Genomic DNA, 72089 nt, shown 5'->3' with positions numbered 1-72089 from the left:
TCTAGAAAAAAAAGACCCTTTTTTCTAATTCTGAACAGTCGCTTTGAATCGGTGAATACAGGTGATAAAAATGATTACCTTCTATTGACTTTTATCATTATTTAATTGCTCCGCTTGATTTTGTGTGCCGCTTGTGTGTTTTTTTTTTTTTTGTTTTTTTTAAAATATATATTATAATCTCCATGCATTGTGTCTGGTATTGCAGTTCAACCCCCTTTCACTTGAAGAGGGATGAGCTACAATACCGGAAGCAGCACGGGCGTGAAACTTTCTGGGGAAAAAAAAAAAGCAGTCTTTTTTTTTTTTTCCCCCCTCTAATCCTTGACAACCCCTTTAGTTTTCTGTGTATATTTTGTGCTATAAAATGACAGGGTTAAAGAGGCTCTGTCACCAGATTTTGCAACCCCTATCTGCTATTGCAGCAGATCGGCGCTGCAATGTAGATTACAGTAACGTTTTTATTTTTAAAAAACGAGCATTTTTGGCCAAGTTATGACCATTTTTGTATTTATGCAAATGAGGCTTGCAAAAGTACAACTGGGCGTGTATTATGTGTGTTACATCTGGGCGTTTTTGCTTCTTTTACTAGCTGGGCGTTGTGAATGGGAGTGTATGATGCTGACGAATCAGCATCATCCACTTCTCTTCGTTAACACCCAGCTTCTGGCAGTGCAGACACACAGCGTGTTCTCGAGAGATCACGCTGTGTCGTCACTTCCTGCCCCAGGTCCTGCATCGTGTCGGACGAGCGAGGAAACATCAGCACCAGAGGCTACAGTTGATTCTGCATCAGCGTTTGCAGGTAAGTAGCTACATCGACTTACCTGCTAACGCCGATGCTGCTGCAGCCTCTGGTGCCGATGTGTCCTCGCTCGTCTGACACGATGCAGGACCTGGGGAAGTAACGTCACAGCGTGATCTCTCGAGAACACGCTGTGTCTGTGCACTGCCAGAAGCTGGGTGGTGACGAAGAGAAGTGGATGATGCTGATTCGTCAGCATCATACACTCCCATTCACAACGCCCAGCTAGTAAAAGAAGTAAAAACACCCCGATGTGTACACATAATACACGCCCAGTTGTACGTTAGAAAGCCTAATTTGCATAAATATAAAAATGGTCAGAACTTGGCCAAAAATGCTAGTTTAAAAAAAAAAAAAAAAAAAAGTTACTCTTATCTACATTGCAGCGCTGATCTGCTGCAATAGGAGATAGGGCTTGCAAAATCTGGTGACAGAGCCTCTTTAAATACAATTGGAACCCACACTATGTTTATAGATCAAAACAAAGAGATTTTATGTATTATGTGTAAACCCTGTATACATATTAAAGGGGTTTTCCAGCCACTAAAAATTGATGGCCTATACTCAGGATAGCGGCGATTCACATGTATTGTAGCCTTCTCCCTTTCACGTCAATGGGAGAAAAGGCTGCAATACCTGTGAATCGCCGCTAAATGTGTGTCGACGATTCAGTGACAAGAAGAAATGAATGGGAAGTAGCGCTCGTACGGGCGCTGCGGCCCCTTCAAATCAGCTGATTGGTGGGTAACCCGGGAGTTGGACCCCAATCCCTCAGCTATTGATGGCTTATCTTGAAAATAGGCCATCAATTTTTAGTGACTGGAAAACCCCTTTCACAATTGAAGGGGCTTTTGTCATCTCAGGCATATCTGCAGGATATGCCATAAATGTCCGATAGATGTGGGTCCCATATCTATCGATCTGGAGAACAGGTACCCCCCTGACCCCCGTCTTACCTTCTGTCGCTCTCCTCCAGCCACTGAGTTACATGGTGGCCGGAAGTACAAAAATAGCCAAGCTCGCTGGGCGACGTTGATTGCGTAACTTCTATTCACTTCTATGGGAGTTACGGAAACAGTGTAGCAGAATGCGCTCAGCTGGTTTCAGAAAGCCCGGGCCACCTACTGAGCCAGCGGCAGAAGTTAGGGCCACAAGGAATAGTAACATCCAGTTGCCAATGTATTCATATATTTCCAGGAGGAATGACAGAGGAACGGCACCATGCAGAGTTCTAAGAAAAGATGGTCCACTATTGTTATTTCAAGTGTTTATTAAAACGGACATGTCCGGAGAGGTGATGGGTCTCTCTTTAAAGTGTAGCTAAACGTTCGACAAACTTCTGACATGTCCTAGTGACATGTTAGAGGTTTGTATTGGTGGGGGTCCGAGCACGGAGACCCCACCAATCGCTAGAACGAAGCAGCTGAAGCTCTCGTGTGAGCGCTCAGCCGCTTCATGTCTGTTCGGCTTTTTCCGGAAAGCCGATGTATCGGTGTACGGACTCAATAGAAAGTCTATGAGCCCGTACTCTGATACATTTATTTCCGGAAGAGGCTGAGCGCTCACACGAGAGCTTCAGCTGCTTCGTTCTAGAGATTAGAGGGGGTCTCGGTGCTCGGACCCTCACCAATCCAAACTTATGACATGTCACTATGACATGTTAGAAGTTTGTCGAACGTTCAGCTACACTTTATCACATCTATATTAAAGGGATGGTTTACTTAAATAGCAGATGATTCATAAAGTCCCATTCACTACATTGACACAACCGGTCATACCAACAAAACCATCATAAATCCGTTTGCCACTTAAGTTTTCTTATAACCGTGAACGTAGTAAAACTCTAAAGATATTCATTGAAAATGATTTTTCTTTAATTTTTCTTTGCAGGTTCCTATTACATTAGGGGTGTTTCTGAATTCATACTACGATGTGAAGTTTAATGTCTTGGGAATGGTGTTTGCTGCCCTTGGTGTTCTTGTCACGTCCCTTTACCAAGTGGTTTGTAGTCCTGCTCCATTTATTTATTTTTCCCTCCCTGTATTGTGTAATAAAGTCTTACAGTACATCATGAGACCCATAATTTTTAATTTCCATACTGTTCATGAAAGATCTTGCACAGATGTTAGACCTGTGGCATGTCGCATGAGTAGTCCATCAGAATGCAGTCCATTGAAGAAGGGCCTCCAACATTCCCTAACCATTTGCTGCCACACTTAAAGAGGCTCTGTCACCGGATTTTGCAACCCCTATCTGCTATTGCAGCAGATCGGCGCTGCAATGTAGATAAGAGTAACGTTTTTATTTTTAAAAAACGAGCATTTTTGGCCAAGTTATGACCATTTTTGTATTTATGCAAATAAGGCTTGCAAAAGTCCAAGTGGGCGTGTTTAAAGTAAAAGTCCAACTGGGCATGTATTATGTGCGTACATTGGGGCGTTTTTACTACTTTTACTAGCTGGGCGTTCTGACGAGAAGTATCATCCACTTCTCTTCAGAACGCCCAGCTTCTGGCAGTGCAGACACACAGCGTGTTCTCGAGAGATCACGCTGTGACGTCACTCACAGGTCCTGCATCGTGTCGTACGAGCGAAGACACATCGGCACCAGAGGCTACAGTTGATTCTGCAGCAGCATCGGCGTTTGCAGGTAAGTCGATGTAGCTACTTACCTGCAAACGCTGATGCTGCTGCAGAATCAACTGTAGCCTCTGGTGCCGATGTGGCCGACACGATGCAGGACCTGGGGCAGGAAGTGAGTGACATCACAGCGTGATCTCTCGAGAACACGGCTGTGTCTGCACTGCCAGAAGCTGGGCGTTCTGAAGAGAAGTGGATGATACTTCTCGTCAGAGCGCCCAGCTAGTAAAAGTAGTAAAAACGCCCCGATGTAAGCACATAATACACGCCCACTTGGACTTTTACTTTTAAACACACCCACTTGGACTTTTGCAAGCCTCATTTGCATAAATACAAAAATGGTCATAACTTGGCCAAAAATGCTCGTTTTTAAAAAATAAAAACGTTACTGTAATCTACATTGCAGCGCCGATCTGCTGCAATAGCAGATAGGGGTTGCAAAATCTGGTGACAGAACCTCTTTAAACATAAAGCTGTTCATTTTATCAAAGTGAATACTGATAACATACGGATGTAAGGGAGAAGTTTTTTTTGCGACTAAATGGACCACAAACACCGACAACAGATCTGTTGTTTTGCGGACCGCAAAATCACCATGGTTGTGTGTATTATGCCTAAGGCCTTATTCACAGGAACGGATAATCAGCCGTGTGACGGACTGTCTTTTAATGGCCGTCACACGGCTGCATTAAACTTAATGTTCTTCTATGGGGCTATTCACACGGCCGTTTTTTTAACAGACCGTGTGAACGGCCTGTAAAAAAATAGGACATGTCCTAAGTATGCCTGTTTTCATGGATCCCTCGAAAGACTCATCCGTGAAAACGGGTCCTGCACGGACGCAAACCAATTTGACACCCGTTCGTGTGAATAAAGCTTAATTTAGGGCGAAACAGAAAAGATGTTGCTTTTTCATCTAAAAGTTTGGAGGAAAGTACAGTCAGTTTACATAATTTGTCCCCTACTGTTGCATTTCGATTATTTGGTTTTGCTTACCGTTTGGATTTTTCACTTATTTGTAGTGGGTTGGAGCCAAACAGCACGAGTTACAGGTGAACTCTATGCAGCTCCTGTACTACCAAGCACCTTTATCTTCCGGAATGCTGCTCTCTGTCATACCTTTCTTTGAGCCTGTAATTGGTGAAGGAGGGATATTTGGACCGTGGTCGTTTACAGCTATGGTAAGTTTATTTTTTATTTTTTTTATTTCTGTTTGGATACATAAACCTTTATGAAGTAGCAGTTGCATAAGGCTGGGTTCACACGAAGTTCTTTGCAGGAGGAAAATCTGCCTCAAAATTCCATTTGGAATTTTGAGGCAGATTTTCCTCTGCCTGCACGCCGATTTTCGCTGCGTTTTTCGCAGATTTTCTGTGTGAATTGTTCTCTTTTTACAGGTGATGGTGCTTCTGTCTGGAGTTATTGCGTTCACTGTAAACCTGTCTATCTACTGGATCATTGGCAATACTTCACCTGTCACGTATCCTTTTTAAGCCTCTTTTCTTTGCAATAGCAAAGCATGTGGAGTTCTCATATATCTAGTGATTTTAACCCCTTAATGACCGGTCCATTTTGCACGTTAATGACCAAGGATTATTTTTTGTTTTTTCACGGCCGCATTCCAAGAGTCGTAACTTTTTTTTTTTTATTCCGTCGACATAGCCGTATAAGGGCTTGTTTTTTGCGGGACGAGTTGTATTTTGTAATTGTACCATTTTTAGATGCTTATAACATATTGATTAACTTTTATTAACTTTATTTTAGGAGAGAATTGAAAATAAGCAGCTATTCCAGCATTAATTTTCACGTTATAAATTTACACCGTTTACTATGCAGCGTAAATAACATGTTAACTTTATTCTATGGGTCGGCACGATTACGGGGATACCAAATATGTAAAGGTTTTATGTTTTCCTACGTTTGCACAATAAAGACCCTTTTAGAAAAAAATTCCTTGTTTTTGCATCGCCGCTTTCCAAGAGCCGTAACGTTTTTATATTTCCGTCGATGTGGGCTTGATTTTTGCGGGACATTGTGTAGTTTTCATTAGTACTATTTTGGGGTACATAGGACTTATAGATTAACTTTTATTTTATTTTTTATGGGGGGAATGGGAGAAAAGAGAGAATTTTGCCGTTGTTTTTTGCGTTTTCTTTGGACGCCGTTCATCCGGCGGTTTAATTAATGTGTTAATTTTATTGGTCAAGGTGTTACGATCGCGGGGATACCATGTATGTGTGATTTTTGTTTTGACAGTTTTACTAAATAAAACCACTTTTTGGGCCAAAAAAGTAGTTTTATTTGACTATGGCCTCATGCACACGACTGTAGCCGTGTGCACGGCCGTGATTTTCGGGTCGGCCGGCTGCGGACTGTCAGCCGCAGGCCGCCCGCAAATCGCGAGACATGCACATTGTTTTCAATGAGCCCGGACCGCAGAACCGGGCCGTAATAAGACATGCCCGTTCTTTCTGCGGTCCGGGCTCCCGGGCCGTGCACGGACTGCAAAAACTACGGTCGTGTGCACGGCCCCATAGAAAAGAATGGATTTTCGGGGGAATTGCGGCCGCAAAAGCACGGTCGTGTGCATGAGGCCTTTGACTGTAATTTATTTATTTATTTTTTAAACTTTATTTAACTGTCATTTTTTTTTTTTAAGTCCCATCAGGACACTTCACTATGCGATCTGTTGATCGCATATATAATGCTTTGGTATACTTAGTATACCGAAGCATTATTGCCTGTCAGTGTAAAACTGACAGGCAACCTATTAGGTCATGCCTCTGGCATCGGCTAACAGGCAGATGCTGAAGACAGACCTGGGAGTCTTTGTTAGACCCCCGGCTGTCATGGAAACCCGACGGCGACCCGCGATTTGTTTGCGGGGGCGCCGATCAGGTGACAGAGGGAGCTCCCTCCCTCTGTCAAACACATTAAATGCCGCTGTCACTATTGACAGCGGCATTTAATGGGTTAAACTGCCGGAATCGGAGCGCGCTTCGATTCCGGCAGTTGCAGCAGGAGCCAGGCTGTGTATAACAGCCGTGCTCCTGCCGCTAATCGCGTGGGTACAGTGACAGTACCCGCGCGATCACAGGACGGATATATCCGTCGTCCTGCGCGATCTAGCAGCTGCTGAGGACGGATATATCCGTCCTTCGGCGTTAAGGAGTTAAGTAGCTCAGACAGCATAGTTTTATATAACCGTTGTAAAGTACTATAAACATTAGCACATATTTTGGGTGGGTATTGGGTTCTATTCACAATAGTGTTCTTGATGTTCCGGTATTGTTGACAGCAAGAATAGTGTGGGGTTTTTTTTGTTTTGTTTTTTTTATAAGACTAGAGCGGCATCCTGGTGTTCAAAGGGTTTGTCCCATGATGTATATTTGGAAAAGCCCCCTAAAAAAGCTGTGGCAAAGGCTCCCGGTTACACGTGACTGGTCTGATCGTGTGTTATGGCTATTTATGGCTCCTGCTTGGAACGTTATTACGGCCATCTGATTGCAGTCTAAATGAAACTTCTGTGCCCGTGCCATCAGCGGCGTGTGCTGGTTGTACTATATAGCCGACATCCCGCTGCAACAGCTGAAGTCAGAGAGAACGCTGATCCTGGCAGTTTAACCCCTTAAATGCTGCGGTCGAAAGCGACCGCTACTTATAAGGAGTTTAACAGAGTAAAGTGGGCTCCCTCTGTTTCCCCATTAGAAACCCCGTTTCCCCATTAGCAGCTGGGGGTCTAACAATGGCCCCTAGACTTGCCATGTCTTTAACATATTGCCTGTCAATATACCAAGGCATTATTACCGGTCTGTTTAAAACTAAGCATAGCAAAGCATTATAGAAGTGATCAAAAGATCGCATTGTTAAATCCCCTAGTGGGACAAAAAATTTTTTATATATATATATATATATATATATATATATATATATATATATATATATAATTATTTTTTTTCCATTCGTTAACTTTTTAAGAAATATTTTCCATAAAAAGCGGTTTCATTTGAAAAAGTGTTCATTAAAAAAAAAAACACATACATGGTCTCTTCGCGATCGTAACAATCCATAAAGTTAGCATGTTATTTTATCTGCACGTTGAACCCTCTAAACAAATTATTATTGTTTTGTATTTTTTACCCCACCCAGAAAACATTGCCATTAATTTTATCTTTTCCCCAAAATGGTTCTATTAAAAAAAAAAAAAAAAATGACACTTCCTTCAAAAAATAAATAAAAAAAGCCCACATACAGAAACGATGGAAAAATGAAAGTTAATCTTTTTTTTTTTCTCTTTCATAACAGGTTATATTGTAAAAGTAGTAAAACAAAAATACTATACATATTTGGTATCGTCATAATTTTACTTACCAAAATAATAAAGGTAACGTTATTTATGCTGCACGGTAAATGGTGTAAATTTAAAAGGAAAAAAAAAATGGCAGAATTTGTTTTTTTTTATCCATTTCCTGTCCAAAAAAAGCTAATTAAAGTTAATCAATCTATATATGCCCCAAAATGGTTCTATTAAAAAAATAACTTGTTCCAAAAAAAACCCCTCATGTAGTTTTATGGTTCTTGGAATGCAGCAATGACCAAAACGAAAAAAGATCCTTTGACCTGAAAACCCAAAATAGGCCAGTCCTAAAGGGGTTAAATTGCGTCACATTCTCAGCAACAGACTGCAAACTGCCACCTCGTTTTCAAATAACAAAGTGGCAATTAGTAGTCCATTGTTAAGGACTAGATGCACACTATTATAGGCCATGTGTCAGATGTCACCAAAAGCAAGATTTTAAATAAGATAAAATGACTCTCATTGAAGCAAGTGTCAAACCTTTCTGGATTGTAATGGATTCCAGCAGGAGAAGAGCTGTCTGCCTTTATCCTACAAATGAACCATAATAGACCGTTTGAACGAGGCGTGTATGTATTGGTTGTCATTGTTTCCTACATGTTCATCTTATGGAAGACATCCCATATCAGCGTTTCTTAATTCCATTCCTCAATGAACAGGTCATGTTTTCAGGTTCTCGCATACAGGGAACAAACACCTTTGGCAATTACTTATGCAGTTACACGTATTAATCCGTGCGGGATTAAGAAAAACTTCCAAACATGACTTCTTGGGGAACTTGAGCACTAGAAATGAGAAATGGTGCACTTGAAATTATGTTCACACCCAGTAGATTTTTTTTATGCTAAATTGTGGCTTGAAATTCGCTGCAAAAATCACTTGTGTGGATTATGCCATTGATTTCATACCATTGCATATTATATTTTTGTTGCCGATTTTATGTGTGGATTCTGCACTAAAAATGTGCTACGTATAAACACAGCCTATAAGATGCCTGTAATACAGGGGTAGGCAAACTTTTTTTGTATGGCGTGTCGATTTAAAAAAAAATGATAAAGTGCTCAGTATGCCATGCAAACATGAGTCATGTAAGACTATCTTTTACCACATATGTTTTTTTTATCGGTGGAGGTCCAAACACTGAGACATCGCCGTGCGCTTCTCACTCGGCTTTCCGAGGAAAGCCGATCAGAAACAAAGCGGCACAGCGATCACCCGAGCGCTTCTGCCACTCTTTTTTAGCGATCAGTGCGGGTCTCAGTGCTTGGACCCCTTACGATGAAAGCTTCTGACATGTCACAAGTTTTTTTGTTTTTTTTTTAAGAGTTTAGTTACCCTTTCAATGTGACCCTTGTCCCTGACTTGCTTTGCCAACACTATCCGTTTGTTGGGCAATTGAGGCTACTGAACACCAGCTGGGTTGGCAGGGGGGAGTGCACATAGGAGAGACTACGGCGTCTAAATACCAGCTTTGGTGTGCTGCACACAGGAGACAGAACGACTACTGAACACCATTTAGGGGGGTGCACCGAGGAGAGACCATGGCTACTAAATACCAGATATAGGGGGTGCACATAGAATAGACTTTGGCTACTGAACACCAGATTGGGGGGGGGGGGCATAGGAAAGAGAGTTGCTAACTTCTTTTACAGACTGGTTACGGAATGCCGTCCTTGCAGTACTGTTGACCAGAAGAGAGCAGCTCTTTATTACGTACTCGGCGATGCTGAACACTAAGAGAGAGCAGTGCTGCATTGTGTGCCTGCCAAGTGTCCAGCAGATCCCCAAAAAAAAATGAAGCACTGCTCTCTCACCTAGTGGTCAGTGCCGCCAAGCGCCTAATGAAGCTCTGCTCTCTCTTCCTACGTACAGTGCCGCCAACCACACAACGGCGCTGGACAACAGGAGAGGGAAGTGTGCCAGCAAACTATGCCTTGCGTGCTGGCTGTGGCACCGGCGCCACAGTTTGCTGATCCCTGCTGTAGTAGTTTCTTATGTTCTCGTTTTAACCTTTTATTGCTATTATAATTTTTATTCCTTAACTTAAGCATAGCTACAACATGTTTGGACACTTCAAATTCTGCATCACTCTTCTGGGAGGATACATCCTTTTTCAGGACGCCCTTTCTCTAAATCAAGGCATTGGAATAGTTTGCACAATTTTTGGTATCTTAGCTTATACGCACTTTAAACTTAATGAGCAAGAAGTTATTAAAAGTAAATTGGTTCAGCGGCCCTAATCCTTTTTTTATTCAGACAGCATTGTCATACAATACATTTTCGAAAGTGTAAAAAAAATTATAAACTCTTTGTAAGAAGCAAATGTTATATGAACCCACAGACTGAAGGAGCATATATACCGATTCATCATAAAGTGGATACTGAGTGTGCGAGAAGATACAATGACCCATAGACTGTCTCTGAGTTACATCTAATGTTCATCATGAATCAGAATGCCAACGTTTTTATCACGTTTGCGCATGTCAATGTGAAGGATTTTTTTTTTTTTTTTTTTTTTAAATCAAAGAAGGAAATGTTCTGTGTGTTAGGATGAATGATCCATATGAAAATGTTCCTTGCTGGTTACAATGGCTTCACAACTGGTTAGGAAGCTCATTGGACTCCCAGGAATGAAACTTTGAAACCTCTATGAGGGCAAATTCAAAGTTTGTATAAATGGATTCGCCAAATATTCAGTGTTCATATTGAATAAATGTGAAGAGTTTTTTTTTATAACTTTAGTTTCGTTAATTTTTGTTGTCAGAAGTATTTGACGGCCAGATTTTACTGAAAGAAAATAGCTAAACAAATGCTGCATAATTTGAAGTTTTAGATTGAAATAAATATTACTTTTGTCATTTCTTTATAATACTGTTACATTATTGTGAATGTGAATCTTTTTAAAAGCAAAAATGACTGAAGAAAGAGCAGAGGTAACAGTTAAGACCATTCCGCAGCATGATCTCAAATCCGGACTTCTTTTTTTTTTTTTTTTTTGTGGTCTGTGCATGAATTTTGTTCTACCCCATACGTATGCATTATACATTACATGAGTTGTAGATTTTCAATGTGGATTGCGAAACGTCTCCGTTGCTTTTTTCGCAAGGCCGTAGAATGTTGGCATCCCATTTAATTTGCATAACCTCAAGTATACATGCAATAGCCATAGACAAACATTCTAAAAAATTTAATCTAGGATCACCATGTGTGATGCGCTTTGCTCTGCAACTCAACCAGAGCCACCCAGAAGCTAGGCTAGAAGTCATGACAATCTTAGAGATGTACGTTTCTTTACAGCTATTGGGATGTCACGATGGCCTCTATTGTAATGTCGCACTAACCTCTCTTGTGATGTCGCAATGCCCCTTGTGTGGTGGCGGACAAGGCATGTGACCGGATGTGTGGTTGGAAGCGCCTCCCCCTTGCTACTACCTCCGTCTGACCCTACACGCCGGCATTAGCCCTGATCCTGGCCTCCTCTGTCTGATCCTGTCTACACACCGGTGCTGGGCTGTATAGAGGTGCTTGGTGTCTCGTCCTCCATTCTCTCACTCTCCTTCCCCTGAAAGTACTGCTTTTGCCTAAGTTTTTGGCTGGATCATGAAAAAGAAATTAACAGATGAATACAGGCTTCAATTCCAGGATTCAATACCAGGAGTGGCTGAGAGCGTTCTGTGTGAATAACCAGTGAATGGTTCTCATGTCATGCGTATCAGCACTGTCTAACAGGATATGACTTCTGCTGTAACTGTTTGAGAGCTGTCTGAGTGCTATATGGAGTCTTTGACTTAATGTTACCTGATAATTTCTCAGCTTGTGGATGCGGTTATGAACCGTTTGAGCCAAGTTGTTTAAAATTGTTATATACCTGGTATCGATATTCCTCGAAAGAAACAGGACAATGCTCCCGCAAGTAAAAGATATAGTGGAGGTTCTGGAGGTAAAGCTGTATCCCCTAAGATGGATACGTTTCTATCCTCCCCGCCCTGAAGTGAAACGGGACAACTGATTATATTTTAGCAGTAGAGAAGTCTAAATACGTATAGGGGGGTCGATGGTGTGATTAACTGTCCAAATACGGGGGGGGGGGTGGCGGGGAGAGGAACAGGCAGACCAGCAATTTATTTTTTCCTGGACAAGTTGGCCAAAAATCACGAACAGACAGAAATTGTTACAGACAGTTTAGAAAATTGAGAATAACATTTTCTCGAACTTAAAACATTAATATAACCAAAACTTGAAGACGAGACGCAGCTCTAGGAAGATCGGAGCAATTTATAAAGAAAGTGAGACATGGATCACAAGAGATAAAGCTGCTACCCCACACACGCACGCACGCACGCACGCACGCACGCACGCACGCACGCACGCACGCACACACTATATATACAGTATACTGCGCGTATACATACTGCACACACTATATATACAGTATACTGCGCGTATACATACTGCACACACTATATATACAGTATACTGCGCGTATACATACTGCACACACTATATATACAGTATACTGCGCGTATACATACTGCACACACTCTATATACAGTATACTGCGCGTATACATACTGCACACACTATATACAGTATACTGCGCGTATACATACTGCACACACTCTATATACAGTATACTGCGCGTATACATACTGCACACACTCTATATACAGTATACTGCGCGTATACATACTGCACACACTATATATACAGTATACTGCGCGTATGCATACTGCACACACTATATATACAGTATACTGCGCGTATGCATACTGCACACACTATATATACAGTATACTGCGCGTATACATACTGCACACACTCTATATATACTGTATACTGCGCGTATACATACTGCGCACACTATATATACTGTATACTGCGCGTATACATACTGCACACACTATATATACTGTATACTGCGCGTATACATACTGCACACACTATATATACAGTATACTGCGCGTATACATACTGCACACACTCTATATATACAGTATACTGCGCGTATACATACTGCACACACTATACAGTATACTGCGCGTATACATACTGCACACATTCTATATACAGTATACTGCGCGTATACATACTGCACACACTCTATATATACAGTATACTGCGCGTATACATACTGCACACTATATATACTGTATACTGCGCGTATACATACTGCACACACTATATATACAGTATACTGCGCGTATACATACTGCACACACTATATACAGTATACTGCGCGTATACATACTGCACACACTATATATACAGTATACTGCGCGTATACATACTGCACACACTATATATACTGCGCGTATACATACTGCACACACTCTATATATACTGCGCGTATACATACTGCACACACTCTATATATACAGCGCGTATACATACTGCACACACTATATATACAGCGCGTATACATACTGCACACACTCTATATATACAGTGCGTATACATACTGCACACACTCCATATTGTCATGATTATGGGGTATGTGGACCCACAAGGCTGTTTCGCTGTAGCGGAGTAGCAGCTGGCCAAACGACAGTCAATGATAGTCTTTAGGACAAGAGTACCTGGATATAAGATTTGGCAGGCACTTGGCACAGATGACACTTAACACAGATGATTAACTCGACTCTGACTAGACTTTGCACTGGAACAAACACAATTACTGGATACAGGATACAACTAAGGGATCATTTGCAATAACTAACATGGGTAGACACCACAATGATCAGGCAAGGAGGAAGAGGGCAGAGTAAATTTTTTAGTCCAGGATGCGTTGGGATTGGATAGGGGGCATTTTATAGGTGCCACAGCTCCACTGTCTGTACTAGGGTGCATTTTACAGGTATGCCACCACGACCATTACAGTGCCCCCCTTTATGCCCCCTCTTCTTAGGTCCAGAGCGTTACAGGAATCTCCTGATGAGAGCTGGAGCATCCAAATTCTCTTCAGGCTCCCATGACCTCTCCTCAGGACCAAACTATTTCCAGTCCACCAGGTAGAAGGTCCTCCCTCCTGTCCTCTTGTAATCCAGGATCTCTTACTTCAAAGATGTCCGAAGAACCGCAGGGAGCAACTGTAGAACCAGGGGATTTTCTGAATCGGTTCAGGACCACAGGCTTTGGGAGGGACACATGGAATGAGTTGGGGATTTTGAGGGTAGGAGGTAGCCGAAGCTTACAGGATACAGGGTTTATTTGTTGCAAAATTTAGAGGAATCTGGGAGCGAATTTGTGAGAACGGATCTTCAGATGAATGTTTTTGAAAGACAACCAGACCTTGACTCCAGGAGAAAACGGAGGAGGAATTTGTCTTCTCTTATCTGCATATCTCTTCATGCGATCAACTGCCTGAAGGATTGCAGACTTGGTTTCCTGCCAGATGTATAAGAAACCTTCGACGGAAGAATTGGCTGCAGGCCCTTGAGACGTAGCTGGCACATGAAGAGGAACATGAGGATGTTGACTGTGCACAATGAAGAACGGAGGAGAAGCAGTAAACTCACTAGTATGATTGTATGAGAATTTAGTCCATGGCAGAAGCTGTACCCAATTGTCTTGTTGAACTGAAACAAAATGACAAAGATAATTCTCAAGTACCTGGTTGATCCTTTCAACTTCGACATTAGACTGCGGGTGATAAGCGGAAGAAAAGTCCAATTTCACAACCAAAAGTCTACATAGGTGTAAAGGTTCTGCCAGACACAGCTTCTGTGTCGATGCCCGTGTTTAGTCAGTCTGCACCTGCTCCTAGGTCTGATAGAGTAACTCGATCTGCTACCACTCAGGCTGGTAGGCTCAGGAGTGGGAGAACATATCACAGCCTGGCCAGATGTTCTAGCTCCCGCCCTCGGTCTATTTATACCTTCATTTCCTGCTTGTCCTCTGCCTGTGATTCTTTCCTGGCTCTGCTGCTCCTGCTATTATTGTTGACCTTGCTTTATTTTGACCCTGGATTTTCTGACTACGCTCCTGCTCTGCGTTTGGTACCTCGTACACTCCTGGTTTGACTCTGCTCGTTCACTACTCCTGTTGCTCACGGTGTTGCCGTGGGCAACTGCCTTATTTCCCTTAGCTTCTGTGTACCCTTGTCTGTTTGTCTGTCGTGCACTTATTGAGCGTAGGGACCGTCGCCCAGTTGTACGCCGTCGCCTAGGACTGGCCGTGCAAGTAGGCAGGGACTGAGTGGCGGGTAGATTAGGGCTCACCTGTCTGTCTCCCTACTCCGTCATTACAATAGGGCTCTCCAAAATATAGATGCAAATGAATTGTACACCCCGATCTGACACAATATGATAAACAGACTTGCCAGACGGGTAGCAGAGGGAAGGCCCGGTTAACGGAACGAAATGTGTCATCTTGGAGAAGCGTTCTACCACCATCCAGAGCGTAGTACATCCAGAAGAAGGGGGAAAGTCCGTAATAAAATCCATGGCGATGTGTTGCCAGGGAGCATCAGGAACTGGCAGAGGTAGGAGTAAACCAGCAGGTTTAGAATGAGTAGCCTTGTTTTAGGCACAGTTCGTACAGGAAGAAACTTAGTCCAAGACATCTTTAGGTAGCGTGGGCCACCAGTAGTGATGAGCAATAAAGTCCCGATTTTTAGAAACAGCAGACTGACCAGCCAGTTTGGAATTATGTCCCAAGCAGAGAGTTCTTCTTCTGTCCGCAAGACAGACAAGAATCTTTCCATGTTGAGGACTTTCTTCAGAGTTGTTCATCTCAAATGACCGGGACAGGTCACCGGCCTTAATGTTTTTGTCCGCAGGAATTGAAATCTGACGAAGAACAGTGACCATCTGGCTTGACGAGGGTTCAATAGTTGTGCATACTAGATATATAAGATTTTTGTGATCTGTGAAGATGATGATGGGATGAGCATCCCCCTCCATCAGGTGTCTCCACTCTTCCAAGGCCAACTTTACGGCGAGTAATTCTCGATCCCCAACGGAATAGTTGCGCTCTGCAGGAGAGAAGAGTTTGGAGAAAAATCTGCATGATACTGCCCTACCCCTGGAATTTTTTTGAAACAGGAGTGCTCCAGCACCAATGGAAGAGGCGTCAACCTCCAATGAAAACTGGCGGGTCACATCAGAATGATGAAGGACGGAAGCAGGAGTGAAGGCGCTCTTGAGGTTGGAGAATGCCGACTCTGCCTCAGGGGTCCAATCCTTAGCATTCACCCCCTTCTTATCCATATTCAGTCATTTTTTGATGGACATGCGCACTAGCGATATGGAGACGCCAAGACGGAGGTATAGGAAGTCCACATGCTACAATGTATGTCACAATACATGTTTATTTTAACTCCCTTGCACCTGGGTAAACTAGGCACTTAAGCTATATTTGGATGTTATCTGATAGCATTACATCTAGTACTTGCACATATATGTTTACCCCGTAAATCTTTTTTTGTTTATTATTTGGTATATTTTATTATATATATTGTAATGCTGTTCATGTCTTTTTTTTTTTTTTTTTAATTTATTGTATTATTGGCAATTATGACTCATTCAGTCCTTATATACTGGGGTTTTTCTCTATGTTCACATGCTTGAGAAAGGTCCCGTTGGACTGAAATGTCGCACCTGTAGGTGACTAAATTTCCATTTATTTTGGATGTGCTGCCTTGTTGCTTTCTGTTTGTGGATTCCATTCATGGGGCTTTGGTTCAGGTTCCTTTGAGGCTTGCACCCACTATATTTATTATATTTTGCTCTGTTTCTCCAGTCCTGTGATAACCCCTCCTTGTTCGTATCTGCAGTGAAAACACAGAATATGCAAAACATAAAACCATAATTACTGAGAAATTCATTGAAAGAAGCTACAGTAAAAATGAATTAGAAAAAATTGGAACGGAGATTAATAGATATAAAGTAGAAGATCTACAAAAAGGCAATGCCATATTTATTTAAAAAAAAAAAAAAAGGAGTGAAAAAAACATTGCTTTATTTCAACATGATAGTCATTCTAAATTTATTGGAAATACCATTAACAAATATTGGGAAATTTTAAAACCACAGAAAAGGCCATACTTACTAAGTGGGTGGGCGTTACAAATAGGCTGTGATACGGCAAGATATGCTATGCCTGACGACTGGCACATTATTCCTCCAGGTATTACACACAGTACTGACACCCCATGTACTATTCAAAGCACTGACCTGTATTCATGTCATTTTTATAAAAAAAAATTATTACATTGTCACACACAGTTCTTTTATACCATACATTCACACCCTTGCACTACACATACTGACACCCATTTATCGCACACTTGTGAGCACTTAGTTCGCCACTCCCCTCAAGACTAGTGGGAGTGGTTATCACTATTGAATACACTTTCCTTCTGAAGCATTTTTGACCTGTCTGAGTCCTGCTGGGAACGGGTTTTCACCTACCCACTTAGTAAGGCCTCATGCACACGACCGTATTTTTGTCCACCTGTAAATACTGGCGTAAATACGGGTCCTTGGTCACACGTATTCGACCCGTATTGCACCAGTATTTACGGACCCGTGCCCGTAAATACGGGTCCAGTGTCACCCGTATTCCATCTGTAATTACGGGCACGTTTTTGGCTGCAAAATTACACTGCACTAATCGGCAGCCCTTCTCTCTATCAGTGCAGGATAGAGAGAAGGGACAGCCCTTTCCGTAATAAAAGTTAAAGAAATTCATACTTACCCGGCCGTTGTCTTGGTGACACTTCCCTCTCTTGAGATCCAGTCCGACCTCCCTGGATGACGCGGCAGTCCATGTGACCGCTGCAGCCAGTGATTGGCCTGTGATTGGCTGCAGCAGTCACATGGGCTCTAACGTCATCCCAGGAGGCAGGACTGGAGGAAGAAGCAGGGAGTTCTGGGTAAGTATGAACGTCGTCTTTTTTTTTTTTTTTTACAGCTTTATCTATATTCTGATCGGTAGCCACTGTCCAGGGTGCTGAAACAGTTACTGCCGATCGTTTAACTCTTTCAGCACCCTGGATAGTGACTGTTTACTGACGTCGCCTAGCAACGCTCCCGTAATTACGGGTGCACACACGTAGTTGCCCGTAATTACGTGAGCCCCATAGACTTCTATGGGCTGCCCGTGCCGTAATTACGGCCTGAAATAGGACATGTTCTATCTTTTTCAACGGCACGGGCACCTTCCCGTAAGCATACGGGGAGGTACCTGTGGCCAATAGAAGTCTATGGGCCCGTAATTACGTCCCGTAATCACGGGAGTTTTTACGGTTGTGTGCATGGGGCCTAAGTGTGGCCTTTTCTGTGGTTTTGAAGTTTATCTATGTCCCATTTTTTCTGCTGGTGTTTTTAAATATTGGGAAATGTTAAAATATGAACCTAAATATGGCAAATTGCTTTCAGGAGAAACCACAATTTACATATAGAAGAGAAAATCTCTCTCGAACCACCTTATACGAGCTGATATAAGAAAGAAACTGGTATCCAAACAAACATTCTTTAAAGGGAATGTGTTGCCAGCAAAACATGATTTTTTTTTTTTTGTTAAACAATTAGTGTATAGGTGATTAAACATTGTTCTAATTTTTTTTTTTTTTTTTTTCAGGAGTCAGGAAATATTATAAATTGGATTCAATTGGATTCTAATTTATAATATTTCCCATTGCTGGTCACTAGATGGAGCCATTCCCAAAATTGCAGCATTGCATGTGGTAAAGCAACCACATTGCTTTATGCTGCAAAATTGGGTAAAAAGCCCTCGCTCTAGTGAGCTCTCAGCATCCCCCCCTCCTTTATCCTGGCTAGTGCCGGGATAAACGAGGGGATTGAACGGTCTAACCTCCTACACTGTGTGTCGCCATTTTTTGAGCTAACTCACAGTGTAGTAGGTTTACATACAGTAGTAAACACACACAAACACGAACATACATAGAAATCTCTTACCTGCTCCTGCCGCCGCGGCTCCCTCCGGCCCGTCCGCTCCGTCTGCTGCCGCTGGTCCAAGTGCACAAGTCCGGAAGCCGCGACCGGAAGTAGTAATCTTACTGTCCGGCCGCGACTTCCGGTCCACAGGAAAATGGCGCCGGACGGCGCGCATTTCAAATTGGACTGTGTGGGAGCGGCGCATGCGCCGTTCCCACACAGACGGCGTACATTGAAGTGGATGGAACGGGCCCCGTTCGCAGTCCCTATGGGACTGGAGCTGCCGTATTCCATGTCTGTATGTGTCGTTAATCGACACATACAGAAATGGAAAAAAAATGGCAGCCCCCATAGGGAAGAAAAAGTGTAAAAATAAGAAAAAGTAACACACAAACACACAAATTAATCCAAACGTTTTTAATAAAGCACTAACATCTTTAACATATTAAAAAAAAAATTGTGGTGACACTGTTCCTTTAAAGGGAATGTGTCGTTAGAATTTTTTATTTTTTTAGTTAAACAATTAGTATCTGAATGATTACACATTTGTTTTAATTTTTTCACAAGTCAGGAAATATTATAAATTAGATTCTAATTTATAACATTTTCATGTGCTGGTCACTAGAGGGAGCAGTTCCCGAAATTGCAGCATTGGCAATGTGGTAAAGCAACCTCATTGCTTTATGCTGCAAATTTGGGTTAGACACACTCACTCTAGTGTCCTCACACAATCCCCCCTCCTTTATCCTGGCTAGTGCCAGGAGAAGGAGGGGGTTGAATCTTCAAACCTCCTACACTGTGTGCTGCCATTTTCTGAGAGACTGAACAGTGTAGGAGGATTAGATACAGTGCTAAGCAGACAGTATAACACGAACATAATACACACATCACATACACAAACATAACTTACCTGCTCCTGCCGCCGCCTCCGCTCCTATTCCTTGCGCCTTTGCATATGGCCGAAAGCCGCGGCCGGAAGTCATCATCTTACTGTCCGGCAGTGGCTTCCGGTCCACAAGAAAATGGCGCCGGATTTCGCTCTGCTAACGAGCTTCCTTTTGGTCTGTGTGGGAGCGGCGCATGCACCGTTCCCACACAAACGGCATACGCTGCAGTGAATGGAACGGCTCCCGTTCCCATTCTCAATGGGGATGTATGTGCCGTATTCCATCTCTGTATGTGTCGTTAATCACGATTAAAGACACGGTTAGGAAGAAAATGTTAGTTACCAATATCAAAACCTTTAGTTGAGAAGAACCATCAATTAAATCAGCTAAGATTTAAGATCATTTATTCTGTACCAATACTCAGAAGAGGGGTGACAGACAAATGTTACTTAAAAGTAAGGAATTTAAATGGATCTATGAGTTAAATACGTTGCAACCAAAGGGACTCAACTTGGAATATAAGCGTCACAGCCGCGGTCGCGGACCACCGCCTTCAGTTAACTCTAGAGTGCACGCGCGTGCTCATACCTGGCCTTAAAAGGCCAGCACGCGCACATGCAAACTGATAGCGCTTATTCCCAGATCACCCTGGACTATAAAAATGGTTCTGCCCTTCCACGCCTTGCCTGAGCGTTGTTGTTGTATTCCCATGTTAGTCTTAGCAAATGGTCCATTAGTTGTATCCTGTTCCCAATGTTCCCGTATCCTGATTCATGTATCCTGTGCTGTGTTTGTTCCTGTGCCCAATCTAGTGTTGGAGTCGTATTGTGTCATCTGCCACGCCTGCTGTAATATACCACGTCTGGTATCCACCACACCTGGTGTCATCTGCCATGCCTCCTGTCATATACCACGTCTGGTATCATCCGCCATGTCTGGCGTCACCTGCCACATCAAGTTCCATCTGTGCCAAAGCCTCTGCTACTGTCTGGACTCTTACAGGTACTCTTGTGCTAAGGACTTTGCAAAGACTTTATAGACTGTTGTTTGGCCAACTGCTACGCCGCTACGACGGTGCGGCCTAGTGGGTCCACATACTCCCAGATCATGACAGTACGCTCAGGCCATGGACCCCGCTGGTCAACCCAAGACCATGACGGCTTCTCAAGTAATGCAGGCAGACATAAGAGACCTCCAGTCACGGCAGGAGCAACTCCTACAGGCGTTGAACTCCATTGCACATCGTCTGGATGCTCAAGTTTCAGTCTTCACGGCACCTGCTCCTATTGCTCCTCCTGCTACACCTCCTGTCAGTACCGATCCCAGACTGTCCCTGCCACAACCTCCTCGCTACGATGGGGACGTGAGGACTTTTAAATTAATGCCAGATCCATTTAAAACTGCACGCAAAGTCATTTTTTTCTGACGACGAGAGGATGGTCCTCATAATCTCCCTTCTTATTGGCAAGGCACTGGCATGTGCGAACCCCATCTGGGAACGTGAGGGTCTGGAGACCTATAACCTACAGATTTTCCTACAGACTTTCCGTACGGTACTTGAGGAACCTGGAAGAACATCTTCTGCAGCTTCATCTCTGCTGACCCTTCGCCGTGGGCGAGTATGCAATCCTGTTCCGTACCTTGGTCGCAGAACTGATCTGGAACAATGAGGCCTTGGTGGCTACCTTCTGGCAGGGACTGTCCTCTTGCATTAAAGATGAGCTTGCCGCTCGAGATCTACCACCTACCCTAGATGCTCTCATCCTTCTGGCCACCCGGATTGATATGATGATCAAGGAACAAGCCCAAGAGGTTCGCCAGGACAGAAGATTCCCCCTGGCCGGCTTCAACATTCCAGCAACCTCTGCTGCCCTCATCAGTTGTTTCGCCAGAGGAACCTATGCAGGAGAACTGACTCAAGTTGTCAGTCCAGGAGAAACAACGCAGATGCACTTCAGGACTCTGTCTGTATTGCAGCCTCAGAGGCCATTTGTGCATTTGTGTCCCCAGAAACTGGAAAATTCCAGCGCCTAGGATTGGTTGGAGAGACAACCCTCCGGGGAGGACTTTTGTTCATCTGGCAGACAGGAAGAGAATTCTTCTTCTGCAGACACAGCTCCAAACTGGCTGGGAACGCTGGTGTCCGTAAGACAGGAGGCTTGATAGCTCATCATTTCTGGTGGCCCACGCTGCCCAAAGATATTGTGGACTTTGTCGCTTCCTGCACTGTCTGTGCTTCTAATAAAGATGCCCATTCCAAACCTGCCGGTCTGCTCCAACCTCTACCTGTGCCCAACGCTTCCTGGCAGCATATTGCAATGGGCTTTGTCACAGATCTTCCTCCCTCAGCAGGATGCAATAATATCTGGGTAGAGGTGGACCGGTTCTCTAAGGTGGCACATTTTATCCCACTAACCGGCCTACCTTCTGCTCCTCTTCTGGCAAACCTCTTCATTCAACATATCTTCTGTCTGCATGGCTTGTGTAACGTCTATGGCCGCGGCCCGTCGTTCTGACGGCTTCGGCCATGGACATGTGAGTTCTCGGCAGCATCGCCCTCCTGGGAGACGTCGGCACTCACTTCCTGCTTCAGAGACTGTCTCCCGCAGAGAGCGTGCATGGCCTTAAAGGGCCAGTGCGCGCACAATTGCAGGAGATCTGCAATCAGTCCAGAATGCTGCTGGACTATAAAAAGGGCTCTGCCCTCTTGTTTATTGCCTGTTGCATACCTAAAGTTTGTCTTGCAAATGATCTTCTAGTGTTTTCCAGTTCTCAGTGTTACCCGTTCCTGCTGCCTGTACCCTGTATCCTGTGCTACCATGCCTCTGTGCTGTCTAGAGTTGAAGTCGAGCTGCGGCTTCTGCTGAATCTACTGTGTTACACCCACCGGGTGTCTGTCTGCTGCCGGAGCCTTATCTTAAGCCTGAATCACCGCTACTGTCTACATTGCCACAGGTACCCTTTCTGGACTATAGACATTGTATTGTGCCTGGTTGGCCAGCTGCCTATCCGCTACACGGTACGGCCCAGTGAGTCCACACCCCGCACCGTGACAGTACGCTCAGGCCATGGATCCCGCTGGTAAATTCAAAGGTCTGTCACCCTCCCAAGCCATGCAGGCGGACCTGCAGGATCTGCAAGCACGACAAGATCAACTTCTTGTGGCAGTAGATTCCATGGCACAGCAGCTTGGGATGCTAGCTGCTTCCTTCTCTGTTCCTGTTCAAATTCCTGCAATTTAACCTCCTGCTACACCTCCTGGCAGCTCCAGTTCTGATCCTCGGTTCTCGCTGCCACTGCCACCTCGTTTCCATGGAGACTCAAGCGCATTTCCTTAAGACGGAGCCAGGATTGCCTTCATTATCTCCTTACTTGCCGGCAAGGCCCTGGCGTGGGCGAACCCAATCTGGGAACAACAGGGACCTGAGACCCAAGACTTCCAGGGGTTCGTGCAGTTATTTCGTACAGTGTTTGAGGAGCATGGACGAGTCTCATTGGCAGCCACTGCTATGCTGAACCTTCGACAGGGAGACGCCTCCCTGGGCGAGTACACCATCCAGTTCCGGACCCTGGCAGAAGAACTGTCCTGGAACAATGAGGCGTTGGTAGCTTCCTTCTGGCATGGCCTATCACCCGAGATCAAGGATGAACTTGCTGCCCGGGATCTACCATCTACCTGGACAGCCTGATTCTACTAGCCACTCGAGTGGATATAAGGCTCAAGGAAAGATCTAAAGAGGTTTGACAAGAGAGACGGCTTCCTAGACTGGCGCCCAACTTCCAGCAACCCCTCTTGCCTGCTTCTACTGCTCCACCCGAAGTTCCTATGCAGGTGGACCGGATTAAACTGGCAGTGCAGGAGAAGCAGCGCAGACACACCTCTGGACTCCCCTATATTGCAGCCTCGCTGGCCATGTCGTGCGTCTGTGTCCCCAGAAGCCAAAAAATCCCAACGCCTAGGATTGGTTGCATAGACAACCCTGGGCGATACAGCATTTAATAGAGAACTCTCCTCCAAACTGTTCATTCCTGTGACCATTGTCGCTGGCGAGAGTCCCCATCCGGTCTCTGCCTATCTGGACTCAATTTCATCTGCCAAGACCTTGTGGATCTTCTTCAGTTGCCCACTGTTCTCCTGGAAAGGCCGTTGATTGTTGCCTCGGTAGATGGACTGCTGCTGCCTGACCCAATTTTGTCTGTGACCAAGCCGTTGAGGCTTCAAGTGGGAGCCCTTCATTTTGAGCTTATCTCCCTGTTTGTCCTGCCCAAGGTGGTCAACCCTGTGCTGCTGGGTTTGCCTTGGCTCCGTCTACACGTCCCTGTCCTGGATTGGAACTCTGGTGAAGTTCTCCAGTGGGGTCCCAAGTGTCTCAACCGCTGTCTGGGGCATATCCATACGCCTCAGTCTCCTCCGCATCAATCATTGGCAGGGTTGCTTCCTTGCTACTCTCCGTTCTCAGACACCTCCGACAAGAGGGAAGCAGAGACGTTGTCACCACATCGAGCGTATGATTGTCCTATCAACTTGGTTCCTGATTCGTCCCCTCCTCACGGTAGAGTATACCCTCTCTCCTTACCTGAAACCCAGTCTATGTCGGCCTACATTAAGGAGAATCTGGAGAGGGGCTTCATACTTAAATCCTCATCCCTGGCAGGAGCCGGGTTTTTCTTCGTCAAAAAAAAAGACGGATCACTCCGACTCTGCATTGACTTCCGGGGCCTCAACCAGATCATGGTGAAGAACAGGTAACCATTGACTTTGATTTCAGAACTGTTTGATCGCATACAGGGGACAATTTTTTTTTCTAAACTAGACCTGCGGATTCGTCAGGGTGACGAGTAGAAAACCGCATTTAATACACGTGATGGGCACTACGAATATCTGGTCATGCCCTTCGGCCTGTGTAACGCCCCCGCGGTGTTTCAAGAATTTGTCAGTGACATTTTTCATGATCTCCTCTATGTCTGTGTTGTGGTGTATCTCGATGACATTTTGATTTTTTCCCCAGATCCTGTAACTCATCACAGTCATGTCCGCCAAGTTTTGCTTCGATTAAGGGAGAATCATCTTTATGCCAAGCTGGAGAAGTGCATGTTTGAAAAAAGGTCTCTACCCTTCCTGGGCTATATCATCTCTGATCAGGGCCTCAAAATGGACCCTGAGAAAGTAAAGGCTGTCCTGTAATGGCCACGCCCCCAAGGTTTAATGGCCATACAACGCTTCCTGGGATTCGCCAACTTCTACCGGCTATTCATTCCCAACTTTTCTTCATTGACGGCTCCCATCTCTACCCTCACCAAAAAGGGCATGAATGCCAAGGAGTGGACTCCAGAGGCAGAAGCCGCATTTAAAACCTTAAAAAAGGCCTTTACTTCAGCCTCTATTCTTCATTACCCTGATGTATCCCTACAGTTTTCGTTAGAGGTAGACGCTTCCTCTGTTGGTGCTGGTGCACTTATCTTCCAGAGAGGTTCGAAAGGCAGGACTGTGGTATGTGGCTACTATTCTAAACTGTTTTCTCCAGCAGAGCGCAACTACTCTATTGGGGATGGGGAGTTACTGGCCATCAAGCTGGCCCTGCAGGAGTGGAGACACCTACTAGAAGGCGCAGCTCATCCTATCCTGGTCTTCACGGACCACAAGAACCTGACCTATCTTCAGACGGCTCAGTGGCTGAATCCTCGCCAAGCCAGGTGGTCACTGTTCTTTGCTCGGTTCCGGTTCGAACTCCACTACCGACAAGAATGTGAGGGCCGATGCCTTGTCTAGGTCGTTTGAGACAGAGGACACTGTGGAGTCCCCACAGAATATTATTGATCCTTCCTGCATCTTCTCTGTCAATCCTCTGCAAGTTAGAGACATTCCTCCGGGAAGGACTTTTGCACGTCTGGTAGACAGAGGAAGAATCCTTCACTGGGGTCACAGTTCCAAGCTGGCAGGTCACGCAGGTGTCCGTAAGACTCGAGACCTAATTGCCCGTCAGTTCTGGTAGCCCACGCTGCCCAAAGACGTCATGGACTTTGTCTACTCCTGTACGGTATGCGCAGCAAATAAAGTTGCCCACCCCAGACCAGCTGGTCTGCTCCAACCACTGCCTGTGCCCGATGCCCCCTGACAACATATTGCAATGGACTTCGTCACAGATCTACCTCTCTCTGCTGGATGCAGTGTGATCTTGGTGGTGGTGGTGGATCGATTTTCCAAAATGGCTCATTTTGTTCCCCTGACTGGCCTGCCTTCTGCTGCTCAACTGGCCGATCTCTTTGTTCAACACATCTTCCGGCTGCACAGCTTGCCTCTGCATATTGTCTTGGATGGGGTCCTGTTCACATCGAAGTTCTGGAGAGCACTCTGCGGTCTCCTCGGTGTAAAGTTGGACTTTTCCTCGGCCTACCACCCCCAGTCCAATGGTCAAGTCGAGAGGGTTAACCAGATTATGGAGAACTATCTACGGAACTTTGTCTCCAGGTGGCATGATGACTGGGTGCAGTTGCTCCCGTGGGCTGAGTTCTCCTATAATAACCATACTAGTGAGTCCACCACCTCCAGTCCATTCTTCATCGTCTACGGCCAACATCCTCGAATACCTCTTCCTGTCTCTACTATGTCCCAGGTGCCTGCAGCCGACTCTACCTTCAGGTGATTTTCTGCAGATATGGCAACAGACCTGATCTTCTATTCTGCTGGCGGTGGACCACATGAAGAGAAAGGCAGACACTAGAAGACGAGAGCATCCCCAGTTTCTTCTAGGTACGGCTGTTTTCCAGGAATATCCGGCTGAGGGTGCCGTCTTGCAAATTTGCTCCCAGGTTCCTCGGACCCTTCGAGATTCTGCTACAAATTAACCCTGTGTCTTACAAACTTCGGCTGCCTCATAGCCTCAAGATCCCTAACTCCTTCCATGTCTCCCTGCTGAAGCCCGTGGTTCTGAACCGCTACTGTAATGATGGGGGTAGGGAAACAGACAAGTGAGCCCTAATCTACCCGCCACTCAGTCCCTGCCTACTTGCAACGACCCGCCCTAGGCGACGGGGTACAACTGGGCGATGGTCCCTACACTCAATAAGTGCACGACAGACAAACATACATGGGAATGGAAACGGGGCAGTTGCCCACGGCAACACCGTGAGCAACAAGAGTAGTAAACGAGCCGAGTAAAACCAGGAGAGTACGAGGTGCCAAACGCAGAGCAGGAGAGTAGTGAACAAGCCGAGTCAAACCAGGAGAGCACGAGGTACCAAACGCAGAGCAGGAGAGTAGTCAGCAAGCCAGGGTCAATACGAAGCAGGGACAAATAGCACAAGAAGCTGCAGCAGGGCCAGGAAACCAACAGAGAAGATTCACAAGCAATGAGGAACAGGAAAGGCAGGTATAAATAGACAGAGGGCGGGAGCTAGCTCCGTCTGACCAAGCTGCAATAGGCTCTCCCACTCCTAAGCCTGCCATCCTGAGTGATGGAAGATGGAGTCAGTCTCACAGACCTAGAAGCAGGTGCAGACTGATTACCTATGGGCGTTGATAAAGAAGCTGTGCCTGGCAGATCCTTTACAGTACCCCCCCTTTTAAGAGGGGCCACCGGACCTCCTGACCAATATCCCAGCGTGAACATCCCGGGCGGGTACCCACGTCCTCTCCTCAGGCCCGTATCCTCTCCAATGGACCAGGTACTGGAGGGAGCCTTGGAACATCCTGCTGTCCACAATCTTGGCCACCTCGAATTCCACCCCCTCAGGGGTGAGAACAGGAAACGGAGAAGGAGCCAAGGACGGGGAGCAGCGTTTAAGGAGGGAGGCATGAAACACGTTGTGAACTCGAAAAGATGGGGGCAACTCCAGTCGGAAGGAGACAGGATTGAGGACTTCAATGACCTTGTACGGCCCTATAAACCGGGGAGCAAACTTCTTGGACGGGACTTTCAGGCGCAAATTTTTTGACGATAGCCACACCAGATCCCCGACCATAAACAAGGGGTTAGCAGAACGTCTTCTATCTGCCTGAGTTTTTTGTATGCTCTGGGACGCCTCTAGGTTCTTCTGAACCTGGGCCCAGACTGTGCACAGTTCCCGATGAACGACTTCTACCTCTGGATTGTTGGAACTACCAGGTGAAACGGAGGAGAACCGTGGATTAAACCCAAAATTACAGAAAAAGGGGGAGACCCCTGACGAGTTACTGACCCGGTTATTAAGGGAAAATTCGGCGAGGGGAATGAATGAGATCCAATCATATTGACAGTCAGAGATAAAACACCTTAAATATTGTTCTAGAGACTGATTAGTCCTCTCAGTTTGGCCATTAGTTTCAGGATGGAAGGCAGAGGAGAAGGACAGATCAATCTCCAACTTTTTACAGAAGGCTCTCCAAAAAAATGAAACAAATTGTACCCCTCTGTCCGAAACAATATTGACAGGGACCCCATGGAGACGCAGGATGTGTTTGACAAACAAGGTAGCTAACGTCTTAGCATTGGGTAGTTTCTTGAGGGGCACAAAGTGGCACATCTTACTGAAGCGGTCTACTACAACCCACACCACAGACTTGCCTTGAGATGGAGGCAAATCGGTGATAAAATCCATGGAGATATGGGTCCAAGGTCTCTGGGGAATGGGCAAAGAACGTAGTAAGCCCGCTGGTCGGGACCTGGGAGTCTTGGACCTAGCACAAACTTCACAAGCGGCGACGTAGGCCTTAACGTCTTTAGGCAACCCAGGCCACCAATAGTTTCTGGCAATGAGGTGCTTGGTACCCAGGATGCCTGGATGACCAGATAGTGCGGAGTCATGATTTTCCCTAAGTACCCTTAGCCGGAATTGCAGGGGAACAAACATCTTGTTCTCAGGAAGGTTCCCGGGAGCTGAACCTTGATCAGCCGCAATCTCAGAGACTAAATCAGAATCAATAGAGGAAATGATTATACCTGGAGGCAAAATACAAGCAGGATCTTCCTCCGAAGGAGGGCTGGCCATGAAGCTACGCGACAGTGCATTAGCCTTAATATTTTTAGACCCAGCCCTATAGGTAACCAAAAAGTTGAATCTGGTAAAAAATAACGCCCATCGAGCTTGTCTCGGGTTTAGCCTCCGGGCAGATTCTAGGAAAACCAGATTCTTGTGGTCGGTAAGGACCGTTACCTGGTGCCTAGCCCCCTCTAGGAAGTGGCGCCACTCTTCAAATGCCCATTTAATGGCTAAGAGTTCGCGGTTGCCAATATCATAGTTACTCTCAGTGGGCGAAAACTTCCTGGAGAAGTAGGCACAGGGACGGAGATGGGTGAGGGACCTGGTACCCTGGGACAAGACAGCCCCCACTCCCACCTCGGACGCGTCAACCTCCACGATAAATGGCTCCATTTGGTTGGGCTGAATCAGCACCGGGACCGAGATAAAGCACTTCTTAAGGACCTCAAAAGCCTGGACAGCCTCAGGAGGCCAGTGGAGGAGATCAGCACCTTTGCGAGTGAGATCCGTAAGAGGCTTAGCGATGACCGAGAAGTTAGCAATAAATCTCCTGTAATAATTAGCGAACCCCAGGAAGCACTGTAACGCCTTCAGGGAGGCAGGTTGGACCCATTCCGCCACAGCCTGGACCTTGGCAGGGTCCATGCGGAATTCATGAGGAGTGAGGATTTGACCCAAAAATGGTATCTCCTGCACCCCAAACACACATTTTTCGGTCTTCGCAAACAGTTTGTTTTCCCGAAGGACCTGGAGCACCTTCCTGACATGCTCAATGTGGGAGGACCAGTCCTTGGAAAACACAAGTATGTCATCAAGGTACACTACAAGAAATACCCCCAGGTAGTCTCTTAAAATCTCATTTATGAAATTCTGGAAGACCGCAGGAGCATTACACAACCCAAAGGGCATGACGAGGTATTCGAAATGACCTTCGGGCGTGTTAAACGCAGTCTTCCACTCATCCCCCTCTTTGATGCGGATAAGGTTATAAGCCCCCCGTAGATCAAACTTAGAGAACCATTGGGCCCCCTGAACCTGATTAAAGAGATCAGGAATCAAAGGAAGGGGATACTGGTTCCTCACAGTGACCTTATTCAAGTTTCGGTAGTCAATGCATGGCCTAAGACCACCATCCTTTTTCCCAACGAAGAAGAAGCCAGCACCTACCGGAGAAGTAGAGGGGCGAATGTAACCCTTGGCCAGGCATTCCTGGATATACTCTCTCATGGCTTCACGTTCGGGACAAGAGAGATTAAATATCCTACCCTTAGGGAGCTTAGCTCCTGGTACCAAATCGATAGCGCAATCGTATTCTCTATGAGGGGGTAACACTTCAGAGGCCTCCTTAGAGAAAACATCAGCGAAGTCCTGAACAAACTCAGGTAGCGTGTTCACCTCCTCAGGGGGAGAAATAGAATTAACAGAAAAACATGACGTCAAGCATTCATTACCCCATTTGGTAAGATCCCCAGTATTCCAGTCAAACGTGGGATTATGCAACTGCAACCAGGGAAGGCCTAAAACCAAATCGGACGATAATCCCTGCATTAACAGTACAGAGCACTGCTCCAAATGCATGGAGCCAACAAGGAGTTCAAAAACAGGGGTATGCTGTGTAAAATAACCATTAGCAAGAGGAGTGGAGTCGATACCCACTACCGGGACAGGTTTAGGCAAATCAATCAAAGGCATAGCTAGAGACATAGCAAATTCCACAGACATGATATTAGCAGAAGACCCTGAATCCATGAAGGCACTGCCGGTAGCAGACCTACCACCAAAAGAGACCTGAAAGGGAAGCAAGATTTTATTACGTTTCATATTTACGGGAAATACCTGTGCGCCCAAGTGACCTCCCCGATGATCACTTAGGCGCGGAAGTTCCTCCGGCTGCTTATTCTTACGCCCAGGACAGTTGTTCACTTGATGCTTGTCATCCCCACAGTAGAAGCAGAGACCATTCTTCCTGCAGAGACTCTCTACGTTGTTGGGGGGACACGGAGGCCCCGAGTTGCATAGGTACCTCCGAGTCTTCCGTGGAAGAACGAAGCAACGGAACCTCGGGAGGCATCATGGGGGAGTCAGAGGAGAAAACACCAAGACGTTCAAGTCGTCGTTCCCTGAGACGTCAGTCAAGTCGTACCACTAAAGCCATAACCTGGTCTAGGGAGTCAGAAGAGGGGTAGCTAACTAGCAGGTCTTTCAGGGCGTTCGACAGGCCCAACCTAAACTGGCACCTTAAGGCAAGGTCATTCCACCGAGAAGCTACGCACCACTTCCTAAAGTCAGAACAATACTCCTCAACAGGTCTCTTACCCTGACGTAAGGTCACCAGCTGACTCTGGGCAAAGGCAGTCTTGTCAGTCTCGTCATAAATGAGTCCGAGAGCAGAAAAGAAAAGATCAACGGAGGAAAGTTCAGGGGCGTCAGGAGCCAAGGAGAAGGCCCATTCTTGGGTCCCCTGAGAACCGGTCAGGCAACTTGAGGTGGGGTTCAAGAGGTGAGGTGAGGGGCACTACCATGGTAGCATCAGGCTGGTTGACCCTCTGAGCCAGGGCCTGGACCTGTAGGGAAAGACCCTGCATTTGCTGAGCCAGGGTCTCAAGGGGGTCCATAGTAGTGTCAGGGACCAGGGTAGACTAGGTATATAGGCTTGTGAATATGTAATGATGGGGGTAGGGAAACAGACAAGTGAGCCCTAATCTACCCGCCACTCAGTCCCTGCCTACTTGCAACGACCCGCCCTAGGCAACGGGGTACAACTGGGCGACGGTCCCTACACTCAATAAGTGCACGACAGACAAACAGACAAGGGAACACAGAACCTAAGGGAAACGGGGCAGTTGCCCACGGCAACACCGTGAGCAACAAGAGTAGTAAACGAGCCGAGTCAAACCAGGAGAGCACGTGGTACCAAACGCAGAGCAGGAGAGTAGTCAGCAAGCCAGGGTCAATACGAAGCAGGGACAAATAGTACAAGAAGCTGCAGCAGGGCCAGGAAACCAACAGAGAAGATTCACAAGCAAGGAGGAACAGGAAAGGCAGGTATAAATAGACAGAGGGCGGGAGCTAGCTCCGTCTGGCCAGGCTGCAATAGGCTCTCCCACTCCTAAGCCTGCCATCCTGAGTGGTGGAAGATGGAGTCAGTCTCACAGACCTAGCAGCAGGTGCAGACTGATTACCTATGGGCGTTGATAAAGAAGCTGTGCCTGGCAGATCCTTTACAGCTACTCCAGGACTCCTAGTTCCACAGTGGCTCCTGGCGGCTCGTCAGGGACTTTCTAAGTAGGGGAGATCCTGCCCACCAAGAAAGTGGGATGAAGGACGTTTTATCTGGTGGATTGGAGGGGATTTGGTCCAGAAGGGAGGTCTTGGAACCAGAGGAGAATCTTGATGCTCCTATCCTCGTATAGAAGTTTCTCTCCCGCTCTGGCCCCAAGAAGAGGGGGCGTAAGAGGGGGGATACTCTAACGTCTATAGCCGCGGCCCGTCGTTCTGACCTACCCTCTGACGGCCGCGGCAATGGACATGTGAGTTCTCGGCGGCATCTCCCTCCTGAGAGACGCCGGCACTCACTTACTGCTTCAGAGACTGTCTCCCGCAGGGCGCGTGCACGGCCTTAAAGGGCCAGTGCGCGCACAATTGCAGTAGATCTGCAATCAGTCCAGAATGCTGCTGGACTATTAAAAGGGCTCTGCCCTCTTGTTTATTGCCTGAGTGTTGTTGTATACATAAAGTTTGTCTTGCAAATGGTCTCCTAGTGTTTTCCAGTTCCCAGTGTTAGTCGTTCCTGCTGCCTGTACCCTGTATCCTGTGCTACCGTGCCTCTGTGCCGTCTAGAGTTGTGGCTTCCGCTGCATCTACTGTATTACACCCACCGGGTGTCTGTCTGCTGCCGAAGCCTTATCTTGAGCCTGAATCAACGCTGCTGTCTACATTGCCACAGGTACCCCTTCTGGACTATAGACATTGTATTGTACCTGGTTGGCCAGCTGCCTATCCGCTACTCGGTACGGCCCAGTGGGTCCACACTCCGCACCGTGACATCTTGCCTCTTCATATCGTGTCTGATTGGGGGGTCCAGTTCACATCAAAATTCTGGAGAGCCTTCTTGGAATTCTTCCATGGGCCGAATTCTCCTATAACAACCACACAAGTGAGTCAACTACTTCCACGCCATTCTACATCGTCTACGGCCAACATCCACGAGTTCCTCTTCCTGCTATATCTGAGGTACCCGCAGCTGACTCTGCGTTCGGTGACTTTCTATACATTTGGCTACAGACCTTGTCTTCTATTCTACTGGTAGTCGATCACATGAAGCGAAAGGCTGATACACGAAGAAGAGAGCCATCTCAGGTTCTTCTTGGAACCAAAGTTTGGCTGTTCTCGAGGAATGTTGGTTTGAAGGTGCCCTCGTACAAGTTTGCTCCCGGGTTCCTCAGACTTTTTGAGATCCTGCAACAGATAAACCCTGCCTCCTATAAACTTCGGCTGCCTCCTACCCTCGTAATACCTAACTCCTTTCATGTGTCTCTTCTGAACCCTGTGGTTCCGAACCGCCACAGTAAAGCTTCTAGTTCTACAGTTGCTCCCGACTGTTCTTCTGATGTGTTCGAGATGAAGGAGACCCTGGACTATAACAGAGTAGGAGGAAGGACTTTCTATTTAGTGGACTGGAAAAGGTTTGGTCCGGAGGAGAGGTCTTCAGAGCCAGAAGAGAACCTTAATGTCCCTACCCTCTTAAAAAATTCCTCTCACGCTCCAGACCCAAGAAGAGGGGTGTAAGCGGGGGTACTGTAACGGCCGCGGACCGCCGCCTTCATCTACCTCCCGACGGCTGCGACCGCAGACCTCTGTCTTCTTGCCAGCGTTTCCCTCCTCGGAGACGCCAGCACACATGACCGCCCTGCTCTGAAGTGTCCTCTAGAGTGCGCGCGCGCTCGTTACCGGACTTAAAGGGCCAGCGCGTGCACATGTAAACTGTTAGCAACTATCCCCAGAGCACCCTGGATTATAAGGGTATGTTCACACGCTGAGTCAAAAACGTCTGAAAATACGGAGCTGTTTTCAAGGGAAAACAGCTCCTGATTTTCAGACGTTTTTGAAGCCACTCGCGATTTTTGCGGCGTTTTTCAGGTCCGTTTTTGGAGCTTTTTTCAATAGAGTTAATTTAAAAAAAGCTCTATGAAGTGTCCTGCACTTCTTTTTTGCGGCCATTTTTTTACGCGCCCGTTTTTCAAAACGGCCTGTCGGAACAGAACGCCGTTTTTCCCATTGAAATCAATGGGCAGATGTTTGAAGGCGTTCTGCTTCTAATTTTTCAGCCGTTTTTCCAGCGTTTTTAGCCCGAAAAATGGCCGAAAATAGGCCGTGTGAACATACCCTAAAAGGGCTCTGACCTTCCACTCCTTGCCTGGTTGTTGTTGTTGTTGTATTCATGTTAGTCCATGTTAGTATTAGCAAATGGTCCCTTAGTTGTATCCTGTTCCCAGTATTCCCGTATCCTGATTCATGTATCCTGTGCTGTGTGTGTTCCTGTGCCTAATCTAGTGTTGTAGTCGTGTTGTGTCATCTGCCATGCCTGCTGTAATATACCACGTCTGGTATCATCCGCCATGCCTAGCATCATCTGCAACACCTGCTGTCATATACCACGTCTGGTATCATCCGCCACATCTGGCGTCATCTTCCACATCAGTTCCATGTGCCAATGCCTCTGCTACTGTCTGGACTCTTACAGGTACTCTAGTGCTAAGGACTTTAAATACACTTTATAGACTGTTGTTTGGCCAGCTGCTACTCCACTACGGTGGTGCGGCCTAATGGGTCCACATACCCTCAGATCATGATAATAAGTTTACACTTGGCCTCTAAATTTTCATTAATATGTTTTTACATTCTTTTAATATTAAAAAATGTATATGTATGTTTTTATAGGTGATTAATGATACCCTTTGTATTTACAGATACTAAGGAGCTCTGAGACCTGAGGGGACCTGTCCACCATATATGATTGAAACCAACATCAGGAAAGTGGACATTGCAGTTAAAAAGAAAACAAATCATTGCAATAATGATGCGGATGACATAGGAATGATCGCCTCTTTATTTTATATTTAGAATTATGTATTAAATCATAGTGGTGGACAAGGAGGAGGAAATAAACATATGTGAATATGCTGAGCTCGTTTTCATTAGGCGTCGTCTGATGTGGATGACTGCTGGGAAAGTGCGCTGTGTATAATTTCACCTATGAGGGTAATATGTACGACGGGCGCTAGTTTATACCGCTATGACTACCCCTTTCTTGTAGGGGGAAGATTATGGAGCGATTAAAGTTTGCAATTTGACCCCTGACCTAGAATCCCTAAGGCGGAATTCACACGAACGTGTGCGTTTTGCGCACGTTGCAGTTCCGTGTGTCATCAGTGTTTGGTGCGTGGCTGCGTGATTTTTGCGCGTATGGCATCCTTATGACACGCGGTTTTGATGTTTAGAAAATTAAATGAAAGAGGTCGTTTCATTGTTCCCATCATTTCTTGAACAACTGTTGCGCGATTGACGCGCAGCACACGGAAGTGCGTCCGTGATTTTCACGCACCCATTGACTTCAATGGATGCGTGATGTGCAAAAAACGCTCAAGTATAGGACATGTCGTGAGTTTCACGCAGCGGACACAGGCTGCGTGAAAAACACAAAATGTCTGAATGGCCCCATTGACTTACATAAGTCCGTGCGAAAATCACGCACGTATCACGGACGTGAAATACGCTCGTGTAAATAAGGCCTAACATTAGGTATGTTCAAGCACTATCTAAATACGCTGTAATGAGCTACTTTGTTTATGTGGGGTTACTATGTAACCAGAACCTCCCCATTTATTGATTGGTACCAGGGCATCATGCGACCCTGGTTGCCTAGATGCAGCATCCTCCCATGCAGGGCCGCCATCAGGGGGGTATTAGGGGTACTGGTGTGAGGGGCCCGGCCAAACCTAATTGAAAGGGGGGCCCGGCAACTGCCGCGACTTGCCATTGGTAGAAAAAAACGGGCCCCTGCAATGGGGCCCGTTTTTTTTCACCACAGAATGTCGTGAGCTGCGGGCCCCCCTCTCGTCATGGGGGCCGTCGAACCGCCCGCGCGACCGCACGCACAAGGAAACTCCCGCGCGTGCGCACTCGCGAACGTCCGCGAGCACGCACCCACGAAAGCCCGCACTCGAGACCGCCCGCGCGCGCACCCGCGAAAGCCCGGAACCGCGCACCCGCGATCGCCAGAAAACGAAGAGCGCGCAGCCGCGGACACACACATGGACACAACTTACCTGGAGCCTGGCTGGAGGTGAAGGACTGGACGTCTGGACCGAAGACATCGCCTGAAGAGGACTGGAGTGGGAGCAGCTCTTCAGACACAGTGAGTAAAGTGTTGAAAGTGCTGTTTAAGTTATGGCCCTGTTCACACAGAGTATTTTGCAGGCAGAAAAAAAATCTGCCTCAAAATTCCTTACAGAATTTTGAGGCAGATTTTGACCTGCCCACACTATCTTGCCGCGTTTTTTTGCTGCGTTTTTTGCCCGCTGCGATTGAGGACAGCAGACAAAAAACGCAGCGAAAAATGCATTTTCTGCCTCCCATTGATTTCGATGGGAGGTCAGAGGCAGAACCGCGGCAAGAAAGGACGTACTGCTTTTTCTTTTTTCCGCGACTGGCTCCCATTGATTTCAGATTAAATCAATGGGAGGCGGTTTTGGAAGTTTTTTGGTGCTGATTCTGACGAAGTGTCCGAGTCAATATCAAGGCCCAAAAACTCTGTGAACTGGGCCTTATTGTTAGGGCTTGGTACCATGATATAGTGCTGGACGGAGTACCGTTAACAGGCGGTGCCACGGTAGGGGGGCCCAGAAAATTTAGCTGTAGGGGGCCCTGAAATTCCTGATGGCGGCCCTGCTCCCATGTAACATTATGATAAGTGATGCTACTATGTAATGTTTGGCTAGCCCTACCCTAAATAGTAACAATGTTAGCCAGGAGATAAGTACGTGAGAGGCGATCATCTCTTCATAGTTACTTTGTTGGAAATTCTGACTCGATCTATGGAGAAGGATGTGCCAATATTGGGACATGCAAAGTATGGTTTGTTGAATGCCGGTGATTGCTGTAATGTGGTGAGCTGGTCTCTTCAGTCTCTCTTTATACACAGAGAGATTTGATATATACGGGGGGGTTTTCTATATTATATACACACTATATATTGATTGACCTTTGATTTTATATATTTGGAAGTGTTAATATTTAAGATCAGTGGCGTAGCTATAGGGGTTGCAGCGGTCGCAATTGCGACCGGGCCCCAAAGCCAGGGGGCCCGCCGTCCCAAGCACCACATCAATAAAATGTCACTATAGTAACTGGGGCCGCGGGCCCGTTATTATAGTAACTGACAGTACTTACCCGCATGGTTCCGGAGCGCAGCGGAGGTCCTAAGGTCACAGCGCTGTGCGCAGCGCATGATGTCACATTGCTATGCACTCGTGCACAACATCCCAACCCTGGATAGTCAGGACAGGACCTCCGCTTCGGCTGAAGAGGAGGGGAAGATTAATATCCCTGTCTGCTGAAGCTGATAGGTTGGGGTTCGACTCCCGGGACCCCACCAATCAGCTGTTTTGAAGGGGCCGCAGCACTCGTACGAGAGCTGCTTCCCCTTCATTCCGGTCACTTGCTCACACTGTGAATCTGTGTCGGCGACTCACAGTGTGAGCAAGTGAGGGAAATGAAGGGGAAGCAGCTCTCGTACGAGCGCTGCGGTCCCTTCAAAACAGCTGATTGGCAGGGTCTCGGGAGTCGGACCCCGACCCATCAGCTATTTATGGCCTATCCTGAGGCTAGGCATCAATGTTTATGGACTGGACAACCCCTTTAAGCCTACGATGTAGCAGGCTTAGAGGGCCCATGAGACAGGATCACAGATTGTGTGATGCTGTCAGCTGGGCCCTGTATCTAAGCCAAGCACATGCTAAACCTAGATACAGGGCCCATGTGTGATGCTGTCTGATGGGCCCTGTATATAAGCCTACCACCCGGTAGGCTTATATACAGGGCCCCAGCAGACAGTAATCTTATACTGTATAAGATTACTGTCTGTTGGGACTCTGTATCTAAGCATCTTACATAACCACATGGTAAGCTTAGATACATGGCCCATATGTGATACTGTCTGTTGGACTACTGCCTTAGTAATGGCCGCCGGCTGATTGACAGCGTCCACTACTAAGGCGGGGCTTAGTGTTAGCGGGTGCAGAGGCTAACACTAACCCCCATTATTTCCCTGGTACCCACAGCCACCAGGGGTGCCGGGTTCGATCCAGTACTTGACCATCTGTAATTATGGTCGGATACTGGGGCGGCCGCGGGCTGGTATTATCAGGCTAAGAAAGGCCAGAAACAGCGCCCCCCTGGTAATGCTAGCCTGCTGTAGCTTTATTGTATCTGGCTGGTTATGAAAAACCCACGTCATTTAAAAAAAATATATAATAATTGGAAAGAACGATGCAGGGTCCCCCCCCCCCCAATTTTCATAACCAGCCAGATACAACATAGCAGCAGGCAGCATTACCAGGGTGGGAAGGGCCACTATTTTTGGCCTATCCGAACCTAATACTACCAGCCTACGGCCGCCCCAGTGCCCAACCATCACTACAGATGGTCGGGTACTGGTCCGTACCCGGCTCTCCCTGGTGGCGGTGAGTACCGGGGTAATAATGGGGGTTGGTGTTAGCCTCTGCATGGCATAACATTAAGCCCCGTCTTAGTAATGGACGTTGTCAATCAGCCAGCAGCTATCACTAAGGTGGTAATAATAAAGTTTAATAAAATACAAAGACATAGAAAAAAATATTTTATTGAAATAAAAAAAAAACACATAACCCTTATTAACCATTTTATTGGGAATAAAACAAACGCTGTCATTGAAGTAGTCCTCGAATCTGACGTAGTCCAACGACCGAACCTGTAAAATAACACAAAGACACAAAAATAATTAGTAACACATAAAGAAGCAAAACAATTATTATTGCTGGAGCCGCAATGTCAGCGAGCTGGGCCCTATATCTAATCCGATCATGTGTGATACTGTCTGCTGAGCTACTGTATCTAATCTCATCATGTGTGATACTCTTCTGCTGAGCCACTGTATCTAATCCTATCCATAGTTTATAGGGTTGTAGTGCTATACATACTCTCTCTCTCTTTCTCTCTCTCTTTCTCTCTCTCTCTTTCTCTCTTTCTCTCTCTCTCTCTCTCTTTCTCTCTCTCTCTCTCTCTCTTTCTCTCTCTCTCTCTCTCTCTTTCTTTCCCCTGACATGTTAAGACCTTAGTGACGCCCCTGGCTGCTAGTGCTGCATTGTTGGGTCACTTAGGAGACCCAGCGATGCAACTGGAAGCTGCGGGATGTTGGCTATGAAAAGTTTGCAGGGGGTGCGGGCCCAATAAGAAATTTTGCATCGGGGCCCATGAGCCTTTAGCTACTCCCCTGTTCAAGATTATGTAAACACCTGTGGCAACTTAGCGAAATGATTGGACCATGTGATAACCTACACTTATGTATTTAAGAGGATGTATTTAGACATGATGTTAGGCTTGAGAAAGACCCTTCACTCACTATGGGTCGAAACGTTGCCATTATTTGCTGGATGTTTGACAAAAAAAAACCCGTAATTTTTTTTCTTTCAAATCTCTAGAGACTTCGATCAGATTTGGTTTATCTGATATGACAGCGTGACACCGCCCCAGTTATCGGGACCACTGCTGCTTCACCTCCTTTTTCTTTGGGTCGCTATTGTGATGTCATAATGGCCTCCAGTGTGATGTCACAATGGCCTATTGTGATGTCTCGTCACAATGGTTGCTCTTATGATGTCAGTTCTCCCAATAGTGTCCCAGTACCACGACTAGCATACAGTAGCAGTGGTATGCCAGATGGCCTTGTAACAATACGATACTAATGAGTGCCAGCCACAGTAATCACTCACATGCCCTATGCTGCTCACAGTCTAAGGAGGGATGCGCGAAAAGAACGGACATGTACTATTTTCCCACTGACCCTTCACACTGTCCGTTGAAACAGCGGCTGTGTGAACGGCCACATTGAATAACATAGGTCCGTGGGATGGCCGCTGTTTGAACGGCCGATTAACATGCTCGTGTAAATAAGGCCTTATACAAATGAGCGAGCCCCCCTCAGGCCTATAAGGTTTATATAAGGACTCTTTCTAAATGAAATGTGCGCCATCCGTCTACCCATCCCCATCAGCAGGGCATTTTATTGATGCCTAAAAATAAAGAGCTCTGCCAGGACAGATGTCCTAACAAGCACATATACATGTGATACTCACGTACCCCTGTGCTCATTGCTGTTTGACATACAGTAACAACTAAAACCAGAAACTTGAAAACATCCTGTTTCAAAGTACGGTAAATAGTCATATGACATGACCACACATCGTATCGCCCCACATTCAGTATATAGTCGGGACATACATACCCATAGATATCTGGAACGAACATATGACAGAACAGTGTCCGTTTGCCATATGTATAGGTAAGGCTGGGTTCACACGACCTATTTTCAGACGTAAACGAGGCGTATTATGCCTCGTTTTACGTCTGAAAATAGGGCTACAATACGTCGGCAAACATCTGCCCATTCATTTGAATGGGTTTGCCGACGTACTGTGCCAACGACCTGTCATTTACGTGTCGTCGTTTGACAGCTGTCTAATATGCATGGGCATACTTTTTTTTTTCCAACTGTCCTGAAAAGTGTAGTCAACCACTCTTTCCAAAGCACAGGCATCTTGAAAAAAACTAAAAACATATATTCATATATAAGTGATCGCATTTTCAGATCCCATAGTGGGACAAAAAAAAGCTTTAAAAAAAAGTCCAATAGGATTTTCAAAAATAAAAAAACAACATTCAAGCAAAAATAAAAACAAAAAAAACACCTTTCCCACTTATTAGGTAAAATATTATAAATAATAAGAACAAAACATAATTGGTATTGCAGTGTCCGTAATATCAATTTATTCATCCTGCATAGTGAATGCGTAAAAAAAATAAACGCCTAGCCAAAAAAAATGGCATAGAAAGTGATCAAGTCATATATACCCCAAAACCGGATCAATGAAAACCGCTCGCCCCACAATAAAATAAGCCCTTACACAACGACATCGACGGAAGAATAAAAAAAAGTTATGCTTCTCAGACTATGGGGACACAAAACACATTTTTTTTAAAGTGATTTTATTTTGTAATAGTTAAAAAAAAACACGATATAAATGTGTCCTTAGTATGGAGTACTTCGCTCTGGCGTTACTTTCTCCACGCCAGTGCAGTCCTGTCAGCGCGCCGCAGTCAGTTCACATGTGGCCTGACATATTCCGGTCTGCCAGCAGGTGGAGTCAGTGAGATGGCGCACTACGCATGCAGGGAAATGGCGGCCGCATATCCAGGGGCGGACATACCGCATGTGCAGCCGGTGCAGCTGCACAAGGGCCCCGCGTGGGAAGGGGGCCCGTTCCTCTGCTGGCCGACTCAGTTCTCAGCTGCGCGATGCTGAGGACTGAGACAGAGGCCCGTGGACCACTGGCGTAGCTATAGGGGTCGCAGCGGTCGCAATTGCGACCGGGCCCCGAAGCCAGGGGGGCCCACGGCCCCCCGCACCACATCAATAAAAAGTTACTATAGTAACTCGGGCCGCGGGCCCCTGTTACTATAGTAACATACTTTACTTACCTTCCTGGTTCCGGATCGCAGCGGAGGTCCTGACGTCAGGCGCTGTGCGCAGCGCATGACGTCACAGCGCTATGCCGCCGCGCACAGCATCGAGACTACAGAACTCCCGCCGCGGCCGAAGAGGAAGGTAAGATAGCCCTGACTGGCGGGGTCCGACTCCTGGGACCCGCCAATCAGCTGTTTTGAAGGGGCCGCAGCACTCGTACGAGAGCTGCTCCCCTTCATTCCTGTCACTTCATTCCGGTCACACTGTGAATCGGTTTCGGCGATTCACAGTGTGGGCGAGTAGTGAAATGAAGGGGAAGCAGCTCTCGTACGAGTGCTGCGGCCCCTTCAAAACAGCTGATTTGCGGGTCCCGGGCGACACATCAGCTATTGATGGCCTATCCTGAGGATAGGCCATCAATGTTTAGGGACTGCACAACCCCTAAGCCTACGATGTAGCAGGCTTAGGGGGCCCATGAGACAGGATCACAGATTGTGTGATGCTGTCTGCTGGGCCCTGTATCTAAGCCAATCACATGGTAGGCTTAGATACATGGCCCATGCGTGATCCTGTCTGCTGGGCCCTGTATCTAAGCCTACCACACTGTAGGTTTAGATACAGGGCCCCAGCACACAGTAATCTTATACTGTATAAGATTACTGTCTGCTGGACCCTGTATCTAAGCCTACCTTGTGGTAGGCTTAGATACAGGGTCCCACAGACAGTATCACACATGGGCCCTGTATCTAAGCCTTAGGGTATGTGCACAGACACTAATTACGTCCGTAAGTGACGGATGTATTTCGGCCGCAAGTTCCGGACCGAACTCAGTGCAGGGAGCCGGGCTCCTAGCGTCGTACTTATGTACGACGCTAGGAGTCCCTGCCTCGCTGTGGGACAACTGTCCTGTACTGTAATCATGTTTTCAGTACCGGACAGTTGTCCGGCAGCGAGGCAGGGACTCCTAGCATCGTACATAACTATGATGCTAGGAGCCCGGCTCCCTGCACTGTGTTCGGTCCACTACTTGCGGCCGAAATACGTCCGTCAATTCCGGACGTAATTAGTGTGTGTGCACATACCCTAACACATGTGTTACTAATCATTTTTTGTGTGTTTTCTTACAGGTTCGGTCGTTGGACTACGGCGGATTCCAGGACTACTTCGATGACAGCTTTTTTTTTTATTAATAAAATGGTTAATGAGGGTTGTGTTTTTTTTTTTTATTTCAATAAAATATTTTTTCTATGTCTTTGTGGTTTTTTTTAAACTATATTACTACCGCCTTAGTAATGGCCGCCGGCTGATTGACAGCATCCATTGCTAAGGCAGGGCTTAGTGTTAGCCGGTGCAGAGGCTAACACTAACCCCCTTTATTACCCCGGTACCCACCGCCACCAGGGGTGCTGGGAAGAGCCGGGTACGATCCAGTACCTGACCATCTGTAGTGATGGTCGGCCACTGGGGTGGCCGCAGGCTGGTATTATCAGGAGGGGAAAGGCCAGATACAGTGGCCCTTCCTACCCTGGTGATGCTAGGCTGCTGCTGCTTTATTGTATCTGGCTGGTTATGAAAATGGGGGGGACGCCACGTCATTTAAAAAATAATTGGAAAGAACGATGTCGGGTCCCCCCCAATTTTCATAACCAGCCAGATACAACACAGCAGCAGCAGGCAGCATTACAAGGGTGGGAAGGGCCACTGTTTTTGGCCTTCCCCAGCCTAATACTACCAGCCTGCGGCCACCCCGGTGCCTGCCCGTCACTACAGCTGGTCGGGTACTGGTTTGTACCCGGCTCTTCCCAGTACCCCTGGTGGCGGTGGGTACCGGGGTAATAATGGGGGTTAGTGTAGACTCTGCACCGGCTAACATTAAGCCTCGCCTTAGTAATGGAGGTTGTCAATCAGCCAGCGGCCATTACTAAGGCGGTGATAATAAAGTTTAAAAAGATACAAGCACATAGAAATTTTTTTTATTGAAATAAAAACACAACCCTCATTAACCATTTTATTGAGAATAAAAAAAACGCCGTCATTGAAGTCCTCGTATCCGAAGTCCAACAACCGAACCTGTAAAAAAAACACAAACACACAAAAATAATCAGTAACACATAAAGAAGCAAAATTATTATTCTTACCTTTCCTGGGTCCAGCGCTGGAGCCGCAATGTCAGCGAGCTGGGCCCTGTATCTAATCCTATCATGTGTGATACAGTCTGCTGAGCTGTGTATCTAATCCAATCATGTATGATACTGTGCTGGGCCCTATATCTAATCCGATCATGTGTGATACTGTCTGCTGAGCCACTGTATCTAATCCTATCATGTGTGATACTGTCTGCTGAGCCACTGTATCTAATCCTATAATGTGTGGTACTGTCTGCTGAGCCACTGTATCTAATCCTATCATGTGTGATACTGTCTGCTGAGCCACTGTATCTAATCCTATCATGTGTGGTACTGTCTGCTGAGCCACTGTATCTAATCCTATCATGTGTGGTACTGTCTGCTGAGCCACTGTATCTAATCCTATCATGTGTGATACTCTCTGCTGGGCCACTGTATCTAATCCTATCATGTGTGATACTGTCTGCTGAGCTGTGTATCTAATCCTATCATGTGTGATACTGCCTTCTGAGCCACTGTATCTAATCCTATCATGTGTGATACTGTCTGCTCAGCCACTGTATCTAATCCTATCCATAGTTTATAGGGTCGTAGTGCTATAGATATGCTATGCTGTCTCCTATACACACACTTTTTTTTGGGGCGGACACATATGTATTGGGGCTATTTCCCGGACATTTTAAGCCCTGAGGGTATGTTCACACGGCAGCGTCTGTTACGGCTGAAATTACTGTGCTGTTTTCAGGAGAAAACAGCACCGTAATTTCAGCCGTAATGGCATGTGCAGGCGTCTTTTGCTGCGTCCACTACGGAAGTAATTGAAGCTGGTTTTCCATGGAGTCCATGGAAAACGGCTCCATTTACATCTGAAGAAGTGACAGGCAGTTTTTTACGCGCCGCCTTTCGACAGCGGCGCGTAAAAAAAAATGACCATCGGCACAGAACATCGTAAGACCCATTCAAATGAATGGGCAGATGTTTTCCGACGCTTTTGAGCCGCATTTTCGGATGTAATTCAATGCTAAAACGCCCAAATTACGTCCGTAAATAGTGTGTGTGTGAACCCAGCCTTAGTGACGCCCCGGCTGCTAGTGCTGCATTGTTGGGTCACTTAGGAGACCCAGCGATGCAGCTGAAAGCGGACCGTCGGCCATGAGAAGTTTGCGGGGTGGGGGGGGGGGGGGCCCTGGCACATTATCTGCACAGGGGCCTTTTGCAGTCTGTGTCCGCCACTGCGCATATCGTTCCTGATATTACATCATTTTTGTGGTAAGCTGGAGGAGCTAGGTCCGTACACCGACGAGATGGAAGAAGGAGAAAGCAGCACTGAGCTGAGGTTGGTAGAGGGGATCGGTGGGGCGGTCTGGTGAAACGATGAGAGAGACGCTAACGAGCGGGCCTGTGCGACTGCGGCTCTAGTAGTTGTGGTTGCCACAATGGCGTTTGACGTTACCGCGTGACCGGAGCCCCGAAGTGTGTGGCGAGAACTATACGCGCGGGTTTTCTGTGTGTCTTTGGTGGCATTGTGCTCCGTATACGGGTGGCGAATACGTGCATTCGGGGCAATGTCCTATTATCAAACATTACGCAGGCTAAAATTCGCTTTTGCGTTCACCTCGTCCAAATGTGAACTTGACACAACCGAGCCAGTAGTAACAGAGGAAAATAAGAGCGTCATGCAGTCTAGTGTCCCCTGTTATCAGCCCAGAGACCTCCCCACCCCCATCGTCACTACTAGCACATCTCTGACGACATTTACATACATCTGTGATAGGTTAGCAGTTCTTGCTGCCTGTATGGGGCTTTGTGATAGTGGGGGACAGACTGCCCCCCCCCCCCCATTCTACATTCATAAAATAGAAGACGTTATAATGTACGTCAAATGAGATAGACGCAGTGTCCCTTTAAGAGCAGCCACCTTAGAACAGCACACATTGGAGCAGGGTGTTTCGTATAATGCACTATCGCATAGACTCCGTGCACATTGTTGTCTAGGCACATGGCGTTATTGTGATGATATGAAACGTGCGTATTGAGGACGCTGGCCCGTAGGCACGTATCCTGCAGCGGGTCAGAGCACGGGTGACATGTCTGGTTATGAGTGGCTGAGCCGGTGTGACTGCTGGGAACACAGGTGGTGAGTCAGCGCTGTGTTTCGGGTCATGCTCAGACATGCAGTGTACGCCGCGGATCTAGCCCTGACTTGTCTGCTGCTCGCTGTGTATGGGACGCTGGGCTGCAGAATCCAGCACTTTCTAGTGGGGCTCGACTCCCGGCTGCAGCACTTTACGGCTCCTGTTTATTGCAGGTAAGGGCTGATTTCTTGCTGTCACTTCATGCTGACATGCGCTGCCTTCTTCTCCTAGGTACAACCTGCACTATACAAGTCCGTCTATAATGTTTGATGACACGTTTCTCCCATATGTTGTGTTTTCCTGTATTAATGCATGTATTGCTAGCATATAATATATATATATATATATATATATATATATATATATATATATAATGTGTGTGTGTGTGTTACATTGTACTCTGGCTGTAATCTGTATATTTATATTATTGTAATCTATAATTGATCAGGGATTACATTTACATATCACTGTCATGTATTTTTACTGCAATTTATAATTGATCAGGGATTAAATTTGTTTTTGGGTTTACAGGCAACTGTGCAATATGAATATCTCCTCGACACCTACAAATTGTTTAGAACGTTCTGCCATCATGAAAACAGATAAAGAGACACACGTAAGTTAAATATCATATCATTGATTTTACAGGCCATACTAAATAATTTAAAATAGCCTAAAAGTGTAGGGTTACCTTTTAGGGAGTTAAAGGGGTTTTCCGAGTTTATCAAAAATGAGAACCAAGGGTGGGGAGGGGATGCTAATACTTGCCCAACTGTTCCTGGCCGCTTAACCCCTCAAATGCTGTGGTCAATAGCGACCGCAGCATCTGAGGCGCTGAAAAGAGGGGTCAGCCCCCTCCGACAGCTCATGGGGCGACGAGATCGCAGGGTGCCGATGGTTGTCATGGCAGCTCCGTGGCCTAATGAAGGCCCCCAGGACTGCCGTCACATGCAGGGCTTAAAGAGGCTCTGTCACCACATTATAAGTGGCCTATATTGCACATGATGTGATCGGCGCTGTAATGTAGATAACAGCAGTGTTTGTTATTTAGAAAAACGATCATTTTTGACAGTTATGACCTATATTAGCTTTATGCCCCTACATACTGGCAGTCTCCAAACATCGCTGACAGTATAACACTGTGCGGGGACACATCCTCCTGGGAATGGTAACACGCATTTGTCTATTAGTCCTGGGTACACAAAGACTTTATGTGGAATACAAGGATTTCCTACAACAGACATGTCAGGAGAAGGGGCAGATCCTCTATAGATCCACTGACTCACAAGTGACGTTCTTCTCTTATGGGAGTGGTTCTCTTTTCTTCTACATCTGACACAGACCAGTATGGCGACTTCTCCTGATGAGACAGCCATTTGCAGCCTCTATAGAAACCCAAACATTCAGACACCAAGGTCCAGGGCCATAAATTAAAGGGGTTGTCCGGGCACGAATAGTTTTTTCATACTGATGACCTATCGATGTGCCCGGACAACCCCTTTCACTCAGACTAATAAATTAGAGTGCATATGGACCCGGGACCTTCTAAACTACTGCTGACACCACACCAGACCTTCCCCTAATCAAATACAGATCCCAGAACAAGCACCCTAAATACTGAGCTCGGTCCAGACCTTTTAAATGCTGACCCCAGACCTGACCCCCCTACACTAATAGACCCTCTAGATACAGACCCCCATAATATAGACCCCAGACTAGAACCCTTGAATAAAGCGACAGATCAGACCCACTATACGAATACAGACCCCCTAAACTAATGCACACTTCAGACCAGACACCCTAAATAGAGACCCTTTAAACAAATCCATTATCCCCCTATATTTACCTAGCAGCTTACCTCACGGTTTTCTCTCTTGCTGCTCTTCTAGGAGCTGCGGTCATGTGACCTGCAGGTCTCTAATCAGTAACAAGAACTACAGACATAAGGTCATGTGACCTTTGTCTGCAGGACATAATCAATGCCGTTTTGTTGTGGTTTTTGCTGCGATTCGTGGCAAAAACGCACTGTACTTGGGGCCGCCATGGGCCCCGTGTGGCTGCCCGAAATACCCAATGATGATCTGCCATTAATGGTGACGTCTCTGAAAAATGCAGAAATTCAGTCCACTTTCTGCTGTAGGAATTGACATGCTGTGGTACGAAATATACGCACCACAGGTGAATTTCTGTTCAGAAAATTTTATGCAGAGCGGGGATGAGATTTGTGAAATCTCACCCACTTTACTGCTACTGTACTCTGCGTATTTTCCGTCTGTAATTCCGGATGGAAAATACGCAGCAATTCTGCTACATGTGGACAAGCGCTAAAAATGACAATGTACTGCAATTCGTTAGTATTGCAGTGTTTTGTACCAGTGATCGAACGATCGCTTGTTCAAGTCCCCTAGGGGGGCTAATAAAAGTTAATAACTTTATTAAACATTTATATTTTTTATTAGCAGTAGTGAAAAAACAATTAAAATTTAAAGAAACCCCCCTTTTCCCATTTTTCCTCTAAAGTAATGTAAAAAATAAACAAAATTGATATAGTTTTGTTCGTAAAAGTCAGAATTATTACAATATACCATTATTTAAAGGGAATGTGTTGCCAGAAAAACATGTTTTGTTTTTTTAAATTAAACATTTAGTGTGTGGGTGATTAAACATTGTTCAAATTTTTTTTATTTTTTTCACGAGTCAGGAAATATTATAAATTAATTCTAATTTATAATATTTCCCATTTCTGGTCACTAGATGGAGCTATTCCCAAAATTGCAGCATTGCAAAATTGGGTAAAAACCCCTCGCTCTAGTGAGCTCTCAGCATCCCCCCCCCCTCCTTTATCCTGGCTAGTGCCGGGATAAACGAGGGGTTTGAACGGTGTAACCTCCTACACTGTGTGTCGCCATTTTTTGAGCTAACACACAGTGTAGTAGGTTTACATACAGTAGTAAACACACACAAACACGAACATACATTGAAATCTCTTACCTGCTCCTGCCGCCGCGGCTCCCTCCGGCCCGTCCGCTCCGTCTGCTGCCGCTGGTCCAAGTGCACAAGTCCGGAAGCCGCGACCGGAAGTAGTAATATTACTGTCCGGCCGCGACTTCCGGTCCACAGGAAAATGGCGCCGGACGGCGCCAATTTCAAATTGAACTGTGTGGGAGCGGCGCATGCGCAGTTCCCACACAGACGCCGTACACAGAAGTGAATGGGACGGGACCCGTTCGCAGTCCCTATGGGACTGTGGCTGCCGTATTCCATGTCTGTATGTGTCGTTAATTGACACATACAGAAATGGAACAAAAAATGGCAGCCCCCATAGGGAAGAAAAAGTGTAAAAATAAGAAAAAGTAAAACAAACACACAAATAAATATAAACGTTTTTAATAAAGCACTAACATCTTTAACATATAAAAAAATAATTTGTGATGACACTGTTCCTTTAACTCGCACGGTAAACGCCGTAAAAAACAAACATTTAAATGCCAAAATCACAGTTTTTTGGTCACCTTAGCTCTCAAACAAAAATGTAATTAAAAGTGATCAAAAAGTTGTACAAATAAAAACTACAGCTCATCCTGCAAAAAATAAGCCCTCACACCGCTCAATCGATAAAAAAAATAAAAAAGTTATGGCTCTCGGAATGTGGTGAAACAGAACAATTTTTATTTTTAACGAATAGTTTTTTTTTCTTTGTAAAATATAAAGAAACCTATGTAAATTTTGATATCTCTTTAATCGTATGGAGCTGCAAAATAAAGTTAAGTTGGCCTTTTTAATGCACGGTGTTTGTCGTAAAAACAAAAATAAGAATCGCAGTTTTTCCCAATTTCAGCGCGCAAATTTTTTGTTCAGTTTCCCAGTACATTATATGGTACTTTAAATGGTGTCAATAGAAACTACAACTCCTCCCGCAAAAGATAAGCCCTCACACCACTCTATTCACGGGAAGAAAAAAAACGTTATGGCTCTTGGGAAATAAAATGGCCCTGTCCTTAAGGGGTTAATGGTGAGCTTACCCTTGTATATCAGGTAATTCTATATAGAACAACTTTCAAACATACTTGTAATATCAGAAGTGCTTCATTTATGAGCTGGAACAGTCAGCAGGTTTTGGTGGTTTTAGAGTAGCTTGGTTTTCAGTGACGGTCAAGAGGTGGCCATAGTAGGCACGTTCAGACTAATTTTTAATGTATGTGGTGGTTCCCGGCCCCCCACAAATGTGTCTGGCAGAAGTTTATTCTCTTCGCCCCATTGAGTGCACATGCACGCTAGGTCGATGAAAGCGTGCATGTGTATGGGGATGGCAGGAGCCCATAGCTGTGTGCCGAACAACCCTAGGGCAACACTGTGCCCTGCTCTGTTACTTCAGTGTATCCAGGGAGTGATTCGGAAAGGTAATTGCAATATATGCAGTTCTTTAACATGCATGTGTAGGTTCATTTTGGCCTAACCAAAGGTGACCCTACACTTTAATTTTGACCTATTCCGTGTGCATATGTAACATATTCTTTATTTTTAAGGTAAAACCAAATCCTCTCTTGCTAAATCTATTAAAATCTGCTGGCGCCCAGAAGGAAACCTTCACAATGAAAGAGGTGGGTGTTAAAAACCCTGATTATAAAATAAATGATTATATATTGAGTGCGTTTTCCATGATCTCCTTTTATAATGTATAGTTCATTACATTGTCTTCGTGCTTGCGCTATAGGTTATTTACCATCTTGGTCAGTACATTATGGCCAAGCAGTTGTATGACGAGAAGCAACAGCATATTGTCCACTGCTCTAATGATCCTCTTGGAGAACTATTTGGGGTACAGAACTTCTCTGTAAAAGAACCCAGGTAACTGACGCGTTTGTAACAATATTTTTTTATGTCATTTTATAGATGGGATTTTTTCCAGTCTGTAGAATAAAATTTTTCCCCATAATGACAGGGGACCTGTTTTCTCACTGTACAAAAAATATTTTTAAATCTCTTTCACTTACATGTTAAGATCTGAGCAGCTTTCTCCAGAGACTTTTAAATGGGGTTGGGAGTATTAATCGAAAAAAATCCCCCAATATACGGTACTTTCCAGTTTATATTCCGATTGTAGGCAGAGTGTTCTTTACACTGATTTCCCTTGTTTCCGTTCATTTCTTTTTGTGCATATTTTCCTGACATTTTAAAGGCTACGAACATCTTTGCAGCCATTTTTTTTTTTTTTATTATTTCTCTAATTTACATTTATTAAAACTGTTTTTTTTAAAACTGCTATAGTTTTTGCGTTGTAGCTTCTATGTATCCTCTTATACATAGAAGCTGCATAAAAAAAACGCTAGCATTATTAAAGTGTAACGTGTTTTTTATGTTTTTGTTTTTTTTTCATTTTTGTGCCGTTTTTCATGTAGTATTTATCTTCCACTACCGGACAACTGATGACCCTTTCACCGGATAGGTCATCAGTACATGATCTATGGGTGTCCAACACCAGGACCCTGCACCATTAAGACACTCCAGCTTCCTCCGGGCACTGGACGTCCATGCCGGAAGCACTTGTCTCCGCTCATGGAATAGCGGCCGAGCTGCAGTTTTGCAGCACGGCCGCTATGAGATGTACAGAGCCAACTGCTTCCGGCTCCGAACATTGCATAATGTGCCATAACATCCAGTGCCCGCAGGCCACCGGAGCAGCTGATCGGTGCGGGATCTGAGTGTCGGACCTGCACCGATGATATACTGAGGACCTATCTAGTGGATAGGTCATCAGTTGGACAGTAGTGGACAACCACTTTAATAGCAATCATATCTAAGTTTATCAACTTAGATGTGATCACTATTAGGGCTAATTTACATGAGCGTGTTATACGTCCGTGCAGCGGGCGTGATTTTCACGCATGGCACACAGACCTATAATAGTCTATGGGGCCGTGCAGACAGGTGCGTGATTTTCACACAGCGTGAGTCCGCTGCGAAAAACTCACGACCTGTTCTATATTTGTGTGTATTTCGCGCATCACGCACCCATTGAAGTCAATGGGTGCGTGTAAACCACGCATTTCACACGGAAGCACTTCCGTGCGAACAGCGTGATTCGCGCAACAGCAGTGAAAAGGATGAATGAAAACAGAAAAGCACCACGTGCTTTTCTGTTTACAAACATCCAAATGGAGTGTCATCATGATGGCGGCTGCGTGAACCACGCAGCCGCGCATCATATGGGGCTGACACACGGAGCTGTCAAGTGCCTTTTGCGCACGCAAAACGCACACGCTCGTGTAAACCCGGCCTTAGGGCTATAGTCAGTGTTAAAAACACATAGGAGCCGCTGTCAGTCGAACCGTCAGTCCAGCTGAACTAATGGATTCGGCTGACAGCGTTTGATGCGGCTTCTCTGTATAGCGGTTATAGAGGATACATAGAGGCTGCATCTTAAAAACGAAAGAACATTTTTGTTACATACGTTTAATAATAAACAAAATGACTGCAAAGGTTTTCGTTGCCTTTAAGGAATTCCACGTTTATATGATAGTTATAGTATTAGAATATTTATCTAGGTACTTGTAAAGCTGTCAACCGCACTACAATAGCATTACAACAGAAATTACATTTCTTTATGCCCGAGACAATGTAGACACATTACAGTAAACTTTAGAAGCCATTGGCTCCTATTAAATAAAAAAAAAAAAATAAAAAAAGGATATTATGAGGCATACGTTTTTTTTTTTTTTGTGGAATTACTTGTATTTAAAGTCCGTATACAGGCCAAATGTATTCCAAAAGGACACGCTATTTTCATACTATTGGCTAATGAAATCCGGTGGCCACATTGGGGTATACTTCCTGAATATGACTCGCAAACTTGTTGTAAATGGTCTGAACATAGTCCTCTCAATAAGGCCTAAATGTATTCAAAAACATTAAACTTCCATTCCCTGTTATGCAAAGGGTGAAATTCACATGCAAAGTCCTCGTGATTATTTTGCAGATTTACTATGGATTGCTTCACTACATCTTCGGAATTGCGCATTGCCTATTTTTTTTTAACATTGATTATTGGGCAGATGATAACACAAAGTTATACTGGTATCAAGGGCATCCTCTGCTGATTTGAGGAGGGTCATCATTAAAATGATCTAGCGGAGTTCTAAAGAAAACCAAAGGCTGCACATGTGGCAATCACAATTTTCTGATGTTACCGTGAACGCCACACTGTGCACTGCTATAACTGTATATCTACATCTAAAATATGGTCTCTTTGTTTCAGGAGGCTGTATGCAATGATTTCCAAAAATCTTGTAACTGCTGATTCAGAAGGTAAAATCTGATGATAATGTTTCTTGTGATTTTGAAATAAAATCTGTTTATTTTATTTGAGCAGTTATTGCATACTTGGAATTTCAATATACTGTATTTCTCGGACTATAAGAAGCTTTTTTTTTAATTTTTTTTTTAGCAAGAATAAATCTTGCTAAAAAGTTCCTGCTTCTTATAGTCGGCAGTCAAGGGAGCCGACAGTGCCGGGCCACCTGACCGCTCCTTACTTAACCCCTTCCCGACCCGTGATGTGGCGGCACATCATGGAGCAGGGAGGGGATGATGTATGGAGCGGGCTCACGCGCTGAGCCCGCTCCATACACTACAGGTGTCAGCTTCTGCCGATTTATTTAGTTAAATGCCGCGGTCAATAGCGACCGCGGCATTTATAGTGGTTTTCCCATGAAGGACATTTGACATATCCACAGGATATGTCATAAATGTCAGATAGATGCGGGTCCCACCTCTGGGACCCGTATCTATCGCTAGAACGGGGCCTCCTAAACCCTGTTCTATCTTACCCGTCTCCGCTGTCTTCCGGCCACTTCCTGGTTACATGGTTGAGTTACGGAAACAGTGTAACTCGCTGAGCTACGCAGTTTCCGTAACTCCCATACAACTGAATAGTAGTTACGGAAACAGCGTAGCTCACATGCTACGCTGCTTCCGTAACTGCCATTCACTACTATGCTGTTTCCGTAACTCATACATGTATTGCAGTGTATTGTACCAGCGATCTAATGATCGCTGGTTCAAGTCCCCCTAGGGGAACTAATAAAATGTGTAAACAAAAAAAAAAAAGTTGGAAACATTTTTTACACTTCTGAAAATGTATCTATGTTTAAAAAAAGAAAAACCTTTTCCCATTTTTTTTTTTATTTTTTTTTTCCCCAAGCACAATGTAAAAATAAAAAAATTGGTGTCGCTGCGTCCGTAAAAGTCAGAAACTATCACCAATATAGCGTTATTTGACTCACTGTGAACAGTGTAAAAAAATAAATAAATTAAAACCCCACAATCGTCGTCTTTTGGTCACCATAGCGCTAAAAAGAATGAACTAAAAAGTGATAAAAAAATCGTATGTACCAAAAAAATGGTGCTAATAAAAACTACAGCTCGTCCCGCAAAAAATTAGCCCTCACACCGCTCATTTTTTTTTTTAACCAATAGTTTTTTCTTTGTAAAAAGTAAAATATTAAATTTCCCATTTTCTGTTGTCTAAAACCTGTGTGCGTCTTATAGTCCGAAAAATACGGTAATATTGTAGAGGACCACCGCTAGCTAGTGTAAAGTAGTGCATCTAATAGATTCCAAAATTTTGTCTTTGTGGTTTCCTACCACAAGTATTTAGGCTACACGCGGACATAAAATCAGTAGCAATGTAATCGTGGGGGTCCATTTACTTGGACCCCCAAGATTTTTAAAATGAGACCAAGAAGCATACCTTTTCAGCTTTCATTGGCTTTGTTCAAGATAACCGCGATGTAAACAAATAGGTGTGGGAAAGCATCAGACAATCTACCATTAACCGCTTCCCGAGATCTGCCGTGTATATATACGGCGCACCCTGGGTGGGGGAATATGGAGCGGGCTCACGGGCTGAGCCCACTCCATAGAGTGAGTGTGTCGGCTGTGTGTTACAGCCGACACTTCCGTGTAACGAGTGGGATGCCGTTCGAGTGCGATCCCGCTTGTTTAACCTGTTAAATGCCGCGGTCCATAGTGATCGTGGCATTTAAATGACTAAAACAGGGGGGTGACCCTCTGTAACGTCCCAACGGCCCCCCCACGGCAAGATCGGGGGGTGCCGTTGGTTGGCATGACAGCATGGGGGCCTGATGTATTCCCCCAGGTCCGCCATCTTTGTACTCCTATATAAGCCCTGCCTCAGGCAGGGCTTCATAGGAGACTGTCAGAATCACGATATTCACCCCGCAAAAAATAAGCCCTCACCACTAAATTGGCGGAGAAATAAAAAAGTTATGGCTCTCAGAATATTGCGACAAAACTAATCTTATTTTTAACAATCATTTTTTTTTTTTCTTGTAAAAGTAGTAAAACCTAAAGAAAACTACATAAATTTGGTATCGCCGTAATCATATTGACCCGCAGAATAGTTAACATGCCGTTTTTACCGTACGGTGAACGCCGTAAAAACAAAACCACCCAAAAGATGGAGGAATCACAGTTTTTTTTTCCTATCACATATATATTTTTTTTGTCGTTTTTCACTACATTATATGGTACAAAAAATGGTGCTGTGAAAATCTAGAACTCGTCCCGTAAAAAACAAGCCCTCATACGGCAATATTGATGGAAAAATAAAAAAGTTATGGCTTTTGGAAGGTGGGGAGGAAAAAACTAAAGTTAAAATCCGAAAAATGGCTGCGGAGGGAAGGGGTTAAGTGGCTTAAAGAGGCTTTGTCACCACATCATAAGCGGCCTATCTCCTATATAAGGAGATGGGCGCTATAATGTAGGTGACAGCAGTGCTTTTTATTTAAAAAACAATCTCTTTTTTTAAAAATTTATGCTAATGAGTTGCTTAATGCCCAAGTGGGCGTATTTTTACTTTAGACCAAGTGGGCATTGTACAGGGGAGTGTATGACGCTGACCAATCGGCGTCCTGCACTCCTCTGCATTCATTTCCTCAGCACATAGGGATCCTGCTAGATCCTTATGTGCTGTCTTATACTAAACACATTACCAATACTGAAGTGTTTAGACCGTGACTAGACGTTCCACGGGATGTCTATTCACAATCTCTGCACTCCGTTACTGTTTCTATGGTAGTTACAGCAGAGGAAGCGTGATCTCGTTGTAACCTGTCATTTACAGCGAGATCACGCTTCCTCTGCTGTAACAAACACAGACGGAGTAACGAAGTGCAGAGATTGTGAATAGACATCCCGTGGAATGTCTATTCACTGTCTAAACACTTCAGTATTGTTAATGTGTAAGTATAAGACAGCACATAAGGATCTAGCAGGATCCCTATGTGCTGAGGAAATGAATGGAGAGGAGTGCATGACGCTGATTGGTCAGCTTCATACACTCTTCTAGACCAAGTGGGCGTTGTACAAAGTAAAAATACGCCCACTTGGGCATTAAGCAACTCATTAGCATAAATCTAAAATCTGTAATGAAGTGGTGAAAACAGATCGTTTTATTAAATAAAAAGCATTACTATCGCCTACATTATAGCGCCGATGTCCTTATATAGGAGACAGGGCACTTATAATAAGGTGACAGAGCCTCTTTAATGTGGATTTTATTTTTTTAGACTATAGCTCAGAAAACCTTTTTTAAAGTTGTCCCATCAGTTAGATTTCTTTTCATGTGCCCTATGAAGGCATATGGACGGCACAGAGGGTCCCTATTTAAAGGGGATGTCCACTTTTTTTTTTTTTTTTTTTTTTAAATTCTATTTATTTATAGAATAGGAAATCATACAGATTTCTAACATACATGTATTTAAAATTCTGCTCACATACCTTTCGTTGCAAAGAATGACTCCCTCTTGGGATAACTCTGTGTAAGGCCTCATGCCCACTTCAGTTTTTTCCTTCAGGGTGCTATCCGTTTTTTTTCACTGATATCAGCCTGACCCATTCATTTCAATGTGCCCATACAAACCTCCATTATTTTCACGGATCCGTTCCGTCAAAAGTAGAGCATGTCCTACCTACGTTTGTTAGTGACTCCATGACCGTGGGGCCCATAGAAGTCAATGGATCCGTGAAAAAAAAACGGACGGCACACGGTAGGCTTCCGTTTGCCGTCCGGTTTTGACGGATCCGTTGCCCTAGCAACGGCGGGGCGTGCCAAAGTTCAGACTACAGTACACATTCATTCCTGAAGATGGATGTTGAGAGACTGTTAACGGATCCGTGGAAAATGGAAGCACAGCATCCATTTAAAACGGAACGGACACAGAGTACAAACGGAAACCACACGGATACCATAACAGACACATGGATCTGTGAAAAACGGCCGTGAAAACTGTGATGGAAGTGTGCATGAGGCCTAAGGGCTCCTTTCATGGTCGGTCGTTCGTTCGTTTTATTATGTGCCATAACACTAGATTTCTCCAACAGCAAGTCTACATCAAGCAAATAGGCCGTGAAAGAATAGTCCACAAACCGTCTCGCTAAAAGGAGTTAATTTATATGCCCCCATTAATAAAAATAACAAACAACTACGGTATGTATGACAGGGTTTGGCCCCAAAAGTTTAATAAAAGTGATGGGTGCTTTAAAGGTCCTGTTCACACAGTTTTTTGCAGGCAGAAAATTCTGCCTGGAAAATCAGTTTTTTTTTAAGTGGTTGTGCAGCACAGGCGTTTTTATACTTCAACTGGCAACTTCGCAGACTTATTTCCCATCTCCCTTTGATTTCAATGGGGTTTTTGAGTTGGAAAACACCAAGATTGGGCATGTCGCTTCCTTTACCTGCGAGTGTTTTTTTCCGCCCTCGGGAAAAAAATGCCTCCACCTCCCATTGAAATCAGTGGGAGGAAATTTCGGCCGTTTTTTTGCCACGGTTTCTACGGCAAAAACCGTGTAAAAAAACTCAGTGTGAACAGGGCCGTAGAGTTCTCAAATAGAAAACACAAATTAACAGGTTAATGGTACACTGGACAAACGGAAGGTGAGCTATGCATTTCTAGCACTACGTTATTTGAGGGAATTATTTTGTTGCAGCATTCCAAGCCAATCCCTTAATCCCCAAATTATTCCAGTCGCTAAATAAATACTCAACCCATCATAAGTGAGAAAATGTTTTTTTTTTGTCCTGTCCAGAGGTGTGGTTGTAATCTCCAGTAATTTATTATCTTTGTGTATTCTGTTTTGTGAAGTCCAGTTCTTTATGTTTTGTTGGAATATATTTTATTCATCTTGGTAATAACTGCCCAATACAATATTTTCTTGCAGATTGCTCTCTGGAGACTTTTGGCAAAGTAGCAAGTAATTTTTCACAACCCGAGGACTCTATACAGGTAAGGCTACTACTCTAAATTTATCTTTGCGATTTCAGTTAAAAATTGACCGTATATATTGGCGTTCGTATAACTCTTCCTTATTTATTATAGGATTCAGCTGAGGACCTACAAGAGAAGACCACGCCCTCTGTGTCTTCCCCTAAGAAGAGCCACAGTGAATCTGGTAATTTGCTTTGTATTAAGCATGTGAGAGTGGCACCAGTGGGAGTGTACATCCGAGGTGTGTCATTTATACAATCCTTTACGTAGTAGATTTTATTCTTTATTATTTTTACTTTGCTTAGAAGAAAATTCTTCAAATGGTCAACCATCAGAGCAACCGAGAAAGAGACATAAGTCAGACAGTATTTCATTAACCTTTGATGAGAGCCTTTCGTGGTGGGTGATAAGTGGCTTACGCTGTGATAGAAATAGCGGTGAATCAACAGACACCTCTTCTAATGCAGTAAGTAAGGCTATTAGATGAAAATTTTATCACCAAATGGTTTTCATAATTCTTAGTCAGGGCTGCCAGAGGAAATGCGCGTAGATAATGTAAAAATATGGCATATAGAATGTACGATTACTGGAGAAATACTTTACTGTATATAGTTTTTCCGTTTCGAAGTTTGAAAATGGGTATGCTCCATTCATGGAGTGTGAATGAGTCAGACTCCATGACTGTCGGGTAAAGATTCACCAACGCTAGCATCTGGCAAATTAAAAATCAGCTGTATAAAATAAGTGATGTTGTACATATACCAACTCTTTTTTTTGTTTCCACATTTCTCAGTCACGATTACAAATTTTATATATTATTTTCTAATTAAATGGGTTAATCTAAGAATGTAAATACATAGACTGTGCTGAATTATAACAGTCTGCCACTTATTTCTCTTTTAGAAAATTCCTCTGTCAGTTATTCTCTTACCAGTTCCCCATGTCCTAGTTTTATTTAGGGAATCTGTAGCCAGCGGTAACGTCCACCAGGTCTTACAATAGGTGGTAACATATGCGTTGTTGGCAGTGTCTCCTGCTGGCTGGTCCCTGCATAACTCTGCACAGTATCTGTTCTGCAGATACTTCCTAGTTTCGGCACTATGCGTTCCTTGCGCAGTAGCAGTGATATCACTGCCTGCATAGCGCTGTGAATTTTGTGGGAGAGCGGTATCCCACCGCATGAAACACACAGCCTGTTCGCATTTTCCGGAGACAGCCTGGAAGGAGGGGATCACCCGGGGCATAAAATCTTAATACGTTTCTCTTCTTTTTGATATTCTACTACAATGTGTCAGTCGGTGTATTCTGTCTGCTAAATGTGTCATCCTGGAGTCCAGGATGTTTAGCTCTCGCATGATTATCAAGATTAGACTAACTTTCAGGGTGCAATCTCCATTTCTTCAGTTATTTTCAGACCCCTGATATGTTTGCAATCTGCTCTAGTATCAGACTACTCTCCTGTGACCGTATCCCTTCCAGTAACACATGCTGGATGTGAGATCTGTGAGTCCAGGATGCTGCTGCCTTCACTAGCTGTCATGTATCAGCACAGCTTACGCTACACTAGCCTGTGTGATTCAGTCTCTGCTGTCCTTGCTATCTCCACTGATACTGACAACCAGTGTGATCTGCCCGCCCTAAACACTTGGAAACTTTCTCCCCCTTTCCACACTCTGATCTACAGTGTACAACCTCCTCCTCCATACTACTATCTCTAACACTGAGAAAAGTGAGGGGGGAGAGTAGAATGAACACTAAAAAATAATAATTCAGTGCATAGGTGCCCACAGCCTTCATTTTAAACTTGCATAAACCTCAAAAATAAGTGAATTTTGTAATATGAAATCATTTAAAAATGTATTTATGACTCTCTTATAATCTCTTACGTAGGTATCAGTTGTAGCGCCCCCCCCCCCCTCCCCGGAGTTTTGTTTTTTCCCCCTGATTCTTTGCCCACCTTCTGAATCAGCTCTTGGTGAACAGTACAATCCAGGCTCATTCCCCCGCTCGCTGAGCTGTGCATTAATCTTGATGTGAAGCGGCCAGTGTCCTCTTAGATAGCACTTCTGCACGTGTCAGCGGAGAATCGTAGCCCAAGGACTACTTTTCAGGGCAGGCTAGGGAGGAAGAAGACCGCACTGCAGAGCGACGGGGAACGGGGGGAGTTTCAAGGAGGTTTACGCATATCATTACTGGGAGATCTAGCAGAAGAGTAGTCACGTGGGGTACGCTGCTGCCTACCCATAGGCTGCTCTGAAGACTGAATAGCAATGGTGAGTAAATTGGCCATAATGGCTAAAAAAAAAAAGGTGGAATTGGTGATTTTAGGGAAAATTAAATTTTGTAATGGTCTGCAAAGGTTTTTGTGCTATTTATTTTTATTTTTTTGTGATTTTGGTGGGATAAACCCTTTAATACAATTGTATCCACTTCTCAGCTAAAGGTAGTGCTACATCTGTGCCTTTTTAACCTCTATATGTAAACTAGAATATTTGAATTTACTGAGCACTAAATGGATTATGAAAATGGTGCTTAGTTATATAACTTCTTATTATATAATTATTCTAAGAATCATTGTAATATTGTGTGGAGGGGAAATTGAATTATGTTAAAATTGTCTCCCCCTTGGGGCAACTTTAAAGATGCTCTGTCACCAGATTATAAGTGCCCTATCTCCTACCTAATAGGTAGGCGCTGTAATGTTGATAACAGTGGTTTTTATTTTGAGAAACGATCATTTTTGAGCTAGTTATGAACAATTTCAGATTTATGCTAATTAGTTCTTAATAACCAACTGGGTGTTTCATAACTTTTTGCTAAGTGGGTGTTGTAAAGAGAAGTGTATGACGCTGACCAATCAGCGTCATATACTTCTCTTCATGCCCGGCTTGTTTTACGGCACAGAGTGATCTCGCGAGATCACGCTGTGACGTGACTTCCTCCCACACGTTATTCATCAAAGCCTTGGAAGACTGAACAGACCTCTCCTCCAGCCGCTGCAGATTCGGATAAATGTCCTGGCACGGCTGGAGGCGATGTCTGTTGACTCTTCCATCGCTCCGGTAAAGGACCTGTGGGAAGAAGTCCCATCACAGTGCAGTGAAACAAGCCGGGCATGAATGAAGAGAAGTGTATGACTCTGACTGGTCAGCGTCATACACTTCTCTTTACAACGCTCACTTAGTAAAATGTTAAACGCCCAGTTGGCCATTAACCCCTTCCCTCTTTGGCCACTTTTGACCTTCAGGACAGAGCCTCATTTTTAAAATCTGACATGTTTCACTTTATGGGGTAATAACTTAAGAATGCTTTTACCTATCCAAGCGATTCTGGGATTTTCTCGTGACACACTGGACTTTGGTACTGGCAAAATTTGCTCGATACATTCAGTATTTAATTGTGGAAAAACACCAAAATTAGGCGAAAAATTTGCATTTTTCTAAATTTCAATGTATCTGCTTGTAATACTACACACAATTGTTGCTAATTCACATCCCCCATATGTCTACTTTAGATTCGCATCGTTTTTTGAAAATCCTTTTATTTTTCTAGGATATTACAAGGCTTCGAACTTTAGCAGCGAATTCTCACATTTTCAAGAAAATTTCAAAAGGCTTTTTTTTTTTTCAGGGACCAGTTCAGTTGTGAAGCAGCTTTTAGGGCCTTATATATTAGAAACCCTGAATAAGTCACCCCATTTTAAAAACTTCACCCCTCAAGTATTCAAAACAGCATTTAGAAAGTTTCTTAACCCTTTAGACATTTCACAGGAATTAAAGCAAAGTAGAGGTGAAATTTTCAAATTTAGTTTAGTTTATTTTTTTGCAGAAATTACGTTTTTATCTATTTTTTTTTGTAGCACAAAGTTTTACCAGAGAAATGCAACTCCATATCTATTGCCCAGATTCTGCAGTTTTTATAGAAATATCCCACATGTGGTCCCAGTGTGCTAATGGACTCAAGCACAGGCCTCAGAAGCAAAGGCGCGTCTAGAGGATTATGAGGACTCCTTTTTATTAGAAATTTTTTTAGGCATCATGTCCGGTTTGAAGGGCACTTGCGGTGTCAAAACAGTGGAAATCTCCCAAAAGAGACTCCATTTTGGAAACGACACCCCTTGAGGACATTCTCTAGGAGTATAGTGAGCATTTTGACACGCAGGTTTTTTGCAGAAATTATTGGAAATAAGTTGTGAAAATCAACATTCTTTAGAAGAAAATGTAGGTTTCGCTAATTTCCACAAGGACTAAAGGAGAAAAAGCACCGTGACATTTGTAAAGCAATTTCTCCAGAGTAAAACCATACCCGACATGTGGTCATAAACGGCTGTTTAAACACACGGCAGGGCTTAGAAGGGAAAGAGCGCCGTTTTGGCTTTTGGAGTTCAAATTTAGCAGGAATGGTTTGCGGAGGCCATGTCGCATTTGTAAAGCCCCTGAGGGACCAAAACCGTGAAAATGCCAAAAAAGTGACTCCATTTAGGAAACGACACCCCTTGAAGAATCCATCTAGGGGTGTAGTGAGCATTTTGATCCCACAGGGGTTTTATAGATCTTAGTAGAATCAGGCAGTGAAGATAAAAAAATCCTTTTTTTTTTTTTTTTTTTTTCTTCTTTCTCCCCAATAAGATGTAGCTTTAGCTCAAAATTTTTCATTTTCTTAACAAATAAAGGAAAAAGAGAACCCCCTAGATTTGTAAAGCATCTTCTCTGGAGTACGGAAATACCCCACATGTGGTCATAAACTGCTGGGCACACGGCAAGGATCAGAAGAGAAGGAGTGCCATTTGGCTTTTGGAGTAAAGATTTTATCTGGATTGGTTTCTCTGCAGCATATCAACTAATCTGCTTCTGTAATGGCAGACAGGAGGCCATTGTTAGGCCATTCATAGGAGAATCCGGAAACCGGATTCGTCACCATTGAAAACAATGGTGATACGAACGGAAACCTATGGTTTCCGTTTGTTTGTCAGAGTTCCGTTCTGACGGAAAGCACAGATGAAACGCCAGAATGGAGCAGATGTGAACAAAGCCTCAGTCAACTGTTTCTTATGCCAAGTTAGATGTCCTTTTATTAAAGGGGTTGACTGGTTTCTAATGGTTGTCAACATTCATGAAATAAAGTTAGACCACTTATGTCGTGTCTGCTTGAATTCTGCACATGTGAACTAAATTGACAGAAGTAAAGTTAACATGCTGCTGCTTAGTAATGTAATTTTTTATTTTCTCGGCCAAACCCGTTAAGTGCTTGCGTATTTTTAAATTGTATTTAAAAAGCAGCCAATACTGAAGGCAATAGCAGGTAGGCATTACCCGACTTGCATATAATTTTAAAATCATGTTGTACATTTTATTTCCCGTTTCCTTAAGGACCATGAGGCGCGCTCAGTAAGTGATAACCCCGATTGGTTGGATCCAGATTCTGATTCTGATCAGTTCAGTGTTGAGTTTGAGGTGGAGTCTGTATGTTCAGACAATTATAGCCCTAGTGGAGATGAAGAAAGTCTCACAGACAATGATCTAGATGATGAGGTAAGACTGCTTTTTAAGCATGGATGTAGATGGACATTTTAAGTAGGCGGTGGCTTGTTGTTTTGTTAAAGTTTGTTCTAAATGCACTATATAGCTGTATCATTTGCCTTGTTCTCCAGCCCTCACAAAAGAGGTGGACTTAAATTCAGGCTGGTAGAAGATTACGTTTATTATGCTTTATAGCCTCATGAGGGGAGACCTGTACATTTCCAGCGGTTATCCGATCATTAACTGAAACATTTGATATTCGCAGCACATCAGATATGCCCTAACTATACCAACGAGTATCGCCTAATTACACCTAGTAGAAGTATTTTTTTAGGCCACTTTCATACAAGTCTATGATGGTCAGTATTTTGCATCCGTGTTTCTAAACCAAAACCAGGAGTGGAACATGAACTGAGGAAAAAGTAAAATGGAAAGTTTTTTTTTTTTTTTTTCTTCCTCTTCACTGTTTTGGACCCATTACTGGTTTTGACTTAAAAAATACTGACCAAAATACATCCGTGCGAATATGGTCTTAGGCTAAAATTGCATTGCTGTGAAGCCCTAAGCATATGATCTATCTTGAGGCGTTTCTATTACAAACATTTTAAATATTTCCATGTAATGAATTGAAGGCATTGTGATTTTGAGTATCATTGGTTTTTTATTTTAGATTTTTTTCTTGTTTTTTATGGGTTTTTAACTCTATATAGTTTTTTTTATTTTTGTAAATGACCTCTCCAAATCGTTATGCCTTCATTCCAGTATTTCCCTCTCTTGCTTCTTTAGGCTGCTGTAAGCCTGGTCTGTTGTTGATTTTTGGGTTCTGAAGATGATCAGAAACTTCTGAACCCACTAAAATGAACCAGCAATGTTTATTATCATTGCCATCTAATCAGAAGTGAGGGGGAAAGCAGTTAGGCCTGTCTCTTCCCGCGCACACACTGAGCTCACAGATTGCCAGCAACATCTGCTATTGTAGAAGACTAAACATTGTCTACAAGGTATGAAAATGTAAATTGTATCTTTTATCGGTTATGGAAGCAAAACAATGACTTAAAGGGTTATTCCCATCTTAGACGTTTATGGCATATCCAATTTATTTCTGATAGATGCGGGTCCCAGCTCTAGGATCCGCATCCATATCAAGAACGGGGTGTAACCCGTGCCCTGCTTCAGCAGGTGCAGTGACCACTTGCCACAGAATCCAGGTTGGCGCTAGTGGAGACAGACCAATCTGTTTAATGGGATTTACAGAAACAGCCGAGCAATCACTGTTCAGCTGTTCCCATAACCATACAACAGAATGGAGAGAGATGCGCTGCCCTCTCCATCGGTTCCCGTCTGGGTTCTGTGGCCGCCGCCCTGGGTAGAGCAGAGGTCGACTGGCTCTCATTGTCGATATCTGTTTTTTTTGTTTTGTTGTTTTTTTGTTTTTTTTTTTAGGGCTTTTTTTTTTTTTTTTTTTTTATCTTGAACGCTAAAACCGTTCTAGGCAATAAATTCAGTAATTACTTTTTTCATTATTTAGCTATAGAGATGTCCAGATTTTTTTACATGTCAAAGAACTACTGTGATAGTTTCAATTTTAGCAGAGCAAGTTGTTTAAAAATTTGTTAACCGCTTATAACTAGAAACTATTTTTTTAAAACAATAGCCTAGGTAAAATACATATTAAAATGGATGCTCAATGCTACTCTTTACTACAGCAGCGACGGAATTAAGCTGCCAATAAAAATGAGATTTTTTTTTTTTTAATTGCCTGTCAAATGCACTACTTCGATTTTGTCTAACGCGTTTTGGCTGATGCCACTACAAATACCGACCATGCATAGTCAAATATCCACCAATTGTACCTCAACTTCAAATTGTAGGTTATCAATTGTTTGCAAAAAGAGACCTGACCAATAATTGGGGTAATATCTCATATCAATAAAGGATAATTTTAGAAACTGGTCACATCTGCGTTGGAGACTGTTAGCGGCATCCATCACAGATCTGGTACAAAATGCTGCAAATAATAGCGCAGAATGCTGCCTTATTTTATTTCAGTAAAGCAACACACCATGACGTAAAACTGACAGATTATATTAAAGTCCATGGGTTCTACCAGGCACCGATGGTGTTTGTCATGCAACGAATCCAGTGCTTCTGGTATTTTTGTTCTGCTCCTCTGACAAAGCAGAGTAACGGAAACACTGATCGCAGAAGTGAACCCAGCCTTAGCTAGAAGTCAACAAAAGATACGGTTAGCTAAAATATTGTCATAACATGACATCATTTTAGTGCGGCTGAATGTTTTTCAGAATGAATTGGTTGTTTGTCTAGGGCAGTACAGTAAGACCATGTTTTATGCTGGTCTTTATATGTAAACTATTACTTTTGGTAGTCGGTAAAATTAATTTTCTTCTTCTTTGATAACAGGTTTATCAGGTGACTATATACCAAGCTGAAGAATCGGATAGAGACTCTTTTGATGAGGATACTGAAATTTCTGAAGCTGTAAGTATGTTCTTGCTGAGCTCTCAATTTATCATTTAATATTACATTGTTCTAAAGTAAAATTTGCTTCTTGATTCCATTGGTGTTCTGCCGGAATCTTGTGATGTAAATAAATATATATTTTTTTAAACCTTGTTGCAGGATTACTGGAAATGTTTACAATGTGATGAGACAAACCCTCCTATTCCAAGATATTGTAAAAGGTGTTGGTGTCTTCGTAAAGACTGGCTTCCAGATCAAACTGAAAGGAAGACTCCTCCCTTAAAAAGAAAGGAGATGGAGGATTCCCAAGAAGATGAAGGCATTGATGTCCCAGATGGCAAAAAAATAAAACTGACGGAATCGAAAGATTCAGTTATCACAAAAAAAGAGGATGAAGGAATACAAAGCTCTGAATCCCAGGAAACTGAGGACTTTTCTCAGCCTTCCACATCTGGAAGCATTGCATCTTGTAGTCAAGAGGAGAACCGAGAAACTGACCAAGCTCATGAGGAAAGTTCAGAACGGAGTCTTCCACTTTCTAGTGTGGAACCTTGTGTCATCTGCCAGACTAGGCCGAAGAACGGATGTATTATCCATGGCAAAACAGGGCATCTCATGGCATGTTTTACATGTGCGAAAAAACTGAAGAGAAGGAACAAGCCTTGCCCTGTATGCAGGCAGCCAATTCAGATGATCGTTTTAACCTATTTCAGCTAGAAGTCAGGCCAGGATGAATGGACACCTCATGAAAATGCGTGACCTATAAACCATTTCAACTCCTTAGAACATATAAATGGTGGAGAAGGGACTATCTGAACATAACTTATCTTTAGACTTGAAGGAAACAGAAGTGGCTTATTGAAATTGTCGTCTGCACCAGTTTATGTATGCACATGCACATATGTAAATAGTTTAAAAACTATAGGGCTGAAAGTAAATGCCGTTTATTTTCAACCATTAATATATAATTGACCCTAAAGCATGAACTCAGGAGTATACCTATTACTTTGGCATAATTGGCTCCTAAATTCTAGTCTAGTAGTCAGACAGTGAGAACCTCCTTAGACTTCAATAAGAAGGTCTAAGCGTATTAAGACCTAGACTAAAGTCTATGTCCGATGGGAATTTGTAGCACCCAAGCAGGGACCTGGTACAATCAGCTTGGAAGTGAATTCGTGCCTGTCACATTAGATAAGATATGCTCAGAGAAGGCTGTGCCCGATGTTCAAAAGGTATCTCCCAACTGGGATGAAAATCTAGCGCTGACAGAGTACCTTCCATTCTAAGTAAATCTAAAATTTGATAGTACCAACATACTTAAGTAGGTGTGTCATGTGCATCATTTTGATATATGTGTTGTGTATGGAATACTCCTGGCTTTGCTGCTGCATTTTGTTCCTTCACTTGCTATTCGGAATCCATATTTAGGTGTTTTATCCCTGCAGTAGGTGCATTATTAACTCCAATAGGGGCCATACAGCAAAAACCCATATACTGAATACAAATTTCTATTGTCCCTAACGTGACTGTCAGAAGTATCTGTATACTGAGTAGGGATTCCTTGCAGCATGAGGAGGCACTCTCAGTGCTGGAGGAGGGTTGGGATGATCCGAGCGTGTAACTCATGAATGAGGTAGAAGACGTTGTCATTATGTAAGTTGGTTTTGTATGATTTTAAAAATCACTTCGAACAGGAGGTACTCTTGAAAGGGGAATTTCCCCAAAAAGACATTGATGGCCTATTCTTAGGTTTAATGTGTGATCAGGAAGGGTCCTATCCCTGGAACCACCACTCCTCAGCAGAACGAAGGGGATGCGGCCCTCCAGAGCTCCAATTGGATGGGACTGAGCTGAAGTACCAGGTCCACCACATGTGCGAACACGCTGCTAAATGTCTGTGCTATTAGTGGGATACCCCTGCATACAGCCTTCACAGAGCATACCTATGTAATGTAACGGAAACTCAGAATGTTCACGTCTTACAGGTTAAAAGCACCAGGTCTCAGATACACTTTAAACAATCAGCAATGTGTACCCATGTGTTTGTCCTAGATCTGAGTTTTAAATGTTCATCTGGCATAACTTCAATACGTAAGTTAGAATTTGTTAGCGTAAGAGGTTGCTTTATCTGAAAAGTGTGTTTTCGTAATGGAAAGCCACAGATAAATTACTATTGACTGCAGACGTCCATAAAAATGGCAAACTTCTAGGTACATTGGGTACCTGGGGCTTCTGGTATTTGTCTAGTCTTGTTGAAAGTCATCCATAGTTTTCACAATTTTTTTAAGATTTTAGTATCCTGAACTTATCCGATTACACTGAAGAGTTCCATTACATATAAATAGAGAAATGGGATGCACCTTTTGTCATGAGACTTAACTGAGACCATGACCCAAAATGAAAAACATCGCTATTATAGCTTTCTTCAAATTTTTCTGATGGTTACATTTTCCACTTTTAACCAGTTGCCTGCAGAGACCTTCCATACACACCAGTGAACAGTACATCCAGGTAACTTGGAAACAAACTATTCCACAGAAATGGCAGACCTCACTATATTCAGCCAGGAGATGGCGGCCTTTAAACTGGAAGTGTTTCCTACAGATGGACATTGATTTGATACGTGTTTGATTAGAATAGCTTTCTGAAAGACACAATACTGTTTTATAGAAGTGTCTGTGCGTGTGTCAGTCAGTCATTATATAAATGAGTATGTCTGCTGTGCAGAATATTAAATCCTTATGCCTTGTAAGCAACATTAACTATTTCAACTGACTACAGGGAACTTCTGTACAGCAGAAAACCGATATCTGATAATGCAGGGGCTTAATACTGGGCTGTAGCACGTCCAGCATGTAACATGCCCATCTTGTATGAAATAGATTTACGGCCTACTCCAGGCTAGGTTATACCTTAAAGTGAAATTACCTCAGTTTTCTTTATTTAGACACTTGCTTCTTACTTCAGTCTTTGTGCTATGTTCACACTTATGTAGCAGTTTGTATATAAAATATACAGTTCACTACAAAGTCACAATACTGCACTATAAAACACACCCTGTGTGAACATACCCTTACCCAAATGTCATATGGTCCATTTCCACATTCTTGTGCAATTTTTAATTCCAATCATATTGATGTAATATAAAGTCTACTATAACATTTTGTACAGAGAGCACCATTTTTTCTCGGATATTAGATTTTGTAGCTGGGTGAGAAGAAACTTCTTGCAAAGCAGGCCGAAAGAAGTTGTATAATCTGAACTATATTGGATTCAATGAGGTACAGTTTGGCTATAAAACTGCAAATTCTGGCTGCTCACTATCCTAATGTATTTTTCCTTCCATTGAATATTGTTAGAAGTTGATTTGGATTGTAATACAAATTCTAATATTTTTGTCTATCACTCGGTAAATATTATTTGGTTAAAGACTGCATAATGTTCTACTGATATACCTTCTGAGCTCTCTGGCTTATTTTCTTTTTAGAAAGGTTCATCCACCAAAGTACTGTTACCCTATTTTGAGGTGTGTGTGTGTGCACTTGATCTTCATTCGCTGTACAGCGTGTATTAAATTACGTGATTTCGCTTTTAGCTTTTTGAAGGTAAGATTTCCCATAATATATAGTCCTTTAATTTATCAAATTTCAAAAAAGCTCCTTTGACGACAGTCTTTACTTCAATAGCAAATATCCTATTCTAGTTGGTAAAGCTGGAGAATTTTTACTCTATTTAGCCTGTTCTAACGTTTTAGTAGTATTTTTCTGTTAATCAATCTTAAGATACATAATGTGACAAGAATTCTTGTACACAATGATTTGGGTTCAGACGTTCGGCCTCGTTCACATCTGCGTTAGACGCTTCGTTAGGGGCCTCCATCGCAGATCCGACAGAGATTGCCGGAAACAATAGCACAGCTTGCTGCACTATTGTTTCCGGTAAAACCCGGGCACCCCGACTGAACCCATTAAAGTCAATGGGTTCTGTCGGCTGCCAGTGGTGTCTGTGGTGCAACGGTACAGCCGCTTACGGTTTTCCTTTGTTCTGCTTCTCTGACTGAGCAGAACGGAAAGCAGCGACGCAGGTGTAAACACCCAACCAACGATTTTACAATTTCAATTTATTGAAATACTGGCTTTTTTTTTTTTTTATAAAGTAGAGTGTTCAACCACGTTTATTTGCCACTTTAATAACATATTTTCACACTCTGCCTAATGTACTTACTATTGGTACATACAAACTAAGGCTACATTCAAACTGTTTCGGAGATCTGCACTCTCGTATTTTATTAATGTTAAAAAATAATGTTTTCTAGCACGGGACAAAGGAAACCTCTCTCTAAAAATGTTAATGTTCTCCTTCATACTAGGATCCTCTCCTATTTCTGATGGAAGAAATATATATGGGAAACCGAATCTCCCAGTGTGAATGCAGATTCTGTTAAAATTTTAAAGTGGTTTTAGACCATAGATTACATTTGTGCAAGCTCTCTTTTTATTACACAAAAGAAACCCAATAAATATGAATATATATATATATATATATATATATATCTCATTTATGTATTATTTGGATCACTATAAGGTTGGGTTCACACAGTTTTTTGCAGGAGTTTGAGGCAGATTTTCCTCTGCCTGCATGCCGATTTTCGCAGCGTTTTTCGCCCGCAGCCATTGAGCGCCGCGGGCGTAAAACGCTGTGAAATACGCTTTCTCTGCCTCCCATTCATGTCAATGGGAGGTCAGAGAAATAAACGCTCGAAGATGGGGCATGTCCCTTCTTTCTCCTGCGAGCGGTTTGAAATCAATGGGAGGCTTTTTTGGCGAGTTTTGCGGCACGGTTTTCACGCCAAAAAACTCTTCAAAATACTCTGTGTGAACTCACCCTTACTGAAACTAGTCCCTCTTGCTTACCTTGCTGTTATATAATACATTTACCCTGTTAATGCTTAATATCTGCAAAAGCAGTAGTCGTAGTAGTATTTATGCTTTTTATTATCTCTCTGAAAAAAAACTCCTCTTGACTAAACTTTGTTAGTGATCTGACCTGATTCTGAATAAAATTATAGGCTACAGTTTGGATGAAAAATTATTTCTAATTATCAATCAATAATGCCTAAATTGTGTGTTTTTGTTAATCTTTTAGTTATTTATTCTAGTTTGCATCTATTGTTCCCCCAGCAATAATACTCTTGCTGTATTATCCAGACAGAGTAGAGCCAAAATTTAGTACTTTCTCCTCTTAGAACCTTGTTGAGTTATCCGGGAAGTTAATATTTTTTTCTTAGAAGCTGCAAATGAAATAAAACAAAAAAGCAATACTTAACTATCCTTGCCCCCGGTGATCCAGCACTGGCACACCGATACTGCCACCAGTGCGACATAGCTGGATAACCGGGGGCAAAGATGGGTAAGTACTGCTTTTTTTAATTTTATTATTGTATTTGTATCCCCTAAGGAAAAAATTAATTTCCCGCATAACCCATTTAATTATTTTTTGCACTGTGAAAAATTTCTGAGTACTAAGAGTTGATGTGTTCTCACTCTGTTTAGAACATTTAACTAAAATGCACTGCAAATAGCTAACATCTGTAATATATGTAAGAATTAAAAATAAAAATTATTTAATGTGAACGGTTTGTGCTGGTCATCTGTTTTTTTCCAAAGCCATTCTATTGTATTATGATTTCTAATCTTGTAAAACGTTTTAAGTCAGAGTTCACATCTGCGTTATGAATTCCGTTTTTCTGTTCCGTCATAGCAGAAAAATAAAGTAATTTAAGCATGATGGGCGCTAACTGTGCCTGATGGGGTCTATCTAATTCTGCCGTAGAGTCCTTTGTTATGCTGGAATAAATAGCACTGCATGCTGCACTATTTTTTTTCTAGCAAATGTCACAGGATCTGCGCCTCGGGCCTCCAACGCAGATGTGAACAGATCCTAAACTGTCAAATGGTTTGCAATTAATGGACACTTTATCCATTAGATTCCTTTAGTCTACAGCCCCATCAAATAACAAGGATGGTGTATCATCCTTGAGTGGTACACAATGAACGGAATACACCGCTCTAAATTTTTACCATAGCAACACTTACCAAGATATTCTCTTCCTTCCTTGAACTTTTGTCCTTTATTGCAATCCAAACAGTGTGGCAGGGAGAAAGGTATTCAACATCCAGGTTCTCTTCCACCTTCTACCCTTTGCAGCGCTAGAGCATA

General features: G+C 44.0%; 2 protein-coding genes across 4 annotated transcripts in view; both read left to right on the top strand.

The window, feature by feature from the left end:
- SLC35E3 (solute carrier family 35 member E3) overlaps positions 1-10675 on the top strand; it is a 12705-nt gene extending 2030 nt beyond the window's left edge. Inside the window, exons 2-5 of the mRNA XM_075855011.1 lie at positions 2693-2803; positions 4464-4622; positions 4839-4921; positions 9852-10675. Of these exons, the coding sequence (XP_075711126.1) occupies positions 2693-2803; positions 4464-4622; positions 4839-4921; positions 9852-10038 (540 nt within the window). The 3' untranslated portion in view covers positions 10039-10675. The remainder of the gene's footprint in view (positions 1-2692; positions 2804-4463; positions 4623-4838; positions 4922-9851) is intronic.
- Positions 10676-41000: 30325 nt separating this feature from the next.
- Positions 41001-71508, top strand: MDM2 (MDM2 proto-oncogene). 3 transcript variants are annotated; one of them, XM_075856934.1, is made up of 12 exons: positions 41001-41050; positions 44692-44784; positions 46115-46199; positions 50110-50184; positions 50298-50431; positions 52839-52888; positions 57824-57888; positions 57982-58054; positions 58176-58336; positions 63240-63401; positions 65811-65888; positions 66030-71508. In XM_075856934.1, the coding sequence occupies exons 1-12, from the start codon at positions 41025-41027 to the stop codon at positions 66585-66587; spliced, it is 1560 nt and encodes a 519-aa protein (XP_075713049.1). In that variant the 5' UTR covers positions 41001-41024; the 3' UTR covers positions 66588-71508. The 3 variants fall into 3 exon arrangements, with proteins under 3 accessions (XP_075713049.1, XP_075713050.1, XP_075713048.1); XM_075856935.1 differs by lacking the exon at positions 41001-41050 and having other exon boundaries at positions 44673-44784; XM_075856933.1 differs by lacking the exons at positions 41001-41050; positions 44692-44784 and adding an exon at positions 45381-45756.
- The last annotated feature ends 581 nt before the right edge of the window (positions 71509-72089 follow it).

Source organism: Rhinoderma darwinii, chromosome 3 (genome assembly GCF_050947455.1).
Source record: "Rhinoderma darwinii isolate aRhiDar2 chromosome 3, aRhiDar2.hap1, whole genome shotgun sequence".
Taxonomy (NCBI): Eukaryota; Metazoa; Chordata; class Amphibia; order Anura; family Rhinodermatidae; genus Rhinoderma; species Rhinoderma darwinii.
The sequence above is the reverse complement of the archived record's forward strand: the minus strand, read 5'-3'. Positions and strand labels throughout refer to the sequence as shown.

Bases quoted from the DNA above. Each gene is read 5' to 3' on its own strand.
- MDM2 (XM_075856933.1), top strand. From the start codon at position 45,611: ATGCTCAGACATGCAGTGTACGCCGCGGATCTAGCCCTGACTTGTCTG. The intron at 46,200-50,109 runs GTAAGTTAAATA...TTTATTTTTAAG, and splicing joins AAACAGATAAAGAGACACAC to GTAAAACCAAATCCTCTCTT. The intron at 63,402-65,810 runs GTAAGACTGCTT...CTTTGATAACAG, and splicing joins ACAATGATCTAGATGATGAG to GTTTATCAGGTGACTATATA.